Genomic DNA, 69,824 nt, shown 5'->3' on the forward strand with positions numbered 1-69,824 from the left:
AGATCGCCTCCTCTTGAGATGCGACGGGAACACCGGGAATTCTTTCCCTACGAAACAGGGAAAGGATCCCTCATCTCGAGCTAGGAGGCGGAAACGGGGCTCCCCTGGATGTGTGCTGGACCCCACGTGCTTCTTCTCGAGTGGAGACGGGTATGTCGGGGAACTTCTTGAGTTGCAGCAAGGGTGTGAAGGACCCTTTGGAAGTTCCAGTGGTTAGACGTGATTAGCCTCGAGAAGCCTCAGCGGAAATGGGCCTCATCTCGCCTGGAGGGCAAAACCTCCTGGATTTTCTCGAGTTGGGGCAGGTGCTCTCGACTTACGACGGGGACCTCAGGGACCCGCTCTGGTGGCCTCAGGAAAGGCCAGTCCCCATGCGAGTTCCTCGGGGGCCTCTCGGGATTCCTCTCCCGTCGATGCCGGGGCCTAAGACCTTGTGTGGAGTCGGGGCTGCAACCTGAGGATTCCTCTCCAGTGCTGACATGGATCTTGGGGTACTTCTGGAGTCTCCCCAGGGGAGTCAGTCCTCGTCTCGAATGCGGGCATGCACTTGCGCTTTCCTCCAGAGCGGTAGCAGCAGTGTCATGCAGTCCACCGCGTGGATCAAAGGATCTATGGTTTTCCCTCGAGTCTTTCCCACGAGGCTTTCCCACGAGGCTTTCCCACAGGGCTGTCCCACGTGCACACGTGGTGGGAGTCGATCCTCGGCTTGAACGTCAAGGCAGTGCAGGGAAAACAGGTTCCTCTGGAATGGACTGACACATCTGGGGGACTCTTGGAATGGTGGCACGAGCCTGGAGTTCCTCTCGCCTTTCCTGTGGAGAGCGCCTCCTCTTGAGATGCGACGGGAACGCCGGGAATTCTTTCCCTACGAAACAGGGAAAGGATCCCTCATCTCGAGCTAGGAGGCGGAAACGGGGCTCCCCTGCATGTGTGCGGGACCCTCGTGCTTCCTCTCGAGTGGAGACGGGTATGTCGGGAAACTTTTGAGTTGCAGCAAGGGTGAGAAGGACCCTTTCGATGTTCCAGTGGTTAGATGTGATTAGCCTCGAGAAGCCTCAGCGGGAATGGGCCTCATCTCGCCTGGAGGGCAAAACCTCCTGGATTTTCTCGAGTTGTGGCAGGTGCTCTCGACTTACGACGGGGACCTCAGGGACCCGCTCTGGTGGCCTCAGGAAAGGCCAGTCCCCATGCGAGTTCCTCGTGGGCCTCTCGGGATTCCTCTCCCGTCGATGCCGGGGCTTAAGAACTTGTGTGCAGTTAGGGTTGGAACCTGAGGATTGCTCTCCAGTGCTGACATGGATCTTGGGGTACTTCTGGAGTCTCCCCAGGGGAGTCAGTCCTCGTCTCGAATGCGGGCATGCACTTGCGCTTTCCTCCAGAGCGGTAGCAGCAGTGTCACGCAGTCCGCCGCGTGGATCAAAGGATCTATGGTTTTCCCTCGAGTCTTTCCCACGAGGCTTTCCCACGAGGCTTTCCCACAGGGCTGTCCCACGTGCACACGTGGTGGGAGTCGATCCTCGGCTTGAACGTCAAGGCAGTGCAGGGAAAACAGGTTCCTCTGGAATGGACTGACACATCCGGGGGAGTCTTGGAATGGTGGCACGAGCCTGGAGTTCCTCTCGCCTTTCCTGTGGAGAGCGCCTCCTCTTGAGATGCGACGGGAACGCCGGGAATTCTTTCCCTACGAAACAGGGAAAGGATCCCTCATCTCGAGCTAGGAGGCGGAAACGGGGCTCCCCTGGATGTGTGCGGGACCCCACGTGCTTCCTCTCGAGTGGAGACGGGTATGTCGGGGAACTTCTTGAGTTGCAGCAAGGGTGTGAATGACCCTTTGGAAGTTCCAGTGGTTAGACGTGATTAGCCTCGAGAAGCCTCAGCGGAAATGTGCCTCAGCTCGCCTGGAGGGCAAAACCTCGTGGAATTTCTCGAGTTGCGGCAGGTGCTCTCGACTTACAACGGGGACCTCAGGGACCCGCTCTGGTGGCCTCAGGAAAGGCCAGTCCCCATGCGAGTTCTTCGGGGGCCTCTCGGGATTCCTCTCCCGTCGATGCCGGGGCCTAAGACCTTGTGTGGAGTCGGGGCCGGAACCTGAGGATTCCTCTCCAGTGCTGACATGGATCTTGGGGTACTTCTGGAGTCTCCCCAGGGGAGTCAGTCCTCGTCTCGAATGCGGGCATGCACTTGCGCTTTCCTCCAGAGCGGTAGCAGCAGTGTCACGCAGTCCGCCGCGTGGATCAAAGGATCTATGGTTTTCCCTCGAGTCTTTCCCACGAGGCTTTCCCACGAGGCTTTCCCACAGGGCTGTCCCACGTGCACACGTGGTGGGAGTCGATCCTCGGCTTGAACTCAAGTCAGTGCAGGGAAAACAGGTTCCTCTGGAATGGACTGACACATCTGGGGGACTCTTGGAATGGTGGCACGACCCTGGAGTTCCTCTCGCCTTTCCTGTGGAGAGCGCCTCCTCTTGAGATGCGACGGGAACGCCGGGAATTCTTTCCCTACGAAACAGGGAAAGGATCCCTCATCTCGACCTAGGAGGCGGAAACGGGGCTCCCCTGGATGTGTGCGGGACCCTCGTGCTTCCTCTCGAGTGGAGACGGGTAGGTCGCGGAACTGCTTGAGTTGCAGCAAGGGTGTGAAGGACCCTTTGGAAGTTCCAATGGTTAGATGTGATTAGCCTCGAGAAGCCTCAGCGGAAATGGGCCTCATCTCGCCTGGAGGGCAAAACCTACTGGATTTTCTCGAGTTGCGGCAGGTGCTCTCGACTTACGACGGGGACCTCAGGGACCCGCTCTGGTGGCCTCAGGAAAGGCCAGTCCCCATGCGAGTTCCTCGGGGGCCTCTCGGGATTCCTCTCCCGTCGATGCCGGGGCCTAAGACCTTGTGTGGAGTCGGGGCCGGAACCTGAGGATTCCTCTCCAGTGCTGACATGGATCTTGGGGTACTTCTGGAGTCTCCCCAGGGGAGTCAGTCCTCGTCTCGAATGCGGGCATGCACTTGCGCTTTCCTCCAGGGCGGTAGCAGCAGTGTCACGCAGTCCGCCGCGAGGATCAAAGGATCTATGGTTTTCCCTCGATTCTTTCCCACGAGGCTTTCCCACGAGGCTTTCCCACAGGGCTGTCCCACGTGCACACGTGGTGGGAGTCGATCCTCGGCTTGAACGTCAAGGCAGTGCAGGGAAAACAGGTTCCTCTGGAATGGACTGACACATCTGGGGGACTCTTGGAATGGTGGCACGACCCTGGAGTTCCTCTCGTCTTTCCTGTGGAGAGCGCCTCCTCTTGAGATGCGACGGGAACGCCGGGAATTCTTTCCCTACGAAACAGGGAAAGGATCCCTCATCTCGAGCTAGGAGGCGGAAACGGGGCTCCCCTGGATGTGTGCGGGACCCTCGTGCTTCCTCTCGAGTGGAGACGGGTATGTCGGGGAACTTCTTGAGTTGCAGCAAGGGTGAGAAGGACCCTTTGGATGTTCCAGTGGTTAGATGTGTTTAGCCTCGAGAAGCCTCAGCGGAAATGGGCCTCATCTCGCCTGGAGGGCAAAACCTCCTGGATTTTCTCGAGTTGCGGCAGGTGCTCTCGACTTACGACGGGGACCTCAGGGACCCGCTCTGGTGGCCTCAGGAAAGGCCAGTCCCCATGCAAGTTCCTCGGGGGCCTCTCGGGATTCCTCTCCCGTCGATGCCGGGGCCTAAGACCTTGCGTGGAGTCGGGGCCGGAACCTGAGGATTCCTCTCCAGTGCTGACATGGATCTTGGGGTATTTCTGGACTCTCCCCAGGGGAGTCAGTCCTCGTCTCGAATGCGGGCATGCACTTGCGCTTTCCTCCAGAGCGGTAGCAGCAGTGTCACGCAGTCCGCCGCGTGGATCAAAGGATCTATGGTTTTCCCTCGAGTTTGTCCCACGAGGCTTTCCCACGAGGCTTTCCCACAGGGCTGTCCCACGTGCACACGTGGTGGGAGTCGATCCTCGGCTTGAACGTCAAGGCAGTGCAGGGAAAACAGGTTCCTCTGGAATGGACTGACACATCTGGGGGACTCTTGGAATGGTGGCACGACCCTGGAGTTCCTCTCGCCTTTCCAGTGGAGAGCGCCTCCTCTTGAGATGCGACGGGAACCCCGGGAATTCTTTCCCTACGAAACAGGGAAAGGATCCCTCATCTCGAGCTAGGAGGCGGAAACGGGGCTCCCCTGGATGTGTGCGGGACCCCACGTGCTTCCTCTCGAGTGGAGACGGGTATGTCGGGGAAATTCTTGAGTTGCACCAAGGGTGTGAAGGACCCTTTGGAAGTTCCAGTGGTTAGACGTGATTATCCTCGAGAAGCCTCAGCGGAAATGTGCCTCATCTCGTCTGGAGGGCAAAACCTCCTGGATTTTCTCGAGTTGCGGCAGGTGCTCTCGACTTACGACAGGGACCTCAGGGACCCGCTCTGGTGGCCTCAGGAAAGGCCAGTCCCCATGCGAGTTGCTCGGGGACCTCTCGGGATTCCTCTCCCGTCGATGCCGGGGCCTAAGACCTTGTGTGGAGTCGGGGCCGGAACCTGAGGATTCCTCTCCAGTGCTGACATGGATCTTGGGGTACTTCTGGAGTCTCCCTAGGGGAGTCAGTCCTCGTCTCGAATGCGGGCATGCACTTGCGCTTTCCTCCAGAGCGGTAGCAGCAGTGTCACGGAATCCGCCGCGTGGATCAAAGGATCTATGGTTTTCCCTCGAGTCTTTCCCACGAGGCTTTCCCACGAGGCTTTCCCACAGGGCTGTCCCACGTGCACACGTGGTGGGAGTCGATCCTCAGCTTGAACGTCAAGGCAGTGCAGGGAAAACAGGTTCCTCTGGAATGGACTGACACATCTGGGGGACTCTTGGAATGGTGGCACGACCCTGGAGTTCCTCTCGCCTTTCCTGTGGAGAGCGCCTCCTCTTGAGATGCGACGGGAACGCCGGGAATTCTTTCACTACGAAACAGGGAAAGGATCCCTCATCTCGAGCTAGGAGGCGGAAACGGGGCTCCCCTGGATGTGTGCGGGACCCTCGTGCTTCCTCTCGTGTGGAGACGGGTATGTCGGGGAACATCTTGAGCTGCAGCAAGGGTGAGAAGGACCCTTTGGATGTTCCAGTGGTTAGATGTGATTAGCCTCGAGAAGCCTCAGCGGAAATGGGCCTCATCTCGCCTGGAGGGCAAAACCTCCTGGATTTTCTCGAGTTGCTGCAGGTGCTCTCGACTTATGACGGGGACCTCAGGGACCCGCTCTGGTGGCCTCAGGAAAGGCCAGTCCTCATGCGAGTTCCTCGGGGGCCTCTCGGGATTCCTCTCCCGTCGATGCCGGGGCCTAAGACCTTGTGTGGAGTCGGGGCCGGAACCTGAGGATTCCTCTCCAGTGCTGACATGGATCTTGGGGTACTTCTGGAGTCTCCCCAGGGGAGTCAGTCCTCGTCTCGAATGCGGGCATGCACTTGCGCTTTCCTCCAGGGCGGTAGCAGCAGTGTCACGCAGTCCGCCGCGTGGATCAAAGGATCTATGGTTTTCCCTCGAGTCTTTCCCACGAGTCTTTCCCACGAGGCTTTCCCACAGGGCTGTCCCACGTGCACACGTGGTGGGATTCGATCCTCGGCTTGAACGTCAAGGCAGTGCAGGGAAAACAGGTTCCTCTGGAATGGACTGACACATCTGGGAGACTCTTGGAATGGTGGCAAGACCCTGGAGTTCCTCTCGCCTTTCCTGTGGAGAGCGCCTCCTCTTGAGATGCGACGGGAACGCCGGGAATTCTTTCCCTACGAAACAGGGAAAGGATCCCTCATCTCGAGCTAGGAGGCGGAAACGGGGCTCCCCTGGATGTGTGCGGGACCCCACGTGCTTCCTCTCGAGTGGAGACGGGTATGTCGGGGAACTTCTTGAGTTGCAGCAAGGGTGTGAAGGACCCTTTGGAAGTTCCAGTGGTTAGACATGATTAGCCTCGAGTAGCCTCAGCGGAAATGGGCCTCATCTCGCCTGGAGGGCAAAACCTCCTGGATTTTCTCGAGTTGCGGCAGGTGCTCTCGACTTACGACGGGGACCTCAGGGACCCGCTCTGGTGGCCTCAGGAAAGGTCAGTCCCCATGCGAGTTCCTCGGGGGCCTCTCGGGATTCCTCTCCCGTCGATGCCGGGGCCTAAGACCTTGTGTGGAGTCGGGGCCGGAACCTGAGGATTCCTCTCCAGTGCTGACATGGATCTTGGGGTACTTCTGGAGTCTCCCCAGGGGAGTCAGTCCTCGTCTCGAATGCGGGCATGCACTTGCGCTTTCCTCCAGAGCGGTAGCAGCAGTGTCACGCAATCCGCCGCGTGGATCAAAGGATCTATGGTTTTCCCTCGAGTCTTTCCCACGAGGCTTTCCCACGAGGCTTTCCCACAGGGCTGTCCCACGTGCACACGTGGTGGGAGTCGATCCTCAGCTTGAACGTCAAGGCAGTGCAGGGAAAACAGGTTCCTCTGGAATGGACTGACACATCTGGGGGACTCTTGGAATGGTGGCACGACCCTGGAGTTCCTCTCGCCTTTCCTGTGGAGAGCGCCTCCTCTTGAGATGCGACGGGAACGCCGGGAATTCTTTCCCTACGAAACAGGGAAAGGATCCCTCATCTCGAGCTAGGAGGCGGAAACGGGGCTCCCCTGGATGTGTGCGGGACCCTCGTGCTTCCTCTCGAGTGGAGACGGGTATGTCGGGGAAATTCTTGAGTTGCAGCAAGGGTGTGAAGGACCCTTTGGAAGTTCCAGTGGTTAGAAGTGATTAGCCTCGAGAAGCCTCAGCGGAAATGGGCCTCATCTCGCCTGGAGGGCAAAACCTCCTGGATTTTCTCGAGTTGCGGCAGGTGCTCTCGACTTACGACGGGGACCTCAGGGACCCGCTCTGGTGGCCTCAGGAAAGGCCAGTCCCCATGCGAGTTCCTCGGGGGCCTCTCGGGATTCCTCTCCCGTCGATGCCGGGGCCTAAGACCTTGTGTGGAGTCGGGGCCGGAACCTGAGGATTCCTCTCCAGTGCTGACATGGATCTTGGGGTACTTCTGGAGTCTCCCCAGGGGAGTCAGTCCTCGTCTCGAATGCGGGCATGCACTTGCGCTTACCTCCAGAGCGGTAGCAGCCGTGTCACGCAGTCCACCGCGTGGATCAAAGGATTTATGGTTTTCCCTCGAGTCTTTCCCACGAGGCTTTCCCACGAGGCTTTCCCACAGGGCTGTCCCACGTGCACACGTGGTGGGAGTCGATCCTCGGCTTGAACGTCAAGGCAGTGCAGGGAAAACAGGTTCCTCTGTAATGGACTGACACATCTGGGGGACTCTTGGAATGGTGGCACGACCCTTGAGTTCCTCTCGCCATTCCTGTGGAGAGCGCCTCCTCTTGAGATGCGACGGGAACGCCGGGAATTCTTTCCCTACGAAACAGGGAAAGGATCCCTCATCTCGAGCTAGGAGGCGGAAACGGGGCTCCCCTGGATGTGTGCGGGACCCCACGTGTTTCCTCTCGAGTGGAGACGGGTATGTCGGGGAACTTTTTGAGTTGCAGCAAGGGTGTGAAGGACCCTTTGGAAGTTCCAGTGGTTAGATGTGATTAGCCTCCAGAAGCCTCAGCGGAAATGGGCCTCATCTCGCCTGGAGGGCAAAACCTCCTGGATTTTCTCGAGTTGCGGCAGGTGCTCTCGACTTACGACGGGGACCTCAGGGACCCGCTCTGGTGGCCTCAGGAAAGGCCAGTCCCCATGCGAGTTCCTCGGGGGCCTCTCGGGATTCCTCTCCCGTCGATGCCGGGGCCTAAGACCTTGTGTGGATTCGGGGCGAGAACCTGAGGATTCCTCTCCAGTGCTGACATGGATCTTGGGGTACTTCTGGAGTCTCCCCAGGGGAGTCAGTCCTCGTCTCGAATGCGGGCATGCACTTGCGCTTTCCTCCAGAGCGGTAGCAGCAGTGTCACGCAGTCCGCCGCGTGGATCAAAGGATCTATGGTTTTCCCTCGAGTCTTTCCCACGAGGCTTTCCCACGAGGCTTTCCCACAGGGCTGTCCCACGTGCACACGTGGTGGGAGTCGATCCTCGGCTTGAACGTCAAGGCAGTGCAGGGAAAACAGGTTCCTCTGGAATGGACTGACACATCTGGGGGACTCTTGGAATGGTGGCACGACCCTGGAGTTCCTCTCGCCTTTCCTGTGGAGAGCGCCTCTTCTTGAGATGCGACGTGAACGCCGGGAATTCTTTCCCTACGAAACAGGGAAAGGATCCCTCATCTCGAGCTAGCAGGCGGAAACGGGGCTCCCCTGGATGTGTGCGGGACCCCACGTGCTTCCTCTCGAGTGGAGACGGGTATGTCGGGGAACTTCTTGAGTTGCAGCAAGGGTGTGAAGGACCCTTTGGAAGTTCCAGTGGTTAGACGTGATTAGCCTCGAGAAGCCTCAGCGGAAATGGGCCTCATCTCGCCTGGAGGGCAAAACCTCCTGGATTTTCTCGAGTTGCGGCAGGTGCTCTCGACTTACGACGGGGACCTCAGGGACACGCTCTGGTGGCCTCAGGAAAGGCCAGTCCCCATGCGAGTTCCTGGGGGCCTCTCGGGATTCCTCTCCCGTCGATGCCGGGGCCTAAGACCTTGTGTGGAGTCGGGGCCGGAACCTGAGGATTCCTCTCCAGTGCTGACATGGATCTTGGGGTACTTCTGGAGTCTCCCCAGGGGAGTCAGTCCTCGTCTCGAATGCAGGCATGCACTTGCGTTTCCTCCAGAGCGGTAGCAGCAGTGTCACGCAGTCCGCCGCGTGGATCAAAGGATCTATGGTTTTCCCTCGAGTCTTTCCCACGAGGCTTTCCCACGAGGCTTTCCCACAGGGCTGTCCCACGTGCACACGTGGTGGGAGTCGATCCTCGGCTTGAACGTCAAGGCAGTGCAGGGAAAACAGGTTCCTCTGGAATGGACTGACACATCTGGGGGACTCTTGGAATGGTGGCACGACCCTGGAGTTCCTCTCGCCTTTCCTGTGGAGAGCGCCTCTTCTTGAGATGCGACGGGAACGCCGGGAATTCTTTCCCTACGAAACAGGGAAAGGATCCCTCATCTCGAGCTAGCAGGCGGAAACGGGGCTCCCCTGAATGTGTGCGGGACCCCACGTGCTTCCTCTCGAGTGGAGACGGGTATGTCGGGGAACTTCTTGAGTTGCAGCAAGGGTGTGAAGGACACTTTGGAAGTTCCAGTGGTTAGACGTGATTAGCCTCGAGAAGCCTCAGCGGAAATGGGCCTCATCTCGCCTGGAGGGCAAAACCTCCTGGATTTTCTCGAGTTGCGGCAGGTGCTCTCGACTTACGACGGGGACCTCAGGGACACGCTCTGATGGCCTCAGGAAAGGCCAGTCCCCATGCGAGTTCCTGGGGGCCTCTCGGGATTCCTCTCCCGTCGATGCCGGGGCCTAAGACCTTGTGTGGAGTCGGGGCCGGAACCTGAGGATTCCTCTCCAATGCTGACATGGATCTTGGGGTACTTCTGGAGTCTCCCCAGGGGAGTCAGTCCTCGTCTCGAATGCGGGCATGCACTTGCGCTTTGCTCCAGAGCGGTAGCAGCAGTGTCACGCAGTCCGCCGCGTGGATCAAAGGATCTATGTTTTTCCCTCGAGTCTTTCCCACGAGGCTGTCCCACGCGGTTTTCCCACAGGGGTGTCCCAAGTGCACACGTGGTGGGAGTCGATCCTCGGCTTGAACGTCAAGGCAGTTTAGGGAAAACAGGTTCCTCTGGAATGGACTGACACATCTGGGGGACTCTTGGAATGGTGGCACGACCCTGGAGTTCCTCTCGCCTTTCCTGTGGAGAGGGCCTCCTCTTGAGATGCGATGGGAACCCCGGGAATTATTTCCCTACGAAACAGGGATAGGATCCCTCACCTCGAACTAGGAGGCGGATACGCGGCTCCCCTGGATGTGTGCCTCACCCCACGTGCTTCCTTTCGAGTGGAGACGGGTATGTCGGGTAACTGCTTGCGTTGCAGCTAGGGTGTGAAGGACCCTTTGGAAGTTCCAGTGGTTAGATGTGATTAGCCTCGAGAAGCCTCAGCGGAAATGGGCCTCATCTCGCCTGGAGGGCAAAACCTCCTGGATTTTCTCGAGTTGCGGCAGGTGCTCTCGACTTACGACGGGGACCTCAGGGACCCGCTCTGGTGGCCTCAGAAAAGGCCAGTCCCCATGCGAGTTCCTCGTGGGCCTCTCGGGATTCCTCTCCCGTCGATGCCGGGGCCTAAGACTTTGTGTGGAGTCGGGGCCGGAACCTGAGGATTCCTCTCCAGTGCTGACATGGGTCTTGGGGTACTTCTGGAGTCTCCCCAGGGGAGTCAGTCCTCGTCTCGAATGCGGGCATGCACTTGCGCTTTCCTCCAGAGCGGTAGCAGCAGTGTCACGCAGTCCGCCGCGTGGATCAAAGGATCTTTGGTTTTCCCTCGCGTCTTTCACACGAGGCTTTCCCTCGAGGCTTTCCCACAGGGCTGTCCCACGTGCACACGTGGTGGGAGTCGATCCTCGGCTTGAACGTCAAGGCAGTGCAGGGAAAACAGGTTCCTCTGGAATGGACTGACACATCTGGGGGACTCTTGGAATGGTGGCACGACCCTCGAGTTCCTCTCGCCTTTCCTGTGGAGCGCGCCTCCTCTTGAGATGCGACGGGAACCCCGGGAATTCTTTCCCTACGAAACAGGGAAAGGATCCCTCATCTCGAGCTAGGAGGCGGAAACGGGGCTCCCCTGGATGTGTGCGGGACCCTCGTGCTTCCTCTCGAGTGGAGACGGGTATGTCGGGGAACCTCTTGAGTTGCAGCAAGGGTGTGAAGGACCTTTAGGAAGTTCCAGTGGTTAGATGTGATTAGCCTCGAGAAGCCTCAGCGGAAATGGGCCTCATCTCGCCTGGAGGGCAAAACCTCCTGGATTTTCTCGAGTAGCGGCAGGTGCTCTCGACTTTCGACGGGGACCTCAGGGACCCGCTCTGGTGGCCTCAGGAAAGGCCAGTCCCCATGCGAGTTCCTCGGGGGCCTCTCGGGATTCCTCTCCCGTCGATGCCGGGGCCTAAGACCTTGTGTGGAGTCGGGGCCGGAACCTGAGGATTCCTCTCCAGTGCTTACATGGATCTTGGGGTACTTCTGGTGTCTCCCCAGGGGAGTCAGTCCTCGTCTCGAATGCGGGCATGCAATTGCGCTTTCCTTCAGAGCGGTAGCAGCAGTGTCACGCAGTCCGCCGCGTGGATCAAAGGATCTATGGTTTTCCCTCGAGTCTTTCCTACGAGGCTTTCCCACGAGGTTTTCCCACAGGGCTGTCCCACGTGCACACGTGGTGGGAGTCGATCCTCGGCTTGAACGTCAAGGCAGTGCAGGGAAAACAGGTTCCTCTGGAATGAACTGACACATCTGGGGGTCTCTTGGAATGGTGGCACGACCCTGGAGTTCCTCTCCCCTTTCCTGTGGAGAGCGCCTCCTCTTGAGATGCGACGGGAACGCCGGGAATTCTTTCCCTACGAAACAGGGAAAGGAACCGTCATCCCGAGCTAGGAGGCAGAAACGGGGCTCCCCTGGATGTGTGCGGGACTCCACGTGCTTCCTCTCGAGTGGAGACGGGTATGTCGGGGAACTTCTTGAGTTGCAGCAAGGGTGTGAAGGACCCTTTGGAAGTTCCAGTGGTTCGACGTGATTGGCCTTGAGAAGCCTCACCGGAAATGGGCCTCATCTCGCCTGGAGGGCAAAACCTCCTGGATTTTCTCGAGTTGCGGCAGGTGCTCTCGACTTACGACGGGGAACTCAGGGACCCGCTCTGGTGGCCTCAGGAAAGGCCAGTCCCCATGCCAGTTCCTCGGGGGCCTCTTGGGATTCCTCTCCCGTCGATGCCGGTGCCAAAGACCTTGTGTGGAGTGAGGGCCGAAACCTGAGTATTCCTCTCCAGTGCTGACATGGATCTTGGGGTACTTCTGGAGTCTCCGCAGGGGAGTCAGTCCTCGTCTCGAATGCGGGCATGCACTTGCGCTTTCCTCCATAGCGGTAGCAGCAGTGTCAGGCAGACCGCCGCGTGGATGAAAGGATCTATGGTTTTCCCTCGAGTCTTTCCCACGAGGCTTTCCCACGAGGCTTTCCCACAGGGCTGTCCCAGGTGCATACGTGGTGGGAGTCGATCCTCGGCTTGAACGTCAAGGCAGTGCAGGGAAAACAGGTTCCTCTGGAATGGACTGACACAACTGGTGGTCTCTTGAAATGGTGGCACGACCCTGGAGTTCCTGTCGCCTTTCCTGTGGAGAGCGCCTCCTCTTGATATGCGACGGGAACGCCGGAAATTCTTTCGCTACTAAACAGGGAAAGGATCCCTCATCTCAAGCTAGGAAGCGGAAACGGGGCTCCCCTGGATGTGTGCTGTACCCCACGTGCTTCCTCTCGAGTGGAGACGGGTATTTCGGGGAACTTCTCGAGTTGCAGCAAGGGTGTGAAGGACCCTTTGGAAATTCCAGTGGTTAGATGTGATTAGCCTCGAGAAGCCTCAGCGGAAATGGGCCTCATCTCGCCTGGAGGGCAAAACCTCCTGGATTTTCTCGAGTTGCGGCAGGTGCTCTCGACTTGCGACGGGGACCTCAGGGACCCGCTCTGGATGCCTCAGGAAAGGCCAGTCCCCATGCGAGTTCCTCGGGGGCCTCTCGGGATTCCTCTCCCGTCGATGCCGGGGCCTAAGACCTTGTGTGGAGTCGGGGCCGGAACCTGAGCATTCCTCTCCAGTGCTGACATGGATCTTGGGCTACTTCTGGAGTCTCCCCAGGGGAGTCAGTCCTCGTCTCGAATGCGGGCATGCACTTGCGCTTTCCTCCAGAGCGGTAGCAGCAGTGTCACGCTGTCCGCCGCGTGGATCAAAGGATCTATGGTTTTCCCTCGAGTCTTTCCCACGAGGCTTTCCCACGAGTCTTTCCCACAAGGCTGTCCCACGTGCACAGATGGTGGGAGTCTATCCTCGCCTTGAACGTCAAGGCAGTGCAGGGAAAACAGATTCCTCTGGAATGGACTGACACATATGGGGGACTCTTGGAATGGTGGCACGACCCTGGAGTTCCTCTCGCCTTTCCTGTGGAGAGCGCCTCCTCTTGAGATGCGACGGGAACGCCGGGAATTCTTTCCCTACGAAACAGGGAAAGCATCCCTCATCTCGAGCTAGGAGGCGAAAGCGGGGCTCCCCTCGATGTGTACGGGACCCTCGTGCTTCCTCTCGAGTTTAGACGGGTATGTCGGGGAACTTCTTTAGTTGCAGCAAGGGTGTGAAGGACCCTTTGGAAGTTCCAGTGGTTAGATGTGATTAGCCTCGAGAAGCCTCAGCGGAAATGGCCCTCATCTCGCCTGGAGGGCAAAACCTCCTGGATTTTCTCGAGTTGCGGCAGGTGCTCTCGACTTGCGACGGGGACCTCAGGGACCCGCTCTGGTGGCCTCAGGAAAGGCCAGTCCCCATGCGAGTTCCTCGGGGGACTCTCAGGATTCCTCTCCCGTCAATGCCGGGGACTAAGACCTTGTGTGGAGTCGCGGCCGGAACCTGAGGATTCCTCTCCAGTGCTGACATGGATCTTGGGGTACTTCTGGAGTCTCCCCAGGGGAGTCAGTCCTCGTCTCGAATGCGGGCATGCACTTGCGCTTTCCTACAGAGCGGTAGCAGCAGTGTCACGCAGTCCGCCGCGTGGATCAAAGGATTTATGGTTTTCCCTCGAGTCTTTCCCACGAGGCTTTCCCACAGGGCTGTCCCACGTGCACACGTGGTGGAAGTCGATCCTTGGCTTGAACGTCAAGGCAGTGCAGGGAAAACAGGTTCCTCTGGAATGGACTGACACATCTGAGGGACTCTTGGAAGGGTGGCACGACCCTGGAGTTCCTCTCCCCTTTCCTGTGGAGAGCGCCTCCTCTTGAGATGCGACGGGAACGCCCGGAATTCTTTCCCTACGAAACAGGGAAAGGATCCCTCATCTCGAGCTAGGAGGCGGAAACGGGGTTCCCATGGATGTGTGCGGGACCCCACGTGCTTCCTCTCGAGTGGAGACGAGTATGTCGGGGAACTTCTTGAGTTGCAGCAAGGGTTTGAAGAACCCTTTGGAGTTCCAGTGGTTAGATGTGATTAGCCTCGAGAATCCTCAGCGGAAATGGGCCTCATCTCGCCTGGAGGACAAAACCTCCTGGATTTTCTCGAGTTGCGGCAGGTGCTCTCGACTTACGACGGGGACCTCAGGGACCCGCTCCGGTGGCCTCAGGAAAGGCCAGTCCCCATGCTAGTTCCTCGGGGGCCTCTCGGGATTCCTCTCCTGTCGATGCCGGGGCCTAAGACCTTGTGTGGAGTCGGGGCCGGAACCTGAGGATTCCTCTCCAGTGCTGACATGGATCTTGGGGTACTTCTGGAGTCTCCCCAGGGGAGTCAGTCCTCGTCTCGAATGCGGGCATGCACTTGCGCTTTCCTCCAGAGCAGTAGCAGCAGTGTCACGCAGTCCGCCGCGTGGATCAAAGGATCTATGGTTTTCCCTCGAGTCTTTCCCACGAGTCTTTCCCACGAGGCTTTCCCACAGGGCTGTCCCACGTGCACACGTGGTGGGAGTCGATCCTCGGCTTGAACGTCAAGGCAGTGCAGGGAAAACAGTTTCCTCTGGAATGGACTGACACATCTGGTGGTCTCTTGGAATGGTGGCACGACCCTGGAGTTCCTATCCCCTTTCCTGTGGAGAGCGCCTCCTCTTGAGATGCGACGGGAACGCCGGGAATTCTTTCCCTACGAAAGACAGAAAGGATCCCTCATCTCGAGCTAGGAGGCGGGAACGGGGCTCCCCTGGATGTGTGCGGGACCCCACGTGCTTCCTCTCGAGTGGAGACGGGTATGTCGGGGAACTTCTTGAGTTGCAGCAAAGGTGTGACGGACCCTTTGGAAGTTCCAGTGGTTAGATGTGATTAGCCTCGAGAAGCCTCAGCGGAAATGGGCCTCATCTCGCCTGGAGGGCAAAACCTCCTGGATTTTCTCGGGTTGCGGCAGGTGCTCTCGACTTACGACGGGGACCTCAGGGACCCGCTCTGGTGGCCTCAGGAAAGGCCAGTCCCCATGCGAGTTCCTCGGGGGCCTCTCGGGATTCCTCTCCCGTCGATGCCGGGGCCTAAGACCTTGTGTGGAGTCGGGGCCGGAACCTGAGGATTCCTCTCCAGTGCTGACATGGATCTTGGGGTACTTCTGGAGTCTCCCCAGGGGAGTCAGTCCTCGTCTCGAATGCGGGCATGCACTTGTGCTTTCCTCCAGAGCGGTAGCAGCAGTGTCACGCAGTCCGCCGCGTGGATCAAAGGATCTATGGTTTTCCCTCGAGTCTTTCCCACGAGGCTTTCCCACGAGGCTTTCCCACAAAGCTGTCACACGTGCACACGTGGTGAGAGTCGATCCTCGGCTTGAACGTCAAGGCAGTACAGGGAAAAGAGGTTCCTCTGGAATAGACTGACACATCTGGGGTCTCTTGGAATGGTGGCACGACCCTGGAGTTCCTCTCGCCTTTCCTGTGGAGAGCGCCTCCTCTTGAGATGCGACGGGAACGCCGGGAATTCTTTCCCTACGAAACAGGGAAAGGATCCCTCATTTCGAACTACGAGGCGGAAACGGGGCTCCTCTGGATGTGTGCGGGACTCTCGTGCTTCCTCTCGAGTTTAGACGGCTATGTCGGGGAACTTCTTGAGTTGCAGCAAGGGTGTGAAGGACCCTTTGGAAGTTCCAGTGGTTAGATGTGATTAGCCTCTAGAAGCCTCAGCGGAAATGGCCCTCATCTCGCCTGGAGGGCAAAACCTCCTGGATTTTCTCGAGTTGCGGCAGGTGCTCTCGACTTGCGACGGGGACGTCAGGGACCCGCTCTGGTGGCCTCAGGAAAGGCCAGTCCCCATGCGAGTTCCTCGCGGGCCTCTCGGGATTCCTCTCCCGTCGATGCCGGGGCCTAAGACCTTGTGTGGAGTCGGGGCCGGAACCTGAGGATTCCTCTCCAGTGCTGACATGGATCTTGGGGTACTTCTGGAGTCTCCCCAGGGGAGTCAGTCCTCGTCTCGAATGCGGGCATGCACTTGCGCTTTCCTCCAGAGCGGTAGCAGCAGTGTCACGCAGTTCGCCGCGTGGATCAAAGGATCTATGGTTTTCCCTCGAGTCTTTCCCACGAGGCTGTCCCAGGAGGCTTTCCAACAGGGCTGTTCCACGTGCACACGTGGTGGGAATCGATCCTCGGCTTGAACGTCAAGGCAGTGCAGGGAAAACAGGTTCCTCTGGAATGGACTGACACATCTGGGGGACTTTTGGAATGGTGGCACGACCCTGGAGTTCCTCTCGCCTTTCCTGTGGAGAGCGCCTCCTCTTGAGATGCGAAGGGAACGCCGGGAATTCTTTCCCTACGAAACAGGGATAGGATCCCTCATCTCGAACTAGGAGGCGGAAACGGGGCTCCCCTGGATGTGTGCGGCACCCCACGGTCTTCCTCTCGAGTGGAGACGGGTATGTCGCGGAACTGCTTGAGTTGCAGCAAGGATGTGAAGGACCCTTTGGAAGTTCCAGCGGTTAGATGTGATTAGCCTCGAGAAGCCTCAGCGGAAATGGGCCTCATCTCGCCTGGAGGGCAAAACCTCCTGGATTTTCTCGAGTTGCGGCAAGTGCTCTCGACTTGCGACGGGGACCTCAGGGACCCGCTCTGGTGGCCTCAGGAAAGGCCAGTCCCCATGCGAGTTCCTCGGGGGCCTCTCGGGATTCCTCTCCCTCGATCCCGGGGACTAAGACCTTGTGTGGAGTCGGGGCCGACACCTGAGGATTCCTCTCCAGTGCTGACATGGATCTTGGGGTACTTTTGGAGTCTCCCCAGGGGAGTCAGTCCTCGTCTCGAATGCGGGCATGCACCTGTGCTTTCCTCCAGAGCGGTAGCAGCAGTGTCACGCAGTCGGCCGCGTGGATCAAATGATCTATGGTTTTCCCTCGAGTCTTTCCCACGAGGCTTTCCCACGAGGCTTTCCCACAGGGCTGTACCACGTGCACACGTGGTGGGAGTCGATCCTCGGCTTGAACGTCAAGGCAGTGCAGGGAAAACAGGTTCCTCTGTAATGGACTGACACATCTGGGGGTCTCGTGGAATGGTGACACGACCCTGGAGTTCCTCTCGCCTTTCCTGTGGAGAGTGCCTCCTCTTGAGATGCGACGGGAACGCCGGGAATTCTTTCCCTACGAAACAGGGAAAGGATCCCTCATCTCGAGCTAGGAAGCGGAAACGGGGTTCCCCTGGATGTTTGCATGACCCCACGTGCTTCCTCTCGAGTGGAGACGGGTATGTCGTGGAACTTCTTGAGTTGCAGCAAGGGTGTGAAGGACCCTTTGAAAGTTCCAGTGGTTAGATGTGATTAGCCTCGAGAAGCCTCAGCGGAAATGGGCCTCATCTCGCCTGGAGGGCAAAACCTCCTGGATTTTCTCGAGTTGCGGCAGGTCCTCTCGACTTACGACGGGGACCTCAGGGACCCGCTCTGGTGGCCTCAGGAGAGGCCAGTCCCATGCGAGTTCCTCGGGGGCCTCTCGGGATTCCTCTCCCGTCGATGCCGGGGCCTAAGACCTAGTGTGGAGTCGGGGCCGGAACCTGAGGATTCCTCTCCAGTGCTGACATGGATCTTGGGGTACTTTTGGAGTCTCCCCAGGGGAGTCAGTCCTCGTCTCGAATGTGGGCATGCACTTGCGCTTTCCTCCAGAACGGTAGCAGCAGTGTCACGCAGTCCGCCGCGTGGATCAAAGGATCTATGGTTTTCCCTCGAGTCTTTCCCACGAGGCTTTCCCACGAGGCTTTCCCACAGGGCAGTCCCACGTGCACACGTGGTGGGAGTCGATCCTCGGCTTGAACGTCAAGGCAGTGCGGGGAAAACAGGTTCCTCTGGAATGGACTGACACATCTGGGGGACTCTTGGAATGGTGGCACGACCCTGGAGTTCCTCTCGCCTTTCCTGTGGAGAGCGCCTCCTCTTGAGATGCGACGGGAACGCCGGGAATTCTTTCCCTACGAAACAGGGAAAGGATCCCTCATCTCGAGCTTGGAGGCGGAAACGGGGCTCCCCTGGATGTGTGCGGGACCCCACGTGCTTCCTCTCGAGTGGAGACGGGTATGTCGCGGAACTGCTTGAGTTGCAGCAAGGGTGTGAAGGACCCTTTGGAAGTTCCAGTGGTTAGATGTGATTTGCCTCGAGAAACCTCGAGGCAGTGCAGGGAAAACAGGTTCCTCTGGAATGGACTGACACATCTGGGGGTCTCTTGGAATGGTGACACGACCGTGGAGTTCCTCTCGCCTTTCCTGTGTAGAGTGCCTCCTCTTGAGATGCGAGGGGAACGCCGGGAATTCTTTCCCTTCGAAACAGGGAAAGGATCCCTCATCTCGAGCTAGGAGGCGGATACGAGGCTCCCCTGGATGTGTGCGGGAACCCACGTGCTTCCTCTCGAGTGGAGACGGGTATGTCGGGGAACTTCTTGAGTTGCAGCAAGAGTGTGAAGGACCCTTTGGAAGTTCCAGTGGTTAGATGTGATTAGCCTCGAGAAGCCTCAGCGGAAATGGGCCTCATCTCGCCTGGAGGGCAAAACCTCCTGGATTTTCTCGAGTTGCGGCAGATGCTCTCGACTTACGACGGGGACCTCAGGGACCCGCTCTGGTGGCCTCAGGAAAGGCCAGTCCCCATGCGAGTTCCTCGGGGGCCTCTCGGGATTCCTCTCTGGTCGATGCCGGGGCCTAAGACCTTGTGTGGAGTCGGGGCCGGAACCTGAGGATTCCTCTCCAGTGCTGACATGGATCTTGGGGTACTTCTGGAGTCTCCCCAGGGGAGTCAGTCCTCGTCTCGAATGCGGGCATGCACTTGCGCTTTCCTCCAGAGCGGTAGCAGCATTGTCACGCAGTCCGCCGCGTGGATCAAAGGATCTATGCTTTTCCCTCGAGTCTTTCCCACGAGGCTTTCCCACGAGGCTTTCCCACGAGGCTTTCCCACAGGGCTGTCACACGTGCACACGTGGTGGGACTCGATCCTCGGGTTGAACGTCAAGGCAGTGCAGGGAAAACAGGTTCCTCTGGAATGGACTGACACATCCGGGGGTCTCTTGGAATGGTGACACGACCGTGGAGTTCCTCTCCCCTTTCCTGTGGAGAGTGCCTCCTCTTGAGATGCGACGGGAACGCCGGGAATTCTTTCCCTCCGAAACAGGGAAAGGATCCCTCATCTCGAGCTACGAGGCGGAAACGAGGCTCCCCTGGATGTGTGCGGGAACCCACGTGCTTCCTCTCGAGTGGAGACGGGTATGTCGGGGAACTTCTTGAGTTGCAGCAAGGGTGTGAAGGACCCTTTGGAAGTTCCAGTGGTTAGATGTGATTAGCCTCGAGAAGCCTCAGCGGAAATGGGCCTCATCTCGCCTGGAGGGCAAAACCTCCTGGATTTTCTCGAGTTGCGGCAGGTGCTCTCGACTTACGACGGGGACCTCAGGGACCCGCTCTGGAGGCCTCAGGAAGGCCAGTCCCCATGCGAGTTCCTCGGGGGCCTCTCGGGATTCCTCTTCCGTGGATGCCGGGGCCTAAGACCTTGTGTGGAGTCGGGGCCGGAACCTGAGGATTCCTCTCCTGTGCTGACATGGATCTTGGGGTACTTCTGGAGTCTCCCCAGGGGAGACAGTCATCGTTTCGAATGCGGGCATGCACTTGCGCTTTCCTCCAGAGCAGTAGCAGCAGTGTCACGCAGTCCGCCACGTGGATCAAAGGATCTATGGTTTTCCCTCGAGTCTTTCCCACGAGGCTTTCTCACGAGGCTTTCCCACAGGGCTGTCCCACGTGTACACTTGGTGGGAGTCGATCTTCGGCTTGAACGTCAAGGCAGTGCAGGGAAAACAGGTTCCTCTGGAATGGACTGTACATCTGGGGATCTCTTGGAATGGTGCCACGACCCTGGAGTTCCTCTCGCCTTTCCTGTGGAGAGCGCCTGCTCTTGAGATGCGACGGGAACGCCGGGAATTCTTTCCCTACGAAACAGGGAAAGGATCCCTCATCTCGAGCTTGGAGGCGGAAACGGGGCTCCCCTGTATGTGTGCGGGACACACGTGCTTCCTCTCGAGTGGAGATGGTTATGTCGGGGAACTTCTTGAGTTGCAGCAAGGGTGTGAAGGACCCTTTGGAAGTTCCAGTGGTTAGATGTGATTAGCCTCGAGAAGCCTCAGCGGAAATGGGCCTCATCTCGCCTGGAGGGCAAAACCTCCTGGATTTTCTCGAGTTGCGGCAGGTGCTCTCGACTTACGACGGGGAGCTCAGGGACCCGCTCTGGAGGCCTCAGGAAGGCCAGTCCCCATGCGAGTTCCTCGGGGGCCTCTCGGGATTCCTCTCCCGTCGATGCCGGGGCCTAAGACCTTGTGTGGAGTCGGGGCCGGAACCTGAGGAATCCTCTCCAGTGCTGACATGGATCTTGGGATACTTCTGGAGTCTCCCGAGGGGAGTCAGTCCTCGTCTCGAATGCGGGCATGCACTTGCGCTTTCCTCCAGAGTGGTAGCAGCAGTGTCACGCAGTCCGCCGCGTGGATCAAAGGATCTATGGTTTTCCCTCGAGTCTTTCCCACCAGGCTTTCCGACGAGGCTTTCCCACAGGGCAGTCCCACGTGCACACGTGGTGGGAGTCGATCCTCGGCTTGAACGTCAAGGCAGTGCAGGGAAAACAGGTTCCTCTGGAATGGATTGACACATCTGGGGGACTCTTGGAATGGTGGCACGACCCTGGAGTTCCTCTCGCCTTTCCTGTGGAGAGCGCCTCCTCTTGAGATGCGACGGGAACGCCGGGAATTCTTTCACTACGAAACAGGGAAAGGATCTCTCATCTCGAGCTAGGAGGCGGAAACGGGGCTCCCCTGGATGTGTGCGGGACCCCACGTGCTTCCTCTCGAGTGGAGACGGTTATGTCGGGGAACATCTTGAGTTGCAGCAAGGGCGTGAAGGACCCTTTGGAAGTTCCAGTGGTTAGATGTGATTAGCCTCGAGAAGCCTCAGCGGAAATTGGCCTCATCTCGCCTGGAGTGCAAAACGTCCTGGATTTTCTCGAGTTGCGGCAGATGCTCTCGACTTACGACGGGGACCTCAGGGACCCGCTCTGGTGGCCTCACGAAAGGCCAGTCCCCATGCGAGTTCCTCGGGGGCCTCTCAGGATTCCTCTCCGGTCGATGCCGGGGCCTAAGACCTTGTGTGGAGTCGGGGCCGGAACCTGAGGATTCCTCTCCAGTGCTGACATGGATCTTGGGGTACTTCTGGAGTCTCCCCAGGGGAGTCAGTCCTCGTCTCGAATGCGGGCATGCACTTGCGCTTTCCTCCAGAGCGGTAGCAGCATTGTCACGCAGTCCGCCGCGTGGATCAAAGGATATATGGATTTCCCTCGAGGCTTTCCCACGAGGCTTTCCCACGAGGCTTTCCCACAGGGCTGTCACACGTGCACACGTGGTGGGACTCGATCCTCGGGATGAACGTCAAGGCAGTGCAGGGAAAACAGGTTCCTCTGGAATGGACTGACACATCTGGGGGACTCTTGGAATGGTGGCACGACCCTGGAGTTCCTCTCGCCTTTCCTTTGGAGAGCGCCTCCTCTTGAGATGCGACGGGAACGCCGGGAATTCTTTCCCTACGAAACAGGGAAAGGATCCCTCATCTCGAGCTAGGAGGCGGAAACGGGGCTCCCCTGGATGTGTGCGGGAACCCACGTGCTTCCTCTCGAGTGGAGATGGGTATGTCGGGGAACTTCGTCAGTTGCAGCAAGGGTGTGAAGGACGCTTTGGAAGTTCCAGTGGTTAGATGTGATTAGCCTCGAGAAGCCTCAGTCGAAATGGGCCTCATCTCGCCTGGAGGGCAAAACCTCCTGGATTTTCTCGAGTTGCGGCAGGTGCTCTCGACTAACGAGGGGGACCTCAGGGACCGCTCTGGTGGCCTCAGGAAAGGCCAGTCCCCACGCGAGTTCCACGGGGGCCTCTCGGGATTCCTCTCCCGTCGATGCCGGGGCCTAAGACCTTGTGTGGAGTCGGGGCCGGAACCTGAGGATTCATCTCCAGTGCTGACATGGATCTTGGGGTACTTCTGGAGTCTCCCCATGGGAGTCAGTCCTCGTCTCGAATGCGGGCATGCACTTGCGCTTCCCTCCAGTGCGGTAGGAGCAGTGTCACGCAGTCTGCAGCGTGGATCAAAGGATCTATGGTTTTCCCTCGAGTCTTTCCCACGAGGCTTTCCCACGAGGCGTTCCCCCAGGGATGTCCAACGTGCACACGTGGTGGGAGTCGATCCTCGGCTTGAACGTCAAGGCAGTGAAGGGAAAACAGGTTCCTCTGGAATGGACTGACACATCTGGGGGACTCTTGGAATGGTGGCACGACCCTGGAGTTCCTCTGGCCTTTCCAGTTGAGAGCGCCTCCTCTTGAGATGCGACGGGAATGCCGGGAATTCTTTCCCTACGAAACAGGGTAAGGATCCCTCATCTCGAGCTAGGCGGCGGTAACGGGTCTCCCCTGGATGAGTGGGCGACCCTCGTGCTTTCTCTCGAGAGGAGACGGGTATGGCGGGGAACTTCTTGAGTTGCAGCAAGGGTGTGATTGACCATTTGGAAGTTCCAGTGGTTAGATGTGATTAGCCTCGAGAAACCTCAGCTGAAATGGGCCTCATTTCGCCTGGAGGGCGAAACCTCCTGGATTTTCTCGAGTTGCGGCAGATGCTCCCGACTTATGACGGGGACCTCAGGGACCCGCTCTCGTGGCCTCAGGAAAGTCCAGTCCCCATGCGAGTTCCTCGCGGGCCTCTCGGGATTCCTCTCCCGTCGATGCCGGGGCCTAAGACCTTGTGTGGAGTCGGGGCCGGAACCTGAGGATTCCTCTCCAGTGCTGACATGGATCTTGGGGTACTTCTGGAGTCTCCCCAGGGGAGTCAGTCCTCGTCTCGAATGCGGGCATACACTTGCGCTTTCCTCCAGAGCGGTAGCAGCAGTGTCACACAGTCCGCCGCGTGGATCAAAGGATCTATGGTTTTCCCTCGAGTCTTTCCCACGAGGCTTTCCCACGAGGCTTTCCCACAGGGCTGTTCCACGTGCACACGTGGTGGGAGTCGATCCTCGGCTTGAACGTCAAGGCAGTGCAGGGAAAACAGGTTCCTCTGGAATGGACTGACACATCTGGGGGACTCTTGGAATGGTGGCACGACCCTGGAGTTCCTCTCGCCTTTCCTGTGGAAAGCGCCTCCTCTTGAGATGTGACGGGAACGCCGGGAATTCTTTCCCTACGAAACAGGGAAAGGATCCCTCATCTCGAGCTATCAGGCGGAAACGGGGCTCCCCTGGATGTGTGCGGGACCCTCGTGCTTCCTCTCGAGTGGACACGGGTATGTCGGGGAACTTCTTGAGTTGCAGCAAGGGTGTGAAGGACCCTTTGGAAGTTCCAGTGGTTAGATGTGATTAGCCTGGAGAAGCCTCAGCGGAAATGGGCCTCATCTCGCCTGGAGGGCAAAACCTCCTGGAATTTCTCGAGTTGCGGCAGGTGCTCTCGACTTACGACGGGGACCTCAGGGACCCGCTCTGGTGGCCTCAGGAAAGGCCAGTCGCCATTCGAGTTCCTCGGGGGTCTCTCGGGATTCCTCTCCCGTCGATGCCGGGGACGAGGACCTTGTGTGGAGTCGGGGCCGGAACCTGAGGATTCCTCTCCAGTGCTGACATGGATCTTGGGGTATTCCGGAGTCTCCCAGGGGAGTCATTCCTCCTCTGGAATGCGGGCATACCCTTGCGCTTTCCTCCAGAGCGGTAGCAGCAGTGTCACGCCGTCCGCCGCGTGGATCAAAGGATCTATGGTTTTCCCTCGAGTCTTTCCCTCGAGGCTTTCCCACAGGGCTGTCCCACGTGCACACGTGGTGGGAGTCGATCCTCGGCTTGAACGTCAAGGCAGTGCGGGGAAAACATGTTCCTCTGGAATGGACTGAAACATCTGGGGAACTCTTGGAATGGTGGCACGACCCTGGAGTTCCTCTCGCCTTTCCTGTGGAGAGCGCCTCCTCTTCAGATGCGACGGGAACGCCGGGAATTCTTTCCCTACGAAACAGGGAAAGGATCCCTCATCTCGAGCTAGGAGGCGGAAACGGGGCTCCCCTGGATGTGTGCGGGACCCTCGTGCTTTCTCTCGAGTGGAGAAGTGTATGTCGGGGAACTTCTTGAGTTGCAGCAAGGATGTGAAGGACCCTTTGGAAGTTCCAGTGGTTAGATGTGATTAGCCTCGAGAAGCCTCAGCGGAAATGGGCCTCATCTCGCCTGGAGGGCAAGATCTCCTGGATTTTCTCGAGTTGCGGCAGGTGCTCTCAACTTATGACGGGGACCTCAGGGACCCGCTCTGGTGGCCTCAGGAAAGGCCAGTCCCCATGCGTGTTCCTCGGGGGCCTCTCGGGATTCCTCTCCCGTGGATGCCGGGGCCTAAGACCTTGTGTGGAGTCGGGGCCGGAATCTGAGGATTCCTCTCCAGTGCTGACATGGATCTTGGGGTACTTCTGGAGTCTCCCCAGGGGAGTCAGTCCTCGTCTCGAATGCGGGCATGCACTTGCGCTTTCCTCCAGAGCGGTAGCAGCTGTGTCACCCAGTCCGCCGCATGGATCAAAGGATCTATGGTTTTCCCTCGAGTCTTTCCCAAGAGGCTTTCCCACGAGGCTTTCCCACAGGGCTGTCCCACGTGCACACGTGATGGGAGTCGATCCTCGGCTTGAACGTCAAGGCGGTGCAGGGAAAACAGGTTCCTCTGGAATGGACTGACACATCTGGGGAACTCTTGGAATGGTGGCACGACCCTGGAGTTCCTCTCGCCTTTCCCGTTGAGAGCGCCTCCTCTTGAGATGCGACGGGAACGCCGGGAATTCTTTCCCTTCGAAATAGGGAAAGGATCCCTCATCTCGAGCTAGGAGGCGGAAACGGGGCTCCCCTGGATGTGTGCGGGACCCCATGTGCTTCCTCTCGAGTGGAGACGGGTATGTCGGAGAACTTCTTGAGTTGGAGCAAGGGTGTGAAGGACCCTTTGGAATTTTCAGTGGTTAAATGTGATTAGCCTCGAGAAGCCTCAGCGGAAATGGGCCTCATCTCGCCTGGAGGGCAAAACCTCCTGGATTTTCTCGAGTTGCGGCAGGTGCTCTCGACTTATGACGGGGACCTCAGGGACCCGCTCTGGTGGCCTCAGGAAAGGCCAGTCCCCATGCGTGTTCCTCGGGGGCCTCTCGGGATTCCTCTCCCGTCGATGCCGGGGCCTAAGACCTTGTGTGGAGTCGGGGCCCGAACCTGAGGATTCCTCTCCAGTGCTGAAATGGATCTTGTGGTACTTCTGGAGTCTCCCCAGGGGAGTCAGTCCTCGTCTCGAATGCGGGCATGCACTTGCGCTTTCCTCCAGAGCGGTAGCAGAAGTGTCACGCAGTCTGCCGCGTGGATCAAAGGATCTATGGTTTTCCCTCGAGTCTTTCCCACGAGGCTTTCCCACGAGGCTTTCCCACAGGGCTGTCCCACGTGCACACGTGGTGGGAGTCGATCCTCGGCTTGAACGTCAAGGCAGTGCAGGGAAAACAGGTTCCTCTGGAATGGACTGACACATCTGGGGGACTCTTGGAATGTTGGCACGACCCTGGAGTTCCTCTCGCCTTTCCTGTGGAGAGCGCCTCCTCTTGAGATGCGACGGGAACGCCGGGAATTCTTTCCCTACGAAACAGGGAAAGGATCCCTCATCTCGAGCTAGTAGGCAGAAACGGGGCTCCCCTGGATGTGTGCGGGACCCTCGTGCTTCCTCTCGAGTGGAGACGGGTATGTCGGAGAACTTCTTGAGTTGCAGCAAGGGTGTGAAGGACCCTTTGGAAGTTCCAGTGGTTAGATGTGATTAGCCTCGAGAAGCCTCAGCGGAAATGGGCCTCATCTCGCCTGGAGGGCAAAACCTCCTGGATTTTCTCGAGTTGCGGCAGGTGCTCTCGACTTATGACGGGGACCTCAGGGACCCGCTCTGGTGGCCTCAGGAAAGGCCAGTCCCCATGCGAGTTCCTCGGGGGCCTCTCGGGATTCCTCTCCTGTCGATGCCGGGGCCAAAAACCTTGTGTGGAGTCGGGGCCGGAACCTGAGGATTCCTCTCCAGTGCTGACATGGATCTTGGGGTACTTCTGGAGTCTCCCCAGGGGAGTCAGTCCTCGTCTCGAATGCGGGCATGCACTTGCGCTTTCCTCCAGAGAGGTAGCAGCAGTGTCACGCAGTCCGCCGCGTGGATCAAAGATCTATGGTTTTCCCTCGAGTTTTTCCCACGAGGCTTTCCCACGAGGCTTTCCCACAGGGCTGTCCCACGTGCACACGTTGTGGGAGTCGATCCTCGGCTTGAACGTCAAGGCAGTGCAGGGAAAACAGGTTCCTCTGGAATGGACTGACCCATCTGGGGGACTCTTGGAATGGTGGCACGACCCTGGAGTTCCTCTCGCCTTTCCTGTGGAGAGCGCCTCCTCTTGAGATGCGATGGGAACGCCGAGAATTCTTTCCCTACGAAACAGGGAAAGGATCCCTCATCTCGAGCTAGGAGGCGGAAACGGGGCTCCCCTGGATGTGTGCTGGACCCTCGTGCTTCCTCTCGAGTGGAGACGACTATGTCGGGGAACTTCTTGAGTTGCAGCAAGGGTGTGAAGGACCCTTTGGAAGTTCCAGTGGTTAGATGTGATTAGCCTCGAGAAGCCTCAGCGGAAATGGGCCTCATCTCGCCTGGAGGGCAAAACCTCCTGCATTTTCTCGAGTTGCGGCAGGTTCTCTCGACTTACGACGGGGACCTCGGGGACCCGCTCTGGTGGCCTCAGGAAAGGCCAGTCCCCATGCGAGTTCCTCGGGGGCCTCTCGGGTTTCCTCTCCCGACGATGCCGTGGCCTAAGACCTTGTGTGGAGTCGGAGCCGGAACCTGAGGATTCCTCTCCAGTGCTGACATGGATCTTGGGGTACTTCTGGAGTCTCCCCAGGGGAGTCAGTCCTCGTCTCGAATGCGCGCATGGACTTGCGCTTTCCTCCAGAGCGGTAGCAGCAGTGGCACGCAGTCCGCTGCGTGGATCAAAGGATCTATGGTTTTCCCTCGAGTCTTTCCCACGAAGCTTTCCCACGAGGCTTTCCCACAGGGCTGTCCCACGTGCAGACGTTGTTGGAGTCGATCCTCAGCTTGAACCTCAAGGCAGTGCAGGGAAAACAGGTTCCTCTGGAATGGACTGACACATCTGGGGGACTCATGGAATGGTGGCAGGACCCTGGAGTTCTTCTCGCCTTTCCTGTGGAGAGCGCCTCCTCTTGAGATGCGACGGGAACGCCGGGAATTCTTTACCTACGAAACAGGGAAAGGATCCCTCATCTCGAGCTAGGAGGCGGAAACGGGGCTCCCCTGGATGTGTGCGGGACCCTCGTGCTTCCTCTCGAGTGGAGACGGGTATGTCGGGGAACTTCTTGAGTTGCAGCAAGGGTGTGAAGGACCCTTTGGAAGTTCCAGTGGTTAGACGTGATTGGCCTCGAGAAGCCTCAGAGGAAATGGGCCTCATCTCGCTTGGAGGGCAAAACCTCCTGGATTTTCTCGAGTTGCGGCAGGTGCTCTCCACTTACGACGGGGACCTCAGGGACCCGCTCTGGTGGCCTCAGGAAAGGCCAGTCCCCATGCGAGTTCCTCGGGGGCCTCTCGGGATTCCTCGCCCGTCGATGCCGGGGCCTAAGACCTTGTGTGGAGTCGGGGCCCGAACCTGAGGATTCCTCTCCAGTGCTGACATGGATCTTGGGGTACTTCTGGAGTCTCCCCAGGGGAGTCAGTCCTCGTCTCGAATGCGAGCATACACTTGCGCTTTCCTCCAGAGCGGTAGCAGCAGTGTCACGCAGTCCGCCGCGTGGATCAAAGATCTATGGTTTTCCCTCGAGTTTTTCCCACGAGGCTTTCCCACGAGGCTTTCCCACAGGGCTGTCCCACGTGCACACGTGGTGGGAGTCGATCCTCGGCTTGAACGTCAAGGCAGTGCAGGGAAAACAGGTTCCTCTGGAATGGACTGACACATCTGGGGGACTCTTGGAATCGTGGCACGACCCTGGAGTTCCTCTCGCCTTTCCCGTGGAGAGCGCCTCCTCTTGAGATGCGACGGGAACGCCGGGAATTCTTTCCCTACGAAACAGGGAAAGGATCCCTCATCTCGAGCTAGGAGGCAGAAACGGGGCTCCCCTGGATGTGTGCGGGACCCCCGTGCTTCCTCTCGAGTGGAGACAGGTATGTCGGGGAACTTCTTGAGTTGCAGCAAGGGTGTGAAGGACCCTTTGGAAGTTCCAGTGGTTAGATGTGATTAGCCTCGAGAAGCCTCAGCGGAAATGGGCCTCATCTCGCCTGGAGGGCAAAACCTCCTGCATTTTCTCGAGTTGCGGCAGGTTCTCTCGACTTACGACGGGGACCTCGGGGACCCGCTCTGGTGGCCTCTGGAAAGGCCAGTCCCCATGCGAGTTCCTCGGGGGCCTCTCGGGTTTCCTCTCCCGTCGATGCCGTGGCCTAAGACCTTGTGTGGAGTCGGGGCCGGGACCTGAGGATTCCTCTCCAGCGCTGACATGGATCTTGGGGTACTTCTGGAGTCTCCCCAGGGGAGTCAGTCCTCGTCTCGAATGCGCGCATGGACTTGCGCTTTCCTCCAGAGCGGTAGCAGCAGTGGCACGCAGTCCGCTGCGTGGATCAAAGGATCTATGGTTTTCCCTCGAGTCTTTCCCACGAAGCTTTCCCACGAGGCTTTCCCACAGGGCTGTCCCACGTGCACACGTTGTTGGAGTCGATCCTCGGCTTGAACGTCAAGGCAGTGCAGGGAAAACAGGTTCCTCTGGAATGGACTTACACATCTGGGGGACTCTTGGAATGGTGGCACGACCCTGGAGTTCTTCTCGCCTTTCCTGTGGAGAGCGCCTCCTCTTGAGATGCGACGGGAACGCCGGGAATTCTTTCCCTACGAAACAGGGAAAGGATCCCTCATCTCGAGCTAGGAGGCAGAAACGGGGCTGCCCTGGATGTGTATGGGACCCTCGTGATTCCTCTCGAGTGGAGACGGGTATGTCGGGGAACTTCTTAAGTTGCAGCAAGGGTGTGAAGGACCCTTTGGAATTTCCAGTGGTTAGATGTGATTAGCCTCGAGAAGCCTCAGCGGAAATGGGCCTCATCTCGCCTGGAGGGCAAAACCTCCTGGATTTTCACGAGTTGCGGCAGGTGCTCTCGACTTACAACGGGGACCTCGGGGACCCGCTCTGGTGGCATCAGGAAAGGCCAGTCCCCATGCGAGTTCCTCGGGGGCCTCTCGGGATTCCTCTCCCGTCGATGCCGGGGCCTAAGACGTTGTGTGGAGTCGAGGCCGGAACCTGAGGACTCCTCTCCAGTGCTGACATGGATCTTGGGGTACTTCTGGAGTCTCCCCAGGGGAGTCAGTCCTCGTCTCGAATGCGGGCATGCACTTGCGCTTTCCTCCGGAGCGGTAGCAGCAGTGTCACGCAGTCCGCCGCGTGGATCAAAGGATCTATGGTTTTCCCTCGAGTCTTTCCCACGAGGCTTTCCCACGAGGCTTTCCCACAGGGCTGTCCCAAGTGCACACGTGGTGGGAGTCGATCCTCGGCTTGAACGTCAAGGCAGTGCAGGGAAAACAGGTTCCTCTGGAATGGACTGACACATCTGGGGGACTCTTGGAATGGTGGCACGACCCTGGAGTTCCTCTCCCCTTTCCTGTGGAGAGCGCCTCCTCTTGAGATGCGACGGGAACGCCGGGAATTCTTTCCCTACGAAACAGGGATAGGATCCCTCATCTCGAGCTAGTAGGCAGAAACGGGGCTCCCCTGGATGTTTGCGGGACCCTCGTGCTTCCTCTCGAGTGGAGACGGGTATGTCGGAGAACTTCTTGAGTTGGAGCAAGGGTGTGAAGGACCCTTTGGAATTTTCAGTGGTTAGATGTGATTAGCCTCGAGAAGCCTCAGCGGAAATGGGCCTCATCTCGCCTGGAGGGCAAAACCTCCTGCATTTTCTCGAGTTGCGGCAGGTGCTCTCGACTTATGACGGGGACCTCAGGGACCCGCTCTGGTGGCCTCAGGAAAGGCCAGTCCCCATGCGAGTTCCTCGGGGGCCTCTCGGGATTCCTCTAACGTCGATGCCGGGGCCTAAGACCTTGTGTGGAGTCGGGGCCGGAACCTGAGGATTCCTCTCCAGTGCTGACATGGATCTTGGGGTACTTCTGGAGTTTAACCAGCGGAGTCAGTCCTCGTCTCGAATGCGGGCATACACTTGCGCTTTCCTCCAGAGCGGTAGCAGCAGTGTCACGCAGTCCGCCGCTGGATAAAAGAATCTATCGTTTCCCCTCGAGTCTTTCCCACGAGGCTTTCCCACGAGGCTTTCCCACAGGGCTGTGCCACGTGCACACGTGGTTGGAGTCGATCCTCGGCTTGAACGTCAAGGCAGTGCAGGGAAAACAGGTTCCTCTGGAATGGACTGACACATCTGGGGGACTCTTGGAATGGTGGCACGACCCTGGAGTTCTTCTCGCCTTTCCTGTGGAGAGCGCCTCCTCTTGAGATGCGACGGGAACGCCGGGAATTCTTTACCTACGAAACAGGGAAAGGATCCCTCATCTCGAGCTAGGAGGCGGAAACGGGGCTCCCCTGGATGTGTGCGGGACCCTCGTGCTTCCTCTCGAGTGGAGACGGGTATGTCGGGGAACTTCTTGAGTTGCAGCAATGGTGTGAAGGACCCTTTGGAAGTTCCAGTGGTTAGATGTGATTAGCCTCGAGAAGCCTCAGCGGGAATGGGCCTCATCTCGCCTGGAGGGCAAAACCTCCTGGATTTTCTCCAGTTGCGGCAGGTGCTCTCGACGTACGACGGGGACCTCGGGTACCCGCTCTGGTGGCCTCAGGAAAGGCCAGTCCACATGCGAGTTCCTCGGGGCCTCTCGGGATTCCTCTCCCGTCGATGCCGGGGCCTAAGACCTTGTGTGGAGTCGGCCCGGAACCTGAGGATTCCTCTCCAGTGCTGACATGGATCTTGGGGTACTTCTGGAGTCTCCCCAGGGGAGTCAGTCCTCGTCTCGAATGCAGGCATGCACTTGCGCTTTCCTCCAAAGCGGTAGCAGCAGTGTCACGCAGTCCACCGCGTGGATCAAAGGATCTATGGTTTTCCCTCGAGACTTTCCCACGAGGCTTTCCCACGAGGCTTTCCCACAGGGCTGTCCCACGTGCACACGTGGTGGGAGTCGATCCTCGGCTTGAACGTCAAGGCAGTGCAGGGAAAACAGGTTCCTCTGGAATGGACTGACACATCTGGGGGACTCTTGGAATGGTGGCACGACCCTGGAGTTCCTCTCGCCTTTCCTGTGGAGAGCGCCTCCTCTTGAGATGCGACGGGAACGCCGGGAATTCTTTCCCTACGAAACAGGGAAAGGATCCCTCATCTCGAGCTAGGCGGGGGAAACGGGGCTCCCCTGGATGTGTGCGGGACCCTCGTGCTTCCTCTCGAGTGGAGACGGGTATGTCGGGGAACTTCTTGAGTTGCAGCAAGGGTGTGAAGGACCCTTTGGAAGTTCCAGTGGTTAGATGTGATTAGCCTCGAGAAGCCTCAGCGGAAATGGGCCTCATCTCGCCTGGAGGGCAAAACCTCCTGCATTTTCTCGAGTTGCGGCAGGTTCTCTCGACTTAAGACGGGGACCTCGGGGACCCGCTCTGGTGGCCTCAGGAAAGGCCAGTCCCCATGCGAGTTCTTCGGGGGCCTCTCGGGTTTCCTCTCCCGTCGATGCCGTGGCCTAAGACCTTGTGTGGAGTCGGGGCCGGAACCTGAGGATTCCTCTCCAGTGCTGACATGGATCTTGGGGTACTTCTGGAGTCTCCCCAGGGGAGTCAGTCCTCGTCTCGAATGCGCGCATGGACTTGCGCTTTCCTCCAGAGCGGTATCAGCAGTGGCACGCAGTCCGCTGCGTGGATCAAAGGATCTATGTTTTTCCCTCGAGTCTTTCCCACGAAGCTTTCCCACGAGGCTTTCCCACAGGGCTGTCCCACGTGCACACGTTGTTGGAGTCGTTCCTCGGCTTGAACGTCAAGGCAGTGCAGGGAAAACAGGTTCCTCTGGAATGGACTGACACATCTGGGGGACTCTTGGAATGGTGGCACCACCCTGGAGTTCTTCTCGCCTTTCCTGTGGAGAGCGCCTCCTCTTGAGATGCGACGGGAACGCCGGGAATTCTTTCCCTACTAAACAGGGAAAGGATCCCTCATCTCGAGCTAGGAGGCAGAAACGGGGCTCCCCTGGATGTGTGCGGGACCCTCGTGCTTCCTCTCGAGTGGAGACGGGTATGTCGGGGAACTTCTTGAGTTGCAGCAAGGGTGTGAAGGACCCTTTGGAAGTTCCAGTGGTTAGATGTGATTAGCCTCGAGAAGCCTCAGCGGAAATGGGCCTCATCTCGCCTGGAGGGCAAAACCTCCTGGATTTTCACGAGTTGCGGCAGGTGCTCTCGACTTACGACGGGGACCTCGGGGACCCGCTCTGGTGGCATCAGGAAAGGCCAGTCCCCATGCGAGTTCCTCGGGGGCCTCTCGGGATTCCTCTCCCGTCGATGCCGGGGCCTAAGACCTTGTGTGGAGTCGAGGCCGGAACCTGAGGACTCCTCTTCAGTGCTGACATGGATCTTGGGGTACTTCTGGAGTCTCCCCAGTGGAGTCAGTCCTCGTCTCGAAGGCGGGAATGCCCTTGCGCTTTCCTCCAGAGCGGTAGCAGCAGTGTCACGCAGTCCGCCGCGTGGATCAAAGGATCTATGGTTTCCCTCGAGTCATTCCCTCGAGGCTTTCCCACGAGGCTTTCCCACAGGGCTGTCCCACGTGCACACGTGGTGGGAGTCGATCCTCGGCTTGAACGTCAAGGCAGTGCAGGGAAAACAGGTTCCTCTGGAATGGACTGACACATCTGGGGGTCTCTTGGAATGGTGGCACGACCCTGGAGATCCTCTCGCCTTTCCTGTGGAGAGCGCCTCTTCTTGAGATGCGACGGGAACGCCGGGAATTCTTTCCCTACGAAACAGGGAAAGGATCCCTCATCTCGAGCTAGTAGGCAGAAACGGGGCTCCCCTGGATGTGTGCGGGACCCTCGTGCTTCCTCTCGAGTGGAGACGGGTATGTCGGAGAACTTCTTGAGTTGCAGCAAGGGTGTGAAGGACCCTTTGGAAGTTCCAGTGGTTAGATGTGATTAGCCTCGAGAAGCCTCAGCGGAAATGGGCCTCATCTCGCCTGGAGGGCAAAACCTCCTGGATTTTCTCGAGTTGCGGCAGGTGCTCTCGACTTATGACGGGGACCTCAGGGACCCGCTCTGGTGGCCTCAGGAAAGGCCAGTCCCCATGCGAGTTCCTCGGGGGCCTCTCGGGATTCCTCTCCTGTCGATGCCGGGGCCAAAAACCTTGTGTGGAGTCGGGGCCGGAACCTGAGGATTCCTCTCCAGTGCTGACATGGATCTTGGGGTACTTCTGGAGTCTCCCCAGGGGAGTCAGTCCTCGTCTCGAATGCGGGCATGCACTTGCGCTTTCCTCCAGAGAGGTAGCAGCAGTGTCACGCAGTCCGCCGCGTGGATCAAAGATCTATGGTTTTCCCTCGAGTTTTTCCCACGAGGCTTTCCCACGAGGCTTTCCCACAGGGCTGTCCCACGTGCACACGTGGTGAGAGTCGATCCTCGGCTTGAACGTCAAGGCAGTGCAGGGAAAACAGGTTCCTCTGGAATGGACTGACCCATCTGGGGGACTCTTGGAATGGTGGCACGACCCTGGAGTTCCTCTCGCCTTTCCTGTGGAGAGCGCCTCCTCTTGAGATGCGATGGGAACCCCGGGAATTCTTTCCCTACGAAACAGGGAAAGGATCCCTCATCTCGAGCTAGCAGGCGGAAACGGGGCTCCCCTGGATGTGTGCTGGACCCTCGTGCTTCCTCTCGAGTGGAGACGACTATGTCGGGGAACTTCTTGAGTTGCAGCAAGGGTGTGAAGGACCCTTTGGAAGTTCCAGTGGTTAGATGTGATTAGCCTCGAGAAGCCTCAGCGGAAATGGGCCTCATCTCGCCTGGAGGGCAAAACCTCCTGCATTTTCTCGAGTTGCGGCAGGTTCTCTCGACTTACGACGGGGACCTCGGGGACCCGCTCTGGTGGCCTCAGGAAAGGCCAGTCCCCATGCGAGTTCCTCGGGGGCCTCTCGGGTTTCCTCTCCCGTCGATGCCGTGGCCTAAGACCTTGTGTGGAGTCAGAGCCGGAACCTGAGGATTCCTCTCCAGTGCTGACATGGATCTTGGGGTACTTCTGGAGTCTCCCCAGGGGAGTCAGTCCTCGTCTCGAATGCGCGCATGGACTTGCGCTTTCCTCCAGAGCGGTAGCAGCATTGGCACGCAGTCCGCTGCGTGGATCAAAGGATCTATGGTTTTCCCTCGAGTCTTTCCCACGAAGCTTTCCCACGAGGCTTTCCCACAGGGCTGTCCCACGTGCAGACGTTGTTGGAGTCGATCCTCAGCTTGAACCTCAAGGCAGTGCAGGGAAAACAGGTTCCTCTGGAATGGACTGACACATCTGGGGGACTCATGGAATGGTGGCAGGACCCTGGAGTTCTTCTCGCCTTTCCTGTGGAGAGCGCCTCCTCTTGAGATGCGACGGGAACGCCGGGAATTCTTTCCCTACGAAACAGGGAAAGGATCCCTCATCTCGAGCTAGGAGGCGGAAACGGGGCTCCCCTGGATGTGTGCGGGACCCTCGTGCTTCCTCTCGAGTGGAGACGGGTATGTCGGGGAACTTCTTGAGTTGCAGCAAGGGTGTGAAGGACCCTTTGGAAGTTCCAGTGGTTAGACGTGATTGGCCTCGAGAAGCCTCAGAGGAAATGGGCCTCATCTCGCTTGGAGGGCAAAACCTCCTGGATTTTCTCGAGTTGCGGCAGGTGCTCTCCACTTACGACGGGGACCTCAGGGACCCGCTCTGGTGGCCTCAGGAAAGGCCAGTCCCCATGCGCGTTCCTCGGGGGCGTCTCGGGATTCCTCTCCCGTCGATGCCGGGGCCTAAGACCTTGTGTGGAGTCGGGGCCCGAACCTGAGGATTCCTCTCCAGTGCTGACATGGATCTTGGGGTACGTCTGGAGTCTCCCCAGGGGAGTCAGTCCTCGTCTCGAATGCGAGCATACACTTGCGCTTTCCTCCAGAGCGGTAGCAGCAGTGTCACGCAGTCCGCCGCGTGGATCAAAGATCCATGGTTTTCCCTCGAGTTTTTCCCACGAGGCTTTCCCACGAGGCTTTCCCACAGGGCTGTCCCACGTGCACACGTGGTGGGAGTCGATCCTCGGCTTGAACGTCAAGGCAGTGCAGGGAAAACAGGTTCCTCTGGAATGGACTGACACATCTGGGGGACTCTTGGAATCGTGGCACGACCCTGGAGTTCCTCTCGCCTTTCCCGTGGATAGCGCCTCCTCTTGAGATGCGACGGGAACGCCGGGAATTCTTTCCCTACGAAACAGGGAAAGGATCCCTCATCTCGAGCTAGGCGGCGGAAACGGGGCTCCCCTGGATGTGTGCGGGACCCCCGTGCTTCCTCTCGAGTGGAGACAGGTATGTCGGGGAACTTCTTGAGTTGCAGCAAGGGTGTGAAGGACCCTTTGGAAGTTCCAGTGGTTAGATGTGATTAGCCTCGAGAAGCCTCAGCGGAAATGGGCCTCATCTCGCCTGGAGGGCAAAACCTCCTGCATTTTCTCGAGTTGCGGCAGGTTCTCTCGACTTACGACGGGGACCTCGGGGACCCGCTCTGGTGGCCTCTGGAAAGGCCAGTCCCCATGCGAGTTCCTCGGGGGCCTCTCGGGTTTCCTCTCCCGTCGATGCCGTGGCCTAAGACCTTGTGTGGAGTCGGGGCCGGGACCTGAGGATTCCTCTCCAGCGCTGACATGGATCTTGGGGTACTTCTGGAGTCTCCCCAGGGGAGTCAGTCCTCGTCTCGAATGCGCGCATGGACTTGCGCTTTCCTCCAGAGCGGTAGCAGCAGTGGCACGCAGTCCGCTGCGTGGATCAAAGGATCTATGGTTGTCCCTCGAGTCTTTCCCACGAAGCTTTCCCACGAGGCTTTCCCACAGGGCTGTCCCACGTGCACACGTTGTTGGAGTCGATCCTCGGCTTGAACGTCAAGGCAGTGCAGGGAAAACAGGTTCCTCTGGAATGGACTTACACATCTGGGGGACTCTTGGAATGGTGGCACGACCCTGGAGTTCTTCTCGCCTTTCCTGTGGAGAGCGCCTCCTCTTGAGATGCGACGGGAACGCCGGGAATTCTTTCCCTACGAAACAGGGAAAGGATCCCTCATCTCGAGCTAGGAGGCAGAAACGGGGCTGCCCTGGATGTGTGCGGGACCCTGGTGATTCCTCTCGAGTGGAGACGGGTATGTCGGGGAACTTCTTAAGTTGCAGCAAGGGTGTGAAGGACCCTTTGGAATTTCCAGTGGTTAGATGTGATTAGCCTCGAGAAGCCTCAGCGGAAATGGGCCTCATCTCGCCTGGAGGGCAAAACCTCCTGGATTTTCACGAGTTGCGGCAGGTGCTCTCGACTTACGACGGGGACCTCGGGGACCCGCTCTGGTGGCATCAGGAAAGGCCAGTCCCCATGCGAGTTCCTCGGGGGCCTCTCGGGATTCCTCTCCCGTCGATGCCGGGGCCTAAGACCTTGTGTGGAGTCGAGGCCGGAACCTGAGGACTCCTCTCCAGTGCTGACATGGATCTTGGGGTACTTCTGGAGTCTCCCCAGGGGAGTCAGTCCTCGTCTCGAATGCGGGCATGCACTTGCGCTTTCCTCCGGAGCGGTAGCAGCAGTGTCACGCAGTCCGCCGCGTGGATCAAAGGATCTATGGTTTTCCCTCGAGTCTTTCCCACGAGGCTTTCCCACGAGGCTTTCCCACAGGGCTGTCCCACGTGCACACGTGGTGGGAGTCGATCCTCGGCTTGAACGTCAAGGCAGTGCAGGGAAAACAGGTTCCTCTGGAATGGACTGACACATCTGGGGGACTCTTGGAATGGTGGCACGACCCTGGAGTTCCTCTCGCCTTTCCTGTGGAGAGCGCCTCCTCTTGAGATGCGACGGGAACGCCGGGAATTCTTTCCCTACGAAACAGGGAAAGGATCCCGCATCTCGAGCTAGTAGGCAGAAACGGGGCTCCCCTGGATGTTTGCGGGACCCTCGTGCTTCCTCTCGAGTGGAGACGGGTATGTCGGAGAACTTCTTGAGTTGGAGCAAGGGTGTGAAGGACCCTTTGGAATTTTCAGTGGTTAGATGTGATTAGCCTCGAGAAGCCTCAGCGGAAATGGGCCTCATCTCGCCTGGAGGGCAAAACCTCCTGGATTTTCTCGAGTTGCGGCAGGTGCTCTCGACTTATGACGGGGACCTCAGGGACCCGCTCTGGTGGCCTCAGGAAAGGCCAGTCCCCATGCGAGTTCCTCGGGGGCCTCTCGGGATTCCTCTAACGTCGATGCCGGGGCCTAAGACCTTGTGTGGAGTCGGGGCCGGAACCTGAGGATTCCTCTCCAGTGCTGACATGGATCTTGGGGTACTTCTGGAGTTTAACCAGCGGAGTCAGTCCTCGTCTCGAATGCGGGCATACACTTGCGCTTTCCTCCAGAGCGGTAGCAGCAGTGTCACGCAGTCCGCCGCTGGATAAAAGAATCTATCGTTTCCCCTCGAGTCTTTCCACGAGGCTTTCCCACGAGGCTTTCCCACAGGGCTGTGCCACGTGCACACGTGGTTGGAGTCGATCCTCGGCTTGAACGTCAAGGCAGTGCAGGGAAAACAGGTTCCTCTGGAATGGACTGACACATCTGGGGGACTCTTGGAATGGTGGCACGACCCTGGAGTTCTTCTCGCCTTTCCTGTGGAGAGCGCCTCCTCTTGAGATGCGACGGGAACGCCGGGAATTCTTTCCCTACGAAACAGGGAAAGGATCCCTCATCTCGAGCTAGGAGGCGGAAACGGGGCTCCCCTGGATGTGTGCGGGACCCTCGTGCTTCCTCTCGAGTGGAGACGGGTATGTCGGGGAACTTCTTGAGTTGCAGCAATGGTGTGAAGGACCCTTTGGAAGTTCCAGTGGTTAGATGTGATTAGCCTCGAGAAGCCTCAGCGGGAATGGGCCTCATCTCGCCTGGAGGGCAAAACCTCCTGGATTTTCTCCAGTTGCGGCAGGTGCTCTCGACGTACGACGGGGACCTCGGGTACCCGCTCTGGTGGCCTCAGGAAAGGCCAGTCCACATGCGAGTTCCTCGGGGCCTCTCGGGATTCCTCTCCCGTCGATGCCGGGGCCTAAGACCTTGTGTGGAGTCGGCCCGGAACCTGAGGATTCCTCTCCAGTGCTGACATGGATCTTGGGGTACTTCTGGAGTCTCCCCAGGGGAGTCAGTCCTCGTCTCGAATGCAGGCATGCACTTGCGCTTTCCTCGAAAGCGGTAGCAGCAGTGTCACGCAGTCCACCGCGTGGATCAAAGGATCTATGGTTTTCCCTCGAGACTTTCCCACGAGGCTTTCCCACGAGGCTTTCCCACAGGGCTGTCCCACGTGCACACGTGGTGGGAGTCGATCCTCGGCTTGAACGTCAAGGCAGTGCAGTGAAAACAGGTTCCTCTGGAATGGACTGACACATCTGGGGGACTCTTGGAATGGTGGCACGACCCTGGAGTTCCTCTCGCCTTTCCTGTGGAGAGCGCCTCCTCTTGAGATGCGACGGGAACGCCGGGAATTCTTTCCCTACGAAACAGGGAAAGGATCCCTCATCTCGAGCTAGGCGGGGGAAACGGGGCTCCCCTGGATGTGTGCGGGACCCTCGTGCTTCCTCTCGAGTGGAGACGGGTATGTCGGGGAACTTCTTGAGTTGCAGCAAGGGTGTGAAGGACCCTTTGGAAGTTCCAGTGGTTAGATGTGATTAGCCTCGAGAAGCCTCAGCGGAAATGGGCCTCATCTCGCCTGGAGGGCAAAACCTCCTGCATTTTCTCGAGTTGCGGCAGGTTCTCTCGACTTAAGACGGGGACCTCGGGGACCCGCTCTGGTGGCCTCAGGAAAGGCCAGTCCCCATGCGAGTTCCTCGGGGGCCTCTCGGGTTTCCTCTCCCGTCGATGCCGTGGCCTAAGACCTTGTGTGGAGTCGGGGCCGGAACCTGAGGATTCCTCTCCAGTGCTGACATGGATCTTGGGGTACTTCTGGAGTCTCCCCAGGGGAGTCAGTCCTCGTCTCGAATGCGCGCATGGACTTGCGCTTTCCTCCAGAGCGGTATCAGCAGTGACACGCAGTCCGCTGCGTGGATCAAAGGATCTATGGTTTTCCCTCGAGTCTTTCCCACGAAGCTTTCCCACGAGGCTTTCCCACAGGGCTGTCCCACGTGCACACGTTGTTGGAGTCGTTCCTCGGCTTGAACGTCAAGGCAGTGCAGGGAAAACAGGTTCCTCTGGAATGGACTGACACATCTGGGGGACTCTTGGAATGGTGGCACGACCCTGGAGTTCTTCTCGCCTTTCCTGTGGAGAGCGCCTCCTCTTGAGATGCGACGGGAACGCCGGGAATTCTTTCCCTACTAAACAGGGAAAGGATCCCTCATCTCGAGCTAGGAGGCGGAAACGGGGCTCCCCTGGATGTGTGCGGGACCCTCGTGCTTCCTCTCGAGTGGAGACGGGTATGTCGGGGAACTTCTTGAGTTGCAGCAAGGGTGTGAAGGACCCTTTGGAAGTTCCAGTGGTTAGATGTGATTAGCCTCGAGAAGCCTCAGCGGAAATGGGCCTCATCTCGCCTGGAGGGCAAAACCTCCTGGATTTTCACGAGTTGCGGCAGGTGCTCTCGACTTACGACGGGGACCTCGGGGACCCGCTCTGGTGGCATCAGGAAAGGCCAGTCCCCATGCGAGTTCCTCGGGGGCCTCTCGGGATTCCTCTCCCGTCGATGCCGGGGCCTAAGACCTTGTGTGGAGTCGAGGCCGGAACCTGAGGACTCCTCTTCAGTGCTGACATGGATCTTGGGGTACTTCTGGAGTCTCCCCAGTGGAGTCAGTCCTCGTCTCGAAGGCGGGAATGCCCTTGCGCTTTCCTCCAGAGCGGTAGCAGCAGTGTCACGCAGTCCGCCGCGTGGATCAAAGGATCTATGGTTTCCCTCGAGTCATTCCCTCGAGGCTTTCCCACGAGGCTTTCCCACAGGGCTGTCCCACGTGCACACGTGGTGGGAGTCGATCCTCGGCTTGAACGTCAAGGCAGTGCAGGGAAAACAGGTTCCTCTGGAATGGACTGACACATCTGGGGGTCTCTTGGAATGGTGGCACGACCCTGGAGATCCTCTCGCCTTTCCTGTGGAGAGCGCCTCTTCTTGAGATGCGACGGGAACGCCGGGAATTCTTTCCCTACGAAACAGGGAAAGGATCCCTCATCTCGAGCTAGTAGGCAGAAACGGGGCTCCCCTGGATGTGTGCGGGACCCTCGTGCTTCCTCTCGAGTGGAGACGGGTATGTCGGAGAACTTCTTGAGTTGCAGCAAGGGTGTGAAGGACCCTTTGGAAGTTCCAGTGGTTAGATGTGATTAGCCTCGAGAAGCCTCAGCGGAAATGGGCCTCATCTCGCCTGGAGGGCAAAACCTCCTGGATTTTCTCGAGTTGCGGCAGGTGCTCTCGACTTATGACGGGGACCTCAGGGACCCGCTCTGGTGGCCTCAGGAAAGGCCAGTCCCCATGCGAGTTCCTCGGGGGCCTCTCGGGATTCCTCTCCTGTCGATGCCGGGGCCAAAAACCTTGTGTGGAGTCGGGGCCGGAACCTGAGGATTCCTCTCCAGTGCTGACATGGATCTTGGGGTACTTCTGGAGTCTCCCCAGGGGAGTCAGTCCTCGTCTCGAATGCGGGCATGCACTTGCGCTTTCCTCCAGAGAGGTAGCAGCAGTGTCACGCAGTCCGCCGCGTGGATCAAAGATCTATGGTTTTCCCTCGAGTTTTTCCCACGAGGCTTTCCCACGAGGCTTTCCCACAGGGCTGTCCCACGTGCACACGTGGTGGGAGTCGATCCTCGGCTTGAACGTCAAGGCAGTGCAGGGAAAACAGGTTCCTCTGGAATGGACTGACCCATCTGGGGGACTCTTGGAATGGTGGCACGACCCTGGAGTTCCTCTCGCCTTTCCTGTGGAGAGCGCCTCCTCTTGAGATGCGATGGGAACGCCGGGAATTCTTTCCCTACGAAACAGGGAAAGGATCCCTCATCTCGAGCTAGGAGGCGGAAACGGGGCTCCCCTGGATGTGTGCTGGACCCTCGTGCTTCCTCTCGAGTGGAGACGACTATGTCGGGGAACTTCTTGAGTTGCAGCAAGGGTGTGAAGGACCCTTTGGAAGTTCCAGTGGTTAGATGTGAGTAGCCTCGAGAAGCCTCAGCGGAAATGGGCCTCATCTCGCCTGGAGGGCAAAACCTCCTGCATTTTCTCGAGTTGCGGCAGGTTCTCTCGACTTACTACGGGGACCTCGGGGACCCGCTCTGGTGGCCTCAGGAAAGGCCAGTCCCCATGCGAGTTCCTCGGGGGCCTCTCGGGTTTCCTCTCCCGTCGATGCCGTGGCCTAAGACCTTGTGTGGAGTCGGAGCCGGAACCTGAGGATTCCTCTCCAGTGCTGACATGGATCTTGGGGTACTTCTGGAGTCTCCCCAGGGGAGTCAGTCCTCGTCTCGAATGCGCGCATGGACTTGCGCTTTCCTCCAGAGCGGTAGCAGCAGTGGCACGCAGTCCGCTGCGTGGATCAAAGGATCTATGGTTTTCCCTCGAGTCTTTCCCACGAAGCTTTCCCACGAGGCTTTCCCACAGGGCTGTCCCACGTGCAGACGTTGTTGGAGTCGATCCTCAGCTTGAACCTCAAGGCAGTGCAGGGAAAACAGGTTCCTCTGGAATGGACTGACACATCTGGGGGACTCATGGAATGGTGGCAGGACCCTGGATTTCTTCGCGCCTTTCCTGTGGAGAGCGCCTCCTCTTGAGATGCGACGGGAACGCCGGGAATTCTTTCCCTACGAAACAGGGAAAGGATCCCTCATCTCGAGCTAGGAGGCGGAAACGGGGCTCCCCTGGATGTGTGCAGGACCCTCGTGCTTCCTCTCGAGTGGAGACGGGTATGTCGGGGAACTTCTTGAGTTGCAGCAAGGGTGTGAAGGACCCTTTGGAAGTTCCAGTGGTTAGACGTGATTGGCCTCGAGAAGCCTCAGAGGAAATGGGCCTCATCTCGCTTGGAGGGCAAAACCTCCTGGATTTTCTCGAGTTGCGGCAGGTGCTCTCCACTTACGACGGGGACCTCAGGGACCCGCTCTGGTGGCCTCAGGAAAGGCCAGTCCCCATGCGAGTTCCTCGGGGGCCTCTCGGGATTCCTCGCCCGTCGATGCCGGGGCCTAAGACCTTGTGTGGAGTCGGGGCCCGAACCTGAGGATTCCTCTCCAGTGCTGACATGGATCTTGGGGTACTTCTGGAGTCTCCCCAGGGGAGTCAGTCCTCGTCTCGAATGCGAGCATACACTTGCGCTTTCCTCCAGAGCGGTAGCAGCAGTGTCACGCAGTCCGCCGCGTGGATCAAAGATCCATGGTTTTCCCTCGAGTTTTTCCCACGAGGCTTTCCCACGAGGCTTTCCCACAGGGCTGTCCCACGTGCACACGTGGTGGGAGTCGATCCTCGGCTTGAACGTCAAGGCAGTGCAGGGAAAACAGGTTCCTCTGGAATGGACTGACACATCTGGGGGACTCTTGGAATCGTGGCACGACCCTGGAGTTCCTCTCGCCTTTCCCGTGGATAGCGCCTCCTCTTGAGATGCGACGGGAATGCCGGGAATTCTTTCCCTACGAAACAGGGAAAGGATCCCTCATCTCGAGCTAGGCGGCGGAAACGGGGCTCCCCTGGATGTGTGCGGGACCCCCGTGCTTCCTCTCGAGTGGAGACAGGTATGTCGGGGAACTTCTTGAGTTGCAGCAAGGGTGTGAAGGACCCTTTGGAAGTTCCAGTGGTTAGATGTGATTAGCCTCGAGAAGCCTCAGCGGAAATGGGCCTCATCTCGCCTGGAGGGCAAAACCTCCTGCATTTTCTCGAGTTGCGGCAGGTTCTCTCGACTTACGACGGGGACCTCGGGGACCCGCTCTGGTGGCCTCTGGAAAGGCCAGTCCCCATGCGAGTTCCTCGGGGGCCTCTCGGGTTTCCTCTCCCGTCGATGCCGTGGCCTAAGACCTTGTGTGGAGTCGGGGCCGGGACCTGAGGATTCCTCTCCAGCGCTGACATGGATCTTGGGGTACTTCTGGAGTCTCCCCAGGGGAGTCAGTCCTCGTCTCGAATGCGCGCATGGACTTGCGCTTTCCTCCAGAGCGGTAGCAGCAGTGGCACGCAGTCCGCTGCGTGGATCAAAGGATCTATGGTTTTCCCTCGAGTCTTTCCCACGAAGCTTTCCCACGAGGCTTTCCCACAGGGCTGTCCCACGTGCACACGTTGTTGGAGTCGATCCTCGGCTTGAACGTCAAGGCAGTGCAGGGAAAACAGGTTCCTCTGGAATGGACTTACACATCTGGGGGACTCTTGGAATGGTGGCACGACCCTGGAGTTCTTCTCGCCTTTCCTGTGGAGAGCGCCTCCTCTTGAGATGCGACGGGAACGCCGGGAATTCTTTCCCTACGAAACAGGGAAAGGATCCCTCATCTCGAGCTAGGAGGCAGAAACGGGGCTGCCCTGGATGTGTGCGGGACCCTGGTGATTCCTCTCGAGTGGAGACGGGTATGTCGGGGAACTTCTTAAGTTGCAGCAAGGGTGTGAAGGACCCTTTGGAATTTCCAGTGGTTAGATGTGATTAGCCTCGAGAAGCCTCCGCGGAAATGGGCCTCATCTCGCCTGGAGGGCAAAACCTCCTGGATTTTCACGAGTTGCGGCAGGTGCTCTCGACTTACGACGGGGACCTCGGGGACCCGCTCTGGTGGCATCAGGAAAGGCCAGACCCCATGCGAGTTCCTCGGGGGCCTCTCGGGATTCCTCTCCCGTCGATGCCGGGGCCTAAGACCTTGTGTGGAGTCGAGGCCGGAACCTGAGGACTCCTCTCCAGTGCTGACATGGATCTTGGGGTACTTCTGGAGTCTCCCCAGGGGAGTCAGTCCTCGTATCGAATGCGGGCATGCACTTGCGCTTTCCTCCGGAGCGGTAGCAGCAGTGTCACGCAGTCCGCCGCGTGGATCAAAGGATCTATGGTTTTCCCTCGAGTCTTTCCCACGAGGCTTTCCCACGAGGCTTTCCCACAGGGCTGTCCCACGTGCACACGTGGTGGGAGTCGATCCTCGGCTTGAACGTCAAGGCAGTGCAGGGAAAACAGGTTCCTCTGGAATGGACTGACACATCTGGGGGACTCTTGGAATGGTGGCACGACCCTGGAGTTCCTCTCGCCTTTCCTGTGGAGAGCGCCTCCTCTTGAGATGCGACGGGAACGCCGGGAATTCTTTCCCTACGAAACAGGGAAAGGATCCCTCATCTCGAGCTAGTAGGCAGAAACGGGGCTCCCCTGGATGTTTGCGGGACCCTCGTGCTTCCTCTCGAGTGGAGACGGGTATGTCGGAGAACTTCTTGAGTTGGAGCAAGGGTGTGAAGGACCCTTTGGAATTTTCAGTGGTTAGATGTGATTAGCCTCGAGAAGCCTCAGCGGAAATGGGCCTCATCTCGCCTGGAGGGCAAAACCTCCTGGATTTTCTCGAGTTGCGGCAGGTGCTCTCGACTTATGACGGGGACCTCAGGGACCCGCTCTAGTGGCCTCAGGAAAGGCCAGTCCCCATGCGAGTTCCTCGGGGGCCTCTCGGGATTCCTCTAACGTCGATGCCGGGGCCTAAGACCTTGTGTGGAGTCGGGGCCGGAACCTGAGGATTCCTCTCCAGTGCTGACATGGATCTTGGGGTACTTCTGGAGTTTAACCAGCGGAGTCAGTCCTCGTCTCGAATGCGGGCATACACTTGCGCTTTCCTCCAGAGCGGTAGCAGCAGTGTCACGCAGTCCGCCGCTGGATAAAAGAATCTATCGTTTCCCCTCGAGTCTTTCCCACGAGGCTTTCCCACGAGGCTTTCCCACAGGGCTGTGCCACGTGCACACGTGGTTGGAGTCGATCCTCGGCTTGAACGTCAAGGCAGTGCAGGGAAAACAGGTTCCTCTGGAATGGACTGACACATCTGGGGGACTCTTGGAATGGTGGCACGACCCTGGAGTTCTTCTCGCCTTTCCTGTGGAGAGCGCCTCCTCTTGAGATGCGACGGGAACGCCGGGAATTCTTTACCTACGAAACAGGGAAAGGATCCCTCATCTCGAGCTAGGAGGCGGAAACGGGGCTCCCCTGGATGTGTGCGGGACCCTCGTGCTTCCTCTCGAGTGGAGACGGGTATGTCGGGGAACTTCTTGAGTTGCAGCAATGGTGTGAAGGACCCTTTGGAAGTTCCAGTGGTTAGATGTGATTAGCCTCGAGAAGCCTCAGCGGGAATGGGCCTCATCTCGCCTGGAGGGCAAAACCTCCTGGATTTTCTCCAGTTGCGGCAGGTGCTCTCGACGTACGACGGGGACCTCGGGTACCCGCTCTGGTGGCCTCAGGAAAGGCCAGTCCACATGCGAGTTCCTCGGGGCCTCTCGGGATTCCTCTCCCGTCGATGCCGGGGCCTAAGACCTTGTGTGGAGTCGGCCCGGAACCTGAGGATTCCTCTCCAGTGCTGACATGGATCTTGGGGTACTTCTGGAGTCTCCCCAGGGGAGTCAGTCCTCGTCTCGAATGCAGGCATGCATTTGCGCTTTCCTCCAAAGCGGTAGCAGCAGTGTCACGCAGTCCACCGCGTGGATCAAAGGATCTATGGTTTTCCCTCGAGACTTTCCCACGAGGCTTTCCCACGAGGCTTTCCCACAGGGCTGTCCCACGTGCACACGTGGTGGGAGTCGATCCTCGGCTTGAACGTCAAGGCAGTGCAGGGAAAACAGGTTCCTCTGGAATGGACTGACACATCTGGGGGACTCTTGGAATGGTGGCACGACCCTGGAGTTCCTCTCGCCTTTCCTGTGGAGAGCGCCTCCTCTTGAGATGCGACGGGAACGCCGGGAATTCTTTCCCTACGAAACAGGGAAAGGATCCCTCATCTCGAGCTAGGCGGGGGAAACGGGGCTCCCCTGGATGTGTGCGGGACCCTCGTGCTTCCTCTCGAGTGGAGACGGGTATGTCGGGGAACTTCTTGAGTTGCAGCAAGGGTGTGAAAGACCCTTTGGAAGTTCCAGTGGTTAGATGTGATTAGCCTCGAGAAGCCTCAGCGGAAATGGGCCTCATCTCGCCTGGAGGGCAAAACCTCCTGCATTTTCTCGAGTTGCGGCAGGTTCTCTCGACTTAAGACGGGGACCTCGGGGACCCGCTCTGGTGGCCTCAGGAAAGGCCAGTCCCCATGCGAGTTCCTCGGGGGCCTCTCGGGTTTCCTCTCCCGTCGATGCCGTGGCCTAAGACCTTGTGTGGAGTCGGGGCCGGAACCTGAGGATTCCTCTCCAGTGCTGACATGGATCTTGGGGTACTTCTGGAGTCTCCCCAGGGGAGTCAGTCCTCGTCTCGAATGCGCGCATGGACTTGTGCTTTCCTCCAGAGCGGTATCAGCAGTGGCACGCAGTCCGCTGCGTGGATCAAAGGATCTATGGTTTTCCCTCGAGTCTTTCCCACGAAGCTTTCCCACGAGGCTTTCCCACAGGGCTGTCCCACGTGCACACGTTGTTGGAGTCGTTCCTCGGCTTGAACGTCAAGGCAGTGCAGGGAAAACAGGTTCCTCTGGAATGGACTGACACATCTGGGGGACTCTTGGAATGGTGGCACGACTCTGGAGTTCTTCTCGCCTTTCCTGTGGAGAGCGCCTCCTCTTGAGATGCGACGGGAACGCCGGGAATTCTTTCCCTACTAAACAGGGAAAGGATCCCTCATCTCGAGCTAGGAGGCGGAAACGGGGCTCCCCTGGATGTGTGCGGGACCCTCGTGCTTCCTCTCGAGTGGAGACGGGTATGTCGGGGAACTTCTTGAGTTGCAGCAAGGGTGTGAAGGACCCTTTGGAAGTTCCAGTGGTTAGATGTGATTAGCCTCGAGAAGCCTCAGCGGAAATGGGCCTCATCTCGCCTGGAGGGCAAAACCTCCTGGATTTTCACGAGTTGCGGCAGGTGCTCTCGACTTACGACGGGGACCTCGGGGACCCGCTCTGGTGGCATCAGGAAAGGCCAGTCCCCATGCGAGTTCCTCGGGGGCCTCTCGGGATTCCTCTCCCGTCGATGCCGGGGCCTAAGACCTTGTGTGGAGTCGAGGCCGGAACCTGAGGACTCCTCTTCAGTGCTGACATGGATCTTGGGGTACTTCTGGAGTCTCCCCAGTGGAGTCAGTCCTCGTCTCGAAGGCGGGAATGCCCTTGCGCTTTCCTCCAGAGCGGTAGCAGCAGTGTCACGCAGTCCGCCGCGTGGATCAAAGGATCTATGGTTTTCCCTCGAGTCTTTCCCACGAGGCTTTCCCACGAGGCTTTCCCTCAGGGCTGTCCCACGTGCACACGTGGTGGGAGTCAATCCTCGGCTTGAACGTCAAGGCAGTGCGGGGAAAACAGGTTCCTCTGGAATGGACTGACACATCTGGGGGACTCTTGGAATGGTGGCACGACCCTGGAGTTCCTCTCGCCTTTCCTGTGGAGAGCGCCTCCTCTTGAGATGCGACGGGAACGCCGGGAATTCTTTCCCTACGAAACAGTGAAAGGATCCCTCATCTCGAGCTAGGAGGCGGAAACGGGGCTCCCCTGGATGTGTGCAGGACCCTCGTGCTTCCTCTCGAGTGGAGACAGGTATGTCGGGGAATGTGTTGAGTTGCAGCAAGGGTGTGAAGGACCCTTTGGAAGTTCCAGTGGTTAGATATGATTAGCCTCGAGAAGCCTCAGCGGAAATTGGCCTCATCTCGCCTGGAGGGCAAAACTTCCTGGATTTTCTCGAGTTGCGGCAGGTGCTCTCGACTTACGACGGGGACCTCAGGGACCCGTTCTGGTGGCCTCAGGAAAGGCCAGTCCCCATGCGAGTTCCTCGGGGGCCTCTCGGGATTCCTCTCCCGTCGATGCCGGGGCCTAAGACCTTGTGTGGAGTCGGGGCCGGAACCTGAGGATTCCTCTCCAGTGCTGACATGGATCTTGGGGTACTTCTGGAGTCTTCCGAGGGGAGTCAATCCTCGTCTCCAATGCGGGCAAGCAATTGCGCTTTCCTCCAGAGCAGTAGCAGCAGTGTCACGCAGTCCGCCGCGTGGATCAAAGGATCTATGGTTTTCCCTCGAGTCTTTCCCACGAAGCTTTCCGACGAGGCTTTCCCACAGGGCTGTCCCACGTGCACACGTGGTGGGAGTCGATCCTCGGCTTGAACGTCAAGGCAGTGCAGGGAAAACAGGTTCCTCTGGAATGGACTGACACATCTGGGGGACTCTTGGAATGGTGCCACGACCCTGGAGTTCCTCTCGCCTTTCCTGTGGAGAGCGCCTCCTCTTGAGATGCGACGGGAACGCCGGGAATTCTTTCCCTACGAAACAAGGAAAGGATCCCTCATCTCGAGCTAGGAGGCGGAAACGGGGCTCCCCTGGATGTGTGCGGGACCCCACGTGCTTCCTCTCGAGTGGAGACGGGTATGTCGGGGAACTTCTTGAGTTGCAGCAAGGGTGTGAAGGACCCTTTGGAAGTTCCAGTGGTTAGATGTGATTAGCCTCGAGAAGCCTCAGCGGAAATGGGCCTCACCTCGCCAGGAGGGCAAAACCTCCTGGATTTTCTCGAGTTGGGGCAGGTGCTCTCGACTTACGACGGGGACCTCAGGGACCCGCTCTGGTGGCCTCAGGAAAGGCCAGTCCCCATGCGAGTTCCTCGGGGGCCTCTCGGGATTCCTCTCCCGTCGATGCCGGGGCCTAGGACCTAGTGTGGAGTCGGGGCCGGAACCTGAGGATTCCTCTCCAGTGCTGACATGGATCTTGGGGTACTTCTGGAGTCTCCCCAGGGGAGTCAGTCCTCGTCTCGAATGCGGGCATGCACTTTTGCTTTCCTACAGAGCGGTAGCAGCAGTGTCACGCAGTCCGCCGGGTGGATCAAAGGATCTATGGTTTTCCCTCTAGTCTTTCCCACGAGGCTTTCCCACGAGGCTTTCCCACAGGGCTGTACCACGTGCACACTTGGTGGGACTCGATCTTCGGCTTGAACGTCAAGGCAGTGCAGGGAAAACAGGTTCCTCTGGAATGGACTGACACATCTGGGGGTCTCTTGGAATGGTGACACGACCCTGGAGTTCCTCTCGCCTTTCCTGTGGAGAGTGCCACCTCTTGAGATGCGACGGGAACGCCGGGAATTCTTTCCCTAAGAAACAGGGAAAGGATCCCTCATCTCGAGCTAGGAGGCGGAAACGGGGCTCCCCTGGATGTGTGCGGGACCCCACGTGCTTCCTCTCGAGTGGAGACGGGTATGTCGGGGAACTTCTTGAGTTGCAACAAGAGTGTGAAGGACCCTTTGGAAGTTCCAGTGGTTAGATGTGAGTAGCCTCGAGAAGCCTCAGCGGAAATGGGCCTCATCTCGCCTGGAGGGCAAAACCTCCTGCATTTTCTCGAGTTGCGGCAGGTTCTCTCGACTTACTACGGGGACCTCGGGGACCCGCTCTGGTGGCCTCAGGAAAGGCCAGTCCCCATGCGAGTTCCTCGGGGGCCTCTCGGGTTTCCTCTCCCGTCGATGCCGTGGCCTAAGACCTTGTGTGGAGTCGGAGCCGGAACCTGAGGATTCCTCTCCAGTGCTGACATGGATCTTGGGGTACTTCTGGAGTCTCCCCAGGGGAGTCAGTCCTCGTCTCGAATGCGCGCATGGACTTGCGCTTTCCTCCAGAGCGGTAGCAGCAGTGGCACGCAGTCCGCTGCGTGGATCAAAGGATCTATGGTTTTCCCTCGAGTCTTTCCCACGAAGCTTTCCCACGAGGCTTTCCCACAGGGCTGTCCCACGTGCAGACGTTGTTGGAGTCGATCCTCAGCTTGAACCTCAAGGCAGTGCAGGGAAAACAGGTTCCTCTGGAATGGACTGACACATCTGGGGGACTCATGGAATGGTGGCAGGACCCTGGAGTTCTTCTCGCCTTTCCTGTGGAGAGCGCCTCCTCTTGAGATGCGACGGGAACGCCGGGAATTCTTTCCCTACGAAACAGGGAAAGGATCCCTCATCTCGAGCTAGGAGGCGGAAACGGGGCTCCCCTGGATGTGTGCGGGACCCTCGTGCTTCCTCTCGAGTGGAGACGGGTATGTCGGGGAACTTCTTGAGTTGCAGCAAGGGTGTGAAGGACCCTTTGGAAGTTCCAGTGGTTAGACGTGATTGGCCTCGAGAAGCCTCAGAGGAAATGGGCCTCATCTCGCTTGGAGGGCAAAACCTCCTGGATTTTCTCGAGTTGCGGCAGGTGCTCTCCACTTACGACGGGGACCTCAGGGACCCGCTCTGGTGGCCTCAGGAAAGGCCAGTCCCCATGCGAGTTCCTCGGGGGCCTCTCGGGATTCCTCGCCCGTCGATGCCGGGGCCTAAGACCTTGTGTGGAGTCGGGGCCCGAACCTGAGGATTCCTCTCCAGTGCTGACATGGATCTTGGGGTACTTCTGGAGTCTCCCCAGGGGAGTCAGTCCTCGTCTCGAATGCGAGCATACACTTGCGCTTACCTCCAGAGCGGTAGCAGCAGTGTCACGCAGTCCGCCGCGTGGATCAAAGATCCATGGTTTTCCCTCGAGTTTTTCCCACGAGGCTTTCCCACGAGGCTTTCCCACAGGGCTGTCCCACGTGCACACGTGGTGGGAGTCGATCCTCGGCTTGAACGTCAAGGCAGTGCAGGGAAAACAGGTTCCTCTGGAATGGACTGACACATCTGGGGGACTCTTGGAATCGTGGCACGACCCTGGAGTTCCTCTCGCCTTTCCCGTGGATAGCGCCTCCTCTTGAGATGCGACGGGAACGCCGGGAATTCTTTCCCTACGAAACAGGGAAAGGATCCCTCATCTCGAGCTAGGCGGCGGAAACGGGGCTCCCCTGGATGTGTGCGGGACCCTGGTGATTCCTCTCGAGTGGAGACGGGTATGTCGGGGAACTTCTTAAGTTGCAGCAAGGGTGTGAAGGACCCTTTGGAATTTCCAGTGGTTAGATGTGATTAGCCTCGAGAAGCCTCCGCGGAAATGGGCCTCATCTCGCCTGGAGGGCAAAACCTCCTGGATTTTCACGAGTTGCGGCAGGTGCTCTCGACTTACGACGGGGACCTCGGGGACCCGCTCTGGTGGCATCAGGAAAGGCCAGTCCCCATGCGAGTTCCTCGGGGGCCTCTCGGGATTCCTCTCCCGTCGATGCCGGGGCCTAAGACCTTGTGTGGAGTCGAGGCCGGAACCTGAGGACTCCTCTCCAGTGCTGACATGGATCTTGGGGTACTTCTGGAGTCTCCCCAGGGGAGTCAGTCCTCGTCTCGAATGCGGGCATGCACTTGCGCTTTCCTCCGGAGCGGTAGCAGCAGTGTCACGCAGTCCGCCGCGTGGATCAAAGGATCTATGGTTTTCCCTCGAGTCTTTCCCACGAGGCTTTCCCACGAGGCTTTCCCACAGGGCTGTCCCACGTGCACACGTGGTGGGAGTCGATCCTCAGCTTGAACGTCAAGGCAGTGCAGGGAAAACAGGTTCCTCTGGAATGGACTGACACATCTGGGGGACTCTGGGAATGGTGGCACGACCCTGGAGTTCCTCTCGCCTTTCCTGTGGAGAGCGCCTCCTCTTGAGATGCGACGGGAACGCCGGGAATTCTTTCCCTACGAAACAGGGAAAGGATCCCTCATCTCGAGCTAGGAGTCGGAAACGGGGCTCCCCTGGATGTGTGCGGGACCCACGTGCTTCCTCTCGAGTGCACACGGGTATGTCGGGGAACTTCTTGAGTTGCAGCAAGGGTGAGAAGGACCCTTTGGATGTTCCAGTGGTTAGATGTGATTAGCCTCGAGAAGCCTCAGCGGGAATGGGCCTCATCTCGCCTGGAGGGCAAAACCTCCTGGATTTTCTCGAGTTGCGGCAGGTGCTCTCGACTTACGACGGGGACCTCAGGGACCCGCTCTGGTGGCCTCAGGAAAGGCCAGTCCCCATGCGAGTTCCTCGGGGGCCTCTCGGGATTCCTCTCCCGTCGATGCCGGGGCCTAAGACCTTGTGTGGAGTCGGGGCCGGAACTTGAGGATTCCTCTCCAGTGCTGACATGGATCTTGGGGTACTTCTGGAGTCTCCCCAGGGGAGTCAGTCCTCGTCTCGAATGCGGGCATGCACTTGCGCTTTCCTCCAGAGCGGTAGCAGCAGTGTCACGCAGTCCGCCGCGTGGATCAAAGGATCTATGGTTTTCCCTCGAGTCTTTCCCACTAGGCTTTCCCACGAGGCTTTCCCACAGGGCTGTCCCACGTGCACACGTGGTGGGAGTCGATCCTCGGCTTGAACTCAAGGCAGTGCAGGGAAAACAGGTTCCTCTGGAATGGACTGACACATCTGGGGGACTCTTGGAATGGTGGCACGACCCTGGAGTTCCTTTCGCCTTTCCTGTGGAGAGCGCCACCTCTTGAGATGCGACGGGAACCCCGGGAATTCTTTCCCTAGGAAACAGGGAAAGGATCCCTCATCTCGAGCTAGGAGGCGGAAACGGGGCTCCCCTGGATGTGTGCGGGACCCCACGTGCTTCCTCTCGAGTGGAGACGGGTATGTCGGGGAACAACTTGAGTTCCAGCAAGGGTGTGAAGGACCCTTTGGAAGTTCCAGTGGTTAGACGTGATTAGCCTCGAGAAGCCTCAGCGGAAATTGGCCTCATCTCGCCTGGAGGGCAAAACCTCCTGGATTTTCTCGAGTTGCGGCAGGTGCTCTCGACTTACGACGGGGACCTCAGGGACCCGCTCTGGTGGCCTCAGGAAAGGCCAGTCCCCATGCGAGTTCCTCGGGGGCCTCTCGGGATTCCTCTCCCGTCGATGCCGGGGCCTAAGACCTTGTGTGGAGTCGGGGCCGGAACCTGAGGATTCCTCTCCAGTGCTAACATGGATCTTGGGGTACTTCTGGAGTCTCCCCTGGGGTGTCAGTCCTCGTCTCGAATGCGGGCATGCACTTGTGCTTTCCTCCAGAGCGGTAGCAGCAGTGTCACGCAGTCCGCCGCGTGGATCAAAGGATCTATGGTTTTCCCTCGAGTCTTTCCCACGAGGCTTTCCCACGAGGCTTTCCCACAGGGCTGTCCCACGTGCACACGTGGTGGGAGTCGATCCTCGACTTGAACGTCAAGGCAGTGCAGGGAAAACAGGTTCCTCTGGAATGGACTGACACATCCGGGGGACTCTTGGAATGGTGGCACGACCCTGGAGTTCCTCTCGCCTTTCCTGTGGAGAGCGCCTCCTCTTGAGATGCGACGGGAACGCCGGGAATTCTTTCCCTACGAAACAGGGAAAGGATCCCTCATCTCGAGCTAGGAGGCGGAAACGGGGCTCCCCTGCATGTGTGCGGGACCCCACGTGCTTCCTCTCGAGTGGAGACGGGTATGTCGGGGAACTTCTTGAGTTGCAGCAAGGACGTGAAGGACCCTTTGGAAGTTCCAGTGGTTAGACGTGATTAGCCTCGAGAAGCCTCAGCGGAAATGGGCCTCATCTCGCCTGGAGGGCAAAACCTCCTGGATTTTCTCGAGTTGCGGCAGGTGCTCTCGACTTACGACGGGGAACTCAGGGACCCGCTCTGGTGGCCTCAGGAAAGGCCAGTCCCCATGCGAGTTCCTCGGGGGCCTCTTGGGATTCCTCTCCCGTCGATGCTGGGGCCTAAGACCTTGTGTGGAGTCGGGGCCGGAACCTGAGGATTCCTCTCCAGTGCTGACATGGATCTTGGGGTACTTCTGGAGTCTCCCCAGGGGAGTCAGTCCTCGTCTCGAATGCGGGCATGCACTTGCGCTTTCCTCCAGAGCGGTAGCAGCAGTGTCATGCAGTCCACCGCGTGGATCAAAGGATCTATGGTTTTCCCTCGAGTCTTTCCCACGAGGCTTTCCCACGAGGCTTTCCCACAGGGCTGTCCCACGTGCACACATGGTGGGAGTCGATCCTCGGCTTGAACGTCAAGGCAGTGCAGGGAAAACAGGTTCCTCTCGAATGGACTGACACATCTGGGGGACTCTTGGAATGGTGGCACGAGCCTGGAGTTCCTCTCGCCTTTCCTGTGGAGAGCGCCTCACCTTGAGATGCGACGGGAACGCCGGGAATTCTTTCCCTACGAAACAGGGAAAGGATCCCTCATCTCGAACTAGGAGGCGGAAACGGGGCTCCACTGGATGTGTGCGGGACCCCACGTGCTTCCTCTCGAGTGGAGACGGGTATGTCGGGGAACATCTTGAGTTGCAGCAAGGGTGTGAAGGACCCTTTGGAAGTTCCAGTGGTTAGACGTGATTAGCCTCGAGAAGCCTCAGCGGAAATGTGCCTCATCTCGCCTGGAGGGCAAAACCTCCTGGATTTTCTCGAGTTGCGGCAGGTGCTCTCGACTTACGACGGGGACCTCAGGGACCCGCTCTGGTGGCCTCAGGAAAGGCCAGTCCCCATGCGAGTTCCACGGGGGCCTCTAGGGATTCCTCTCCCGTCGATGCCGGGGCCTAAGACCTTGTGTGGAGTCGGGGCCGGAACCTGAGGATTCCTCTCCAGTGCTGACATGGATCTTGGGGTACTTCTGGAGTCTCCCCAGGGGAGTCAGTCCTCGTCTCGAATGCGGGCATGCACTTGCGCTTTCCTCCAGAGCGGTAGCAGCAGTGTCACGCAGTCCGCCGCGTGGATCAAAGGATCTATGGTTTTCCCTCGAGTCTTTCCCACGAGGCTTTCCCACAGGGCTGTCCCACGTGCACACGTGGTGGGAGTCGATCCTCGGCTTGAACTCAAGGCAGTGCAGGGAAAACAGGTTCCTCTGGAATGGACTGACACATCTGGGGGACTCTTGGAATGGTGGAACGACCCTGGAGTTCCTCTAGCCTTTCCTGTGGAGAGCGCCTCCTCTTGAGATGCGACGGGAACGCCGGGAATTCTTTCCCTACGAAACAGGGAAAGGATCCCTCATCTCGACCTAGGAGGCGTAAACGGGGCTCCCCTGGATGTGTGCGGGACCCTCGTGCTTCCTCTCGAGTGGAGACGGGTATGTCGCGGAACTGCTTGAGTTGCAGCAAGGGTGTGAAGGACCCTTTGGAAGATCCAGTGGTTAGATGTGATTAGCCTCGAGAAGCCTTAGCGGAAATGGGCCTCATCTCGCCTGGAGGGCAAAACCTCGTGGATTTTCTCGAGTTGCGGCAGGTGCTCTCGACTTACGACGGGGAACTCAGGGACCCGCTCTTGGGGCGTCAGGAAAGGCCAGTCCCCATGTGAGTTCCTCGGGGGCCTCTCGGGATTCCTCTCCCGTCGATGCCGGGGCCTAAGACCTTGTGTGAAGTCGGGGCCGGAACCTGAGGATTCCTCTCCAGTGCTGACATGGATCTTGGGGTACTTCTGGAGTCTCCCCAGGGGAGTCAGTCCTCGTCTCGAATGCGGGCATGCACTTGCGCTTTCCTCCAGAGCGGTAGCAGCAGTGTCATGCAGTCCACCGCGTGGATCAAAGGATCTATGGTTTTCTCTCGAGTCTTTCCCACGAGGCTTTCCCACGAGGCTTTCCCACATGGCTGTCCCACGTGCACACGTGGTGGGAGTCGATCCTCGGCTTGAACGTCAAGGCAGTGCAGGGAAAACAGGTTCCTCTGGAATGGACTGACACATCTGGGGGACTCTTGGAATGGTGGCACGACCCTGGAGTTCCTCTCGCCTTTCCTTTGGAGAGCGCCTCCTCTTGAGATGCGACGGGAACGCCGGGAATTCTTTCCCTACGAAACAGGGAAAGGATCCCTCATCTCGAACTAGGAGGCGGAAACAGGGCTCCACTGGATGTGTGCGGGACCCGACGTGCTTCCTCTCGAGTGGAGACGGGTATTTCGTGGAACTGCTTGAGTTGCAGCAAGGGTGTGAAGGACCCTTTGGAAGTTCCAGTGGTTAGACGTGATTAGCCTCGAGAAGCCTCAGCGGAAATGTGCCTCATCTCGCCTGGAGGACAAAACCTCCTGGATTTTCTCGAGTTGCGGCAGGTGCTCTCGACTTACAACGGGGACCTCAGGGACCCGCTCTGGTGGCCTCAGGAAAGGCCAGTCCCCATGCGAGTTCCTCGGGGGCCTCTCGGGATTCCTCTCCCATCGATGCCGGGGCCTAAGACCTTGTGTGGTGTCGGGGCCGGAACCTGAGGATTCCTCTCCAGTGCTGACATGGATCTTGGGGTACTTCTGGAGTCTCCCCAGGGGAGTCAGTCCTCGTCTCGAATGCGGGCATGCACTTGCGCTTTCCTCCAGAGCGGTAGCAGCAGTGTCACGCAGTCCGCCGCGTGGATCAAAGGATCTATGGTTTTCCCTCGAGTCTTTCCCACGAGGCTTTCCCACGAGGCTTTCCCACAGGGCTGTCTCACGTGCACACGTGGTGGGAGTCGATCCTCGGCTTGAACGTCAAGGCAGTGCAGCGAAAACAGGTTCCTCTGGAATGGACTGACACATCCGGGGGAGTCTTGGAATGGTGGCACGACCGTGGAGTTCCTCTCGCCTTTCCTGTGGAGAGCGCCTCCTCTTGAGATGCGACGGGATCGCCGGGAATTCTTTCCCTACGAAACAGGGAAAGGATCCCTCATCTCGAGCTAGGAGGCGGAAACGGGGCTCCCCTGGATGTGTGCGGGACCCCACGTGCTTGCTCTCGAGTGGAGACGGGTATGTCGGGGAACTTCTTGAGTTGCAGCAAGGGTGTGAAGGACCCTTTGGAAGTACCAGTGGTTAGACGTGATTAGCCTCGAGAAGCCTCAGCGGAAATGTGCCTCAACTCGCCTGGAGGGCAAAACCTCGTGGAATTTCTCGAGTTGCGGCAGGTGCTCTCGACTTACAACGGGGACCTCAGGGACCCGCTCTGGTGGCCTCAGGAAAGGCCAGTCCCCATGCGAGTTCCTCGGGGGCCTCTCGGGATTCCTCTCCCGTCGATGCCGGGGCCTAAGACCTTGTGTGGAGTCGGGGCCGGAACCTGAGGATTCCTCTCCAGTGCTGACATGGATCTTGGGGTACTTCTGGAGTCTCCCCAGGGGAGTCAGTCCTCGTCTCGAATGCGGGCATGCACTTGCGCTTTCCTCCAGTGCGGTAGCAGCAGTGTCACGCAGTCCGCCGCGTCGATCAAAGGATCTATGGTTTTCCCTCGAGTCTTTCCCACGAGGCTTTCCCACGAGGCTTTCCCACAGGGCTGTCCCACGTGCACACGTGGTGGGAGTCGATCCTCGGCTTGAACTCAAGGCAGTGCAGGGAAAACAGTTTCCTCTGGAATGGACTGACACATCTGGGGGACTCTTGGAATGGTGGCACGACCCTGGAGTTCCTCTCGCCTTTCCTGTGGAGAGCGCCTCCTCTTGAGATGCGACGGGAACGCCGGGAATTCTTTCCCTACGAAACAGGGAAAGGATCCCTCATCTCGAGCTAGGAGGCGGAAACGGGGCTCCCCTGGATGTGTGCGGGACCCTCGTGCTTCCTCTCGAGTGGAGACGGGTATGTCGCGGAACTGCTTGAGTTGCAGCAAGGGTGTGAAGGACCCTTTGGAAGTTCCAGTGGTTAGACGTGATTAGCCTCGAGAAGCCTCAGCGGAAATGGGCCTCATCTCGCCTGGAGGGCAAAACCTCCTGGATTTTCTCGAGTTGCGGCAGGTGCTCTCGACTTACGACGGGGACCTCAGGGACCCGCTCTGGTGGCGTCAGGAAAGGCCAGTCCCCATGCGAGTTCCTCGGGGGCATCTCGCGATTCCTCTCCCGTCGATGCCGGGGCCTAAGACCTTGTGTGGAGTCGGGGCCGGAACCTGAGGATTCCTCTCCAGTGCTGACATGGATCTTGGGGTACTTCTGGAGTCTCCCCAGGGGAGTCAGTCCTCGTCTCGAATGCGGGCATGCACTTTCGCTTTCCTCCAGAGCGGTAGCAGCAGTGTCACGCAGTCTGCCGCGTGGATCAAAGGATCTATGGTTTTCCCTCGAGTCTTTCCCACGAGGCTTTCCAACGAGGCTTTCCCACAGGGCTGTCCCACGTGCACACGTGGTGGGAGTCGATCCTCGGCTTGAACGTCAAGGCAGTGCAGGGAAAACAGGTTCCTCTGGAATGGACTGACACATCTGGGGGACTCTTGGAATGGTGGCACGACCCTGGAGTTCCTTTCGCCTTTCCTGTGGAGTGCGCCACCTCTTGAGATGCGACGGGAACGCCGGGAATTCTTTCCCTAGGAAACAGGGAAAGGATCCCTCATCTCGAGCTAGGAGGCGGAAATGGGGCTCCCCTGGATGTGTGCGGGACCCCACGTGCTCCCTCTCGAGTGGAGTCGGGTATGTCGGGGAACAACTTGAGTTCCAGCAAGGGTGTGAAGGACCCTTTGGAAGTTCCAGTGGTTAGACGTGATTAGCCTCGAGAAGCCTCAGCGGAAATGGGCCTCATCTCTCCTGGAGGGCAAAACCTCCTGGATTTTCTCGAGTTGCGGCAGGTGCTCTCGACTTACGACGGGGACCTCAGGGACCCGCTCTGGTGGCCTCAGGAAAGGCCAGTCCCCATGCGAGTTCCTCGGGGGCCTCTCGGGATTCCTCTCCCGTCGATGCCGGGGCCTAAGACCTTGTGTGGAGTCGGGGCCGGAACCTGAGGATTCCTCTCCAGTGCTAACATGGATCTTGGGGTACTTCTGGAGTCTCCCATGGGGAGTCAGTCCTCGTCTCGAATGCGGGCATGCACTTGCGCTTTCCTCCAGAGCGGTAGCAGCAGTGTCACGCAGTCCGCCACGTGGATCAAAGGATCTATGGTTTTCCCTCGAGTCTTTCCCACGAGGCTTTCCCACGAGGCTTTCCCACAGGGCTGTCCCACGTGCACACGTGGTGGGAGTCGATCCTCGGCTTGAACGTCAAGGCAGTGCAGGGAAAACAGGTTCCTCTGGAATGGACTGACACATCTGGGGGACTCTTGGAATGGTGGCACGATCCTGGAGTTCCTCTCGCCTTTCCTGTGGAGAGCGCCTCCTCTTGAGATGCGACGGGAACGCCGGGAATTCTTTCCCTACGAAACAGGGAAAGGATCCCTCATCTCGAGCTAGGAGGCGGAAACGGGGCTCCCCTGGATGTGTGCGGGACCCTCGTGCTTCCTCTCGAGTGGAGACGGGTATGTCGGGGAACTTCTTGAGTTGCAGCAAGGGTGAGAAGGACCCTTTGGATGTTCCAGTGGTTAGATGTGATTAGCCTCGAGAAGCCTCAGCGGGAATGGGCCTCATCTCGCCTGGAGGGCAAAACCTCCTGGATTTTCTCGAGTTGCGGCAGGTGCTCTCGACTTACGACGGGGACCTCAGGGACCCGCTCTGGTGGCCTCAGGAAAGGCCAGTCCCCATGCGAGTTCCTCGGGGGCCTCTCGGGATTCCTCTCCCGTCGATGCCGGGGCCTAAGACCTTGTGTGCAGTCGGGGCTGGAACCTGAGTATTGCTCTCCAGTGCTGACATGGATCTTGGGGTAATTCTGGAGTCTCCCCAGGGGAGTCAGTCCTCGTCTCGAATGCGGGCATGCACTTGCGTTTCCTCCAGAGCGGTAGCAGCAGTGTCACGCAGACCGCCGCGTGGATCAAAGGATCTATGGTTTTCCCTCGAGTCTTTCCCACGAGGCTTTCCCACGAGGCTTTCCCATAGGGCTGTCCCACGTGCACACGTGGTGGGAGTCGATCCTCGGCTTGAACGTCAAGGCAGTGCAGGGAAAACAGGTTCCTCTGGAATGGACTGACACATCCGGGGGAGTCTTGGAATGGTGGCACGACCGTGGAGTTCCTCTCGCCTTTCCTGTGGAGAGCGCCTCCTCTTGAGATGCGACGGGAACGCCGGGAATTCTTTCCCTACGAAACAGGGAAAGGATCCCTCATGTCGAGCTAGGAGGCGGAAACGGGGCTCCCCTGGATGTGTGCGGGACCCCACGTGCTTCCTCTCGAGTGGAGACGGGTATGTTGGGGAACTTCTTGAGTTGCAGCAAGGGTGTGAAGGACCCTTTGGAAGTTCCAGTGGTTAGACGTGATTAGCCTCGAGAAGCCTCAGCGGAAATGTGCCTCAACTCGCCTGGAGGGCAAAACCTCGTGGAATTTCTCGAGTTGCGGCAGGTGATCTCGACTTACAACGGGGACCTCAGGGACCCGCTCTGGTGGCCTCAGGAAAGGCCAGTCCCCATGCGAGTTCCTCGGGGGCCTCTCGGGATTCCTCTCCCGTCGATGCCGGGGCCTAAGACCTTGTGTGGAGTCGGGGCCGGAACCTGAGGATTCCTCTCCAGTGCTGACATGGATCTTGGGGTACTTCTGGAGTCTCCCCAGGGGAGTCAGTCCTCGTCTCGAATGCGGGCATGCACTTGCGCTTTCCTCCAGAGCGGTAGCAGCAGTGTCACGCAGTCCGCCGCGTGGATCAAAGGATCTATGGTTTTCCCTCGAGTCTTTCCCACGAGGCTTTCCCACGAGGCTTTCCCACAGGGCTGTCCCACGTGCACACGTGGTGGGAGTCGATCCTCGGCTTGAACTCAAGGCAGTGCAGGGAAAACAGGTTCCTCTGGAATGGACTGACACATCTGGGGGACTCTTGGAATGGTGGCACGACCCTGGAGTTCCTCTAGCCTTTCCTGTGGAGAGCGCCTCCTCTTGAGATGCGACAGGAACGCCGGGAATTCTTTCCCTACGAAACAGGGAAAGGATCCCTCATCTCGACCTAGGAGGCGTAAACGGGGCTCCCCTGGATGTGTGCGGGACCCTCGGGCTTCCTCTCGAGTGGGGACGGGTATGTCGCGGAACTGCTTGAGTTGCAGCAAGGGTGTGAAGGACCCTTTGGAAGTCCCAGTGGTTAGATGTGATTAGCCTCGAGAAGCCTTAGCGGAAATGGGCCTCATCTCGCCTGGAGGGCAAAACCTCGTGGATTTTCTCGAGTTGCGGCAGGTGCTCTCGACTTACGACGGGGACCTCAGGGACCCGCTCTTGGGGCGTCAGGAAAGGCCAGTCCCCATGCGAGTTCCTCGGGGGCCTCTCGGGATTCCTCTCCCGTCGATGCCGGGGCCTAAGACCTTGTGTGGAGTCGGGGCGGGAACCTGAGGATTCCTCTCCAGTGCTGACAGGGATCTTGGGGTACTTCTGGAGTCTCCCCAGGGGAGTCAGTCCTCGTCTCGAATGCGGGCATGCACTTGCGCTTTCCTCCAGAGCGGTAGCAGCAGTGTCACGCAGTCCGCCGCGTGGATCAAAGGATCTATGGTTTTCCCTCGAGTCTTTCCCACGAGGCTTTCCCACGAGGCTTTCCCACAGGGCTGTCCCACGTGCACACGTGGTGGGAGTCGATCCTCGGCTTGAACGTCAAGGAAGTGCAGGGAAAACAGGTTCCTCTGGAATGGACTGACACATCTGGGGGACTCTTGGAATGGTGGCACGACCCTGGAGTTCCTCTCGTCTTTCCTGTGCAGAGCGCCTCCTCTTGAGATGCGACAGGAACGCCCGGAATTCTTTCCCTAGGAAACAGGGAAAGGATCCCTCATCTCGAGCTAGGAGGCGGAAACGGGGCTCCCCTGGATGTGTGCGGGACCCTCGTGCTTCCTCTCGAGTGGAGACTTCTTTGTCGAGGAACTTCTTGAGTTGCAGCAAGGGTGTGAAGGACCCTTTGGAAGTTCCAGTGGTTAGACGTGATTAGCCTCGAGAAGCCTCAGCGGAAATGGGCCTCATCTCGCCTGGAGGGCAAAACCTCCTGGATTTTCTCGAGTTGCGGCAGGTGCTCTCGACTTACGACGGGGACCTCAGGGACCCGCTCTGTTGGCCTCAGGAAAGGCCAGTCCCCATGCGAGTTCCTCGGGGGCCTCTCGGGATTCCTCTCCCGTCGATGCCGGGGCCTAAGACCTTGTGTGGAGTCGGGGCCGGAACCTGAGGATTCTTCTCCAGTGCTGACATGGATCTTGGGGTACTTCTGGAGTCTCCCCAGGGGAGTCAGTCCTCGTCTCGAATGCGGGCATGCACTTGCGCTTTCCTCCAGAGCGGTAGCAGCAGTGTCACGCAATCCGCCGCGTGGATCAAAGGATCTATGGTTTTCCCTCGAGTCTTTCCCACGAGGCTTTCCCACGAGGCTTTCCCACAGGGCTGTCCCACGTGCACACGTGGTGGGAGTCGATCCTCAGCTTGAACGTCAAGGCAGTGCAGGGAAAACAGGTTCCTCTGGAATGGACTGACACATCTGGGGGACTCTTGGAATGGTGGCACGACCCTGGAGTTCCTCTCGCCTTTCCTGTGGAGAGCGCCTCTTCTTGAGATGCGACGGGAACGCCGGGAATTCTTTCCCTGCGAAACAGGGAAAGGATCCCTCATCTCGAGCTAGCAGGCGGAAACGGGGCTCCCCTGGATGTGTGCGGGACCCCACGTGCTTCCTCTCGAGTGGAGACGGGTATGTCGGGGAACTTCTTGAGTTGCAGCAAGGGTGTGACGGACCCTTTGGAAGTTCCAGTGGTTAAATGTGATTAGCCTCGAGAAGCCTCAGCGGAAATGGGCCTCATCTCGCCTGTAGGGCAAAACCTCCTGGATTTTCTCGAGTTGCGGCAGGTGCTCTCGACTTACGACGGGAACCTCAGGGACCCGCTCTGGTGGCCTCAGGAAAGGCCAGTCCCCATGCGAGTTCCTCGGGGGCCTCTCGGGATTCCTCTCCCGTCGATGCCGGGGCCTAAGACCTTGTGTGGAGTCGGGGCCGGAACCTGAGGATTCCTCTCCAGTGCTGACATGGATCTTGGGGTACTTCTGGAGTCTCCCCAGGGGAGTCAGTCCTCGTCTCGAATGCGGGCATGCACTTGCGCTTTCCTCCAAAGCGGTAGCAGCAGTGTCACGCAGTCCGCCGCGTGGATCAAAGGATCTATGGTTTTCCCTCGAGTCTTTCCCACGAGGCTTTCCCGCAGGGCTGTCCCACGTGCACACGTGGTGGGAGTCGATCCTCGGCTTGAACGTCAAGGCAGTGCAGGGAAAACAGGTTCCTCTGGAATGGACTGACACATCTGGGGGACTCTTGGAATGGTGGCACGACCCTGGAGTTCCTCTCGCCTTTCCTGTGGAGAGCGCCTCTTCTTGAGATGCGACGGGAACGCCGGGAATTCTTTCCCTACGAAACAGGGAAAGGATCCCTCATCTCGAGCTAGCAGGCGGAAACGGGGCTCCCCTGGATGTGTGCGGGACCCCACGTGCTTACTCTCGAGTGGAGACGGGTATGTCGGGGAACTTCTTGAGTTGCAGCAAGGGTGTGAAGGACCCTTTGGAAGTTCCAGTGGTTAGACGTGATTAGCCTCGAGAAGCCTCAGCGGAAATGGGCCTCATCTCGCCTGGAGGGCAAAACCTCCTGGATTTTCTCGAGTTGCGGCAGGTGCTCTCGACTTACGACGGGGACCTCAGGGACCCGCTCTGGTGGCCTCAGGAAAGGCCAGTCCCCATGCGAGTTCCTGGGGGCCTCTCGGGATTCCTCTCACGTCGATGCCGAGGCCTAAGACCTTGTGTGGAGTCGGGGCCGGAACCTGAGGATTCCTCTCCAGTGCTGACATGGATCTTGGGATACTTCTGGAGTCTCCCCAGGGGAGTCAGTCCTCGTCTCGAATGCGGGCATGCACTTGCGCTTTCCTCCAGAGCGGAAGCAGCAGTGTCACGCAATCCGCCGCGTGGATCAAAGGATCTATGGTTTTCCCTCGAGTCTTTCCCACGAGGCTTTCCCACGAGGCTTTCCCACAGGGCTGTCCCACGTGCACACGTGGTGGGAGTCGATCCTCAGCTTGAACGTCAAGGCAGTGTAGGGAAAACAGGTTCCTCTGGAATGGACTGACACATCTGGGGGACTCTTGGAATGGTGGCACGACCCTGGAGTTCCTCTCGCCTTTCCTGTGGAGAGCGCCTCCTCTTGAGATGCGACGGGAACGCCGGGAATTCTTTCCCTACGAAACAGGGAAAGGATCCCTCATCTCGAGCTAGGAGGCGGAAACGGGGCTCCCCTGGATGTGTGCGGGACCCTCGTGCTTCCTCTCGAGTGGAGACGGGTATGTCGGGGAACTTCTTGAGTTGCAGCAAGGGTGAGAAGGACCCTTTGGATGTTCCAGTGGTTAGATGTGATTAGCCTCGAGAAGCCTCAGCGGAAATGGGCCTCATCTCGCCTGGAGGGCAAAACCTCGTGGATTTTCTCGAGTTGCGGCAGGTGCTCTCGACTTACGACGGGGACCTCAGGGACCCGCTCTGGTGGCCTCAGGAAAGGCCAGTCCTCATGCGAGTTCCTCGGGGGCCTCTCGGGATTCCTCTCCCGTCGATGCCGGGGCCTAAGACCTTGTGTGGAGTCGGGGCCGGAACCTGAGGATTCCTCTCCAGTGCTGACATGGATCTTGGGGTACTTCTGGAGTCTCCCCAGGGGAGTCAGTCCTCGTCTCGAATGCGGGCATGCACTTGCGCTTACCTCCAGAGTGGTAGCAGCCGTGTCACGCAGTCCACCGCGTGGATCAAAGGATCTATAGTTTTCCCTCGAGTCTTTCCCACGAGGCTTTCCCACGAGGCTTTCCCACAGGGCTGTCCCACGTGCACAAGTGGTGGGAGTCGATCCTCGGCTTGAACGTCAAGGCAGTGCAGGGAAAACAGGTTCCTCTGGAATGGACTGACACATCTGGGGGACTCTTGGAATGGTGGCACGACCCTTGAGTTCCTCTCGCCATTCCTGTGGAGAGCGCCTCCTCTTGAGATGCGACGGGAACGCCGGGAATTCTTTCCCTACGAAACAGGGAAAGGATCCCTCATCTCGAGCTAGCAGGCGAAAAAGGGGCTCCCCTGGATGTGTGCGGGACCCCACGTGCTTCCTCTCGAGTGGAGACGGGTATGTCGGGGAACTTCTTGGGTTGCAGCAAGGGTGTGAAGGACCCTTTGGAAGTTCCAGTGGTTAGACGTGATTAGCCTCGAGAAGCCTCAGCGGAAATGGGCCTCATCTCGCCTGGAGGGCAAAACCTCCTGGATTTTCTCGAGTTGCGGCAGGTTCTCTCGACTTACGACGGGGACCTCAGGGACCCGCTCTGGTGGCCTCAGGAAAGGCCAGTCCCCATGCGAGTTCCTGGGGGCCTCTCGGGATTCCTCTCACGTCGATGCCGGGGCCTAAGACCTTGTGTGGAGTCGGGGCCGGAACCTGAGGATTCCTCTCCAGTGCTGACATGGATCTTGGGGTACTTCTGGAGTCTCCCCAGGGGAGTCAGTCCTCGTCTCGAATGCGGGCATGCACTTGTGCTTTCCTCCAGAGCGGTAGCAGCAGTGTCAGGCAGACCGCCGCGTGGATCAAAGGATCTATGGTTTTCCCTCGAGTCTTTCCCACGAGGCTTTCCCACGAGGCTTTCCCACAGGGCTGTCCCAGGTGCATACGTGGTGGGAGTCGATCCTCGGCTTGAACGTCATGCAGTGCAGGGAAAACAGGTTCCTCTGGAATGGACTGACACATCTGGTGGTCTCTTGAAATGGTGGCACGACCCTGGAGTTCCTCTCGCCTTTCCTGTGGAGAGCGCCTCCTCTTGAGATGCGACGGGAACGCCGGGAATTCTTTCCCTACGAAACAGGGAAAGGATCCCTCATCTCGAGCTAGGAGGCGGAAACGGGGCTCCCCTGGATGTGTGCGGGACCCTCGTGCTTCCTCTCGAGTGGAGACGGATATGTCGGGGAACTTCTTGAGTTGCAGCAAGGGTGAGAAGGACCCTTTGGATGTTCCAGTGGTTAGATGTGATTAGCCTCGAGAAGCCTCAGCGGAAATGGGCCTCATCTCGCCTGGAGGGCAAAACCTCCTGGATTTTCTCGAGTTGCGGCAGGTGCTCTCGACTTACGACGGGGACCTCAGGGACCCGCTCTGGTGGCCTCAGGAAAGGCCAGTCCCCATGCGAGTTCCTCGGGGGCCTCTCGGGATTCCTCTCCCGTCGATGCCGGGGCCTAAGACCTTGTGTGGAGTCGGGGCCGGAACCTGAGGATTCCTCTCCAGTGCTGACATGTATCTTGGGGTACTTCTGGAGTCTCCCCAGGGGAGTCAGTCCTCGTCTCGAATGCGGGCATGCACTTGCGCTTTCCTCCAGGGCGGTAGCAGCAGTGTCACGCAGTCCGCCGCGTGGATCAAAGGATCTATGGTTTTCACTCGAGTCTTTCCCACGAGGCTTTCCCACGAGGCTTTCCCACAGGGCTGTCCCACGTGCACGCGTGGTGGGAGTCGATCCTCGGCTTGAACGTCAAGGCAGTGCAGGGAAAACAGGTTCCTCTGGAATGGACTGACACATCTGGGGGTCTCTTGGAATGGTGGCACGACCCTGGAGTTCCTCTCGCCTTTCCTGTGGAGAGCGCCTCCTCTTGAGATGCGACGGGAACGCCGGGAATTCTTTCACTACGAAACAGGGAAAGGATCCCTCATCTCGAGCTAGGAGGCGGAAACGGGGCTCCCCTGGATGTGTGCGGGACCCTCCTGCTTCCTCTCGAGTGGAGACAGGTATGTCGGGGAACTTCTTCAGTTGCAGCAAGGGTGAGAAGGACCCTTTTTATGTTCCAGTGGTTAGATGTGATTAGCCTCGAGAAGCCTCAGCGGAAATGGGCCTCATCTCGCCTGGAGGGCAAAACCTCCTGGATTTTCTAGAGTTGCTGCAGGTGCTCTCGACTTACGACGGGGACCTCAGGGACCCGCTCTGGTGGCCTCAGGAAAGGCCAGTCCTCATGCGAGTTCCTCGGGGGCCTCTCGGGATTCCTCTCCCGTCGATGCAGGGGACTAAGACCTTGTGTGGAGTCGGGGCCGGAACCTGAGGATTGCTCTCCAGTGCTGACATGGATCTTGGGGTACTTCTGGAGTCTCCCCAGGGGAGTCAGTCCTCGTCTCGAATGCGGGCATGCACTTGCGCTTTCCTCCAGGGCGGTAGCAGCAGTGTCACGCAGTCCGCCGCGTGGATCAAAGGATCTATGGTTTTCCCTCGAGTCTTTCCCACGAGTGTTTCCCACGAGGCTTTCCCACAGGGCTGTCCCACGTGCACACGTGGTGGGAGTCGATCCTCGGCTTGAAAGTCAAGGCAGTGCAGGGAAAACAGGTTCCTCTGGAATGGACTGACACATCTGGGGGACTCTTGGAATGGTGGCAAGACCCTGGAGTTCCTCTCGCCTTTCCTGTGGAGAGCGCCTCCTCTTGAGATGCGACGGGAACGCCGGGAATTCTTTCCCTACGAAACAGGGAAAGGATCCCTCATCTCGAGCTAGGAGGCGGAAACGGGGCTCCCCTGGATGTGTGCGGGACCCCACGTGCTTCCTCTCGAGTGGAGACGTTTATGTCGGGGAACTTCTTGAGTTGCAGCAAGGGTGTGAAGGACCCTTTGGAAGTTCCAGTGGTTAGAAGTGATTAGCCTCGAGAAGGCTCAGCGGAAATGGGCCTCATCTCGCCTGGAGGGCAAAACCTCGTGGATTTTCTCGAGTTGCGGCAGGTGCTCTCGACTTACGACGGGGACCTCAGGGACCCGCTCTGGTGGCCTCAGGAAAGGCCAGTCCCCATGCGAGTTCCTGGGGGCCTCTCGGGATTCCTCTCACGTCGATGCCGAGGCCTAAGACCTTGTGTGGAGTCGGGGCCGGAACCTGAGGATTCCTCTCCAGTGCTGACATGGATCTTGGGATACTTCTGGAGTCTCCCCAGGGGAGTCAGTCCTCGTCTCGAATGCGGGCATGCACTTGCGCTTTCCTCCAGAGCGGTAGCAGCAGTGTCACGCAATCCGCCGCGTGGATCAAAGGATCTATGGTTTTCCCTCGAGTCTTTCCCACGAGGCTTTCCCACGAGGCTTTCCCACAGGGCTGTCCCACGTGCACACGTGGTGGGAGTCGATCCTCAGCTTGAACGTCAAGGCAGTGCAGGGAAAACAGGTTCCTCTGGAATGGACTGACACATCTGGGGGACTCTTGGAATGGTGGCACGACCCTGGAGTTCCTCTCGCCTTTCCTGTGGAGAGCGCCTCCTCTTGAGATGCGACGGGAACGCCGGGAATTCTTTCCCTACGAAACAGGGAAAGGATCCCTCATCTCGAGCTAGGAGGCGGAAACGGGGCTCCCCTGGATGTGTGCGGGACCCTCGTGCTTCCTCTCGAGTGGAGACGGGTATGTCGGGGAACTTCTTGAGTTGCAGCAAGGGTGAGAAGGACCCTTTGGATGTTCCAGTGGTTAGATGTGATTAGCCTCGAGAAGCCTCAGCGGAAATGGGCCTCATCTCGCCTGGAGGGCAAAACCTCGTGGATTTTCTCGAGTTGCGGCAGGTGCTCTCGACTTACGACGGGGACCTCAGGGACCCGCTCTGGTGGCCTCAGGAAAGGCCAGTCCTCATGCGAGTTCCTCGGGGGCCTCTCGGGATTCCTCTCCCGTCGATGCCGGGGCCTAAGACCTTGTGTGGAGTCGGGGCCGGAACCTGAGGATTCCTCTCCAGTGCTGACATGGATCTTGGGGTACTTCTGGAGTCTCCCCAGGGGAGTCAGTCCTCGTCTCGAATGCGGGCATGCACTTGCGCTTACCTCCAGAGTGGTAGCAGCCGTGTCACGCAGTCCACCGCGTGGATCAAAGGATCTATAGTTTTCCCTCGAGTCTTTCCCACGAGGCTTTCCCACGAGGCTTTCCCACAGGGCTGTCCCACGTGCACAAGTGGTGGGAGTCGATCCTCGGCTTGAACGTCAAGGCAGTGCAGGGAAAACAGGTTCCTCTGGAATGGACTGACACATCTGGGGGACTCTTGGAATGGTGGCACGACCCTTGAGTTCCTCTCGCCATTCCTGTGGAGAGCGCCTCCTCTTGAGATGCGACGGGAACGCCGGGAATTCTTTCCCTACGAAACAGGGAAAGGATCCCTCATCTCGAGCTAGCAGGCGAAAAAGGGGCTCCCCTGGATGTGTGCGGGACCCCACGTGCTTCCTCTCGAGTGGAGACGGGTATGTCGGGGAACTTCTTGGGTTGCAGCAAGGGTGTGAAGGACCCTTTGGAAGTTCCAGTGGTTAGACGTGATTAGCCTCGAGAAGCCTCAGCGGAAATGGGCCTCATCTCGCCTGGAGGGCAAAACCTCCTGGATTTTCTCGAGTTGCGGCAGGTTCTCTCGACTTACGACGGGGACCTCAGGGACCCGCTCTGGTGGCCTCAGGAAAGGCCAGTCCCCATGCGAGTTCCTGGGGGCCTCTCGGGATTCCTCTCACGTCGATGCCGGGGCCTAAGACCTTGTGTGGAGTCGGGGCCGGAACCTGAGGATTCCTCTCCAGTGCTGACATGGATCTTGGGGTACTTCTGGAGTCTCCCCAGGGGAGTCAGTCCTCGTCTCGAATGCGGGCATGCACTTGTGCTTTCCTCCAGAGCGGTAGCAGCAGTGTCAGGCAGACCGCCGCGTGGATCAAAGGATCTATGGTTTTCCCTCGAGTCTTTCCCACGAGGCTTTCCCACGAGGCTTTCCCACAGGGCTGTCCCAGGTGCATACGTGGTGGGAGTCGATCCTCGGCTTGAACGTCAAGGCAGTGCAGGGAAAACAGGTTCCTCTGGAATGGACTGACACATCTGGTGGTCTCTTGAAATGGTGGCACGACCCTGGAGTTCCTCTCGCCTTTCCTGTGGAGAGCGCCTCCTCTTGAGATGCGACGGGAACGCCGGGAATTCTTTCCCTACGAAACAGGGAAAGGATCCCTCATCTCGAGCTAGG

This window comes from Ovis canadensis, chromosome 26 (genome assembly GCF_042477335.2).
Source record: "Ovis canadensis isolate MfBH-ARS-UI-01 breed Bighorn chromosome 26, ARS-UI_OviCan_v2, whole genome shotgun sequence".
NCBI lineage: Eukaryota > Metazoa > Chordata > Mammalia > Artiodactyla > Bovidae > Ovis > Ovis canadensis.